This window comes from Ranitomeya imitator, chromosome 5, assembly GCF_032444005.1.
Source record: "Ranitomeya imitator isolate aRanImi1 chromosome 5, aRanImi1.pri, whole genome shotgun sequence".
NCBI lineage: Eukaryota > Metazoa > Chordata > Amphibia > Anura > Dendrobatidae > Ranitomeya > Ranitomeya imitator.
Genome location: NC_091286.1, coordinates 552,059,121 through 552,131,209, shown reverse-complemented (window position 1 = coordinate 552,131,209; position 72,089 = coordinate 552,059,121).

Sequence of the window (72,089 nt, the reverse complement as noted above, 5' to 3'; positions counted from 1 at the left end):
CAAAAGTTCCTGGGCTTTGCTAATTTTTATCGTCGCTTCATCGCTAATTTTTCTAGTGTTGCTAAACCGTTGACTGATTTGACCAAGAAGGGTGCTGATGTGGTCAATTGGTCTTCTGCGGCCGTGGATGCTTTTCAGGAATTGAAGCGTCGTTTTTCTTCTGCCCCTGTGTTGTGCCAGCCAGATGTTTCGCTCCCGTTTCAGGCTGAGGTTGATGCCTCTGAGATTGGAGCAGGGGCTGTTTTGTCGAAAACAAGTTCTGATGGCTCGGGAATGAAGCCATGTGCTTTCTTTTCTAGAAAGTTTTCGCCTGCTGAGCGCAATTATGATGTTGGTAATCGAGAATTGTTGGCCATGAAGTGGGCATTCGAGGAGTGGCGTCATTCGCTGGAAGGAGCCAAGCATCGCGTGGTGGTCTTGACAGATCACAAAAATTTGACTTATCTTGAGTCTGCCAAACGGTTGAATCCGAGACAGGCTCGATGGGCGTTATTTTTCTCCCATTTTGATTTTGTGGTTTCGTACCTTCCGGGCTCTAAGAATGTGAAGGCTGATGCCCTGTCAAGGAGTTTTGTGCCTGACTCTCCGGGTGTTTCTGAGCCGGCAGGTATTCTCAAAGAGGGGATAATTTTGTCTGCCATCTCCCCTGATTTGCGGCGGGTGCTGCAAAAATTTCAGGCTGATAGACCTGACCGTTGCCCAGCAGAGAAACTGTTTGTCCCTGATAAATGGACTAGCAGAGTTATCTCTGAGCTTCATTGTTCGGTGTTGGCTGGGCATCCTGGAATCTTTGGTACCAGAGATTTGGTGGCTAGATCCTTTTGGTGGCCTTCTTTGTCACGGGATGTGCGTTCTTTTGTGCAGTCCTGTGGGACTTGTGCTCGGGCTAAGCCCTGCTGTTCTCGTGCTAGTGGGTTGCTTTTGCCCTTGCCGGTCCCGAAGAGGCCCTGGACGCAAATTTCTATGGATTTTATTTCGGATCTCCCCGTCTCTCAAAAGATGTCGGTCATTTGGGTGGTTTGTGATCGCTTTTCTAAGATGGTCCATTTGGTACCCTTGTCTAAATTGCCTTCCTCCTCTGATTTGGTGCCATTGTTTTTCCAGCATGTGGTTCGTTTACATGGCATTCCGGAGAACATCGTTTCGGACAGAGGTTCCCAGTTTGTTTCGAGGTTTTGGCGATCCTTTTGTGCTAGGATGGGCATTGATTTGTCTTTTTCCTCGGCTTTCCATCCTCAGACAAATGGCCAAACCGAACGAACTAATCAGACGTTGGAAACGTATCTGAGATGCTTTGTTTCTGCTAATCAGGATGATTGGGTGTCCTTTTTGCCGTTGGCTGAGTTTGCCCTTAATAATCGGGCCAGCTCGGCTACTTTGGTTTCGCCGTTTTTCTGCAATTCTGGTTTCCATCCTCGTTTCTCTTCAGGGCAGGTTGAGTCTTCGGACTGTCCTGGTGTAGATACTGTGGTGGATAGGTTGCAGCAGATTTGGACTCATGTGGTGGACAATTTGACATTGTCCCAGGAGAAGGCTCAACGTTTCGCTAACCGCCGGCGCTGTGTGGGTCCCCGACTTCGTGTTGGGGATTTAGTTTGGTTGTCGTCTCGTTATGTTCCTATGAAGGTTTCCTCTCCTAAGTTTAAGCCTCGTTTCATTGGTCCGTATAAAATTTCTGAGGTTATCAATCCTGTGTCATTTCGTTTGGCCCTTTCAGATTCTTTTGCCATCCATAATGTGTTCCATAGGTCGTTGTTGCGGAGATACGTGGCGCCTGTGGTCCCATCCGTTGACCCTCCTGCTCCGGTGTTGGTTGAGGGGGAGTTGGAGTATGTGGTGGAGAAGATTTTGGATTCTCGTATTTCGAGACGGAAACTCCAGTACTTGGTCAAGTGGAAGGGTTATGGTCAGGAGGATAATTCCTGGGTTTTTGCCTCTGATGTTCATGCGGCCGATCTGGTTCGTGCCTTTCATTTGGCTCATCCTGGTCGGCCTGGTTCGGTGACCCCTCCTCAAGGGGGGGGGTACTGTTGTGAATTCTGTTTTCGGGCTCCCTCCTGTGGTCATGAATGGTACTTCGGCTGGTTCTGTCCATGGACTTTCTCTGATGCCTGTGGGTGTTTCTGAGTTTCCTTCCACAGGTGACGAGGCTAATTCGTTAGTGGGCTGCTCTATTTAACTCCTCTTGGATCCTTGTCCGATGCCAGCTGTCAATGTTGTAGCATTGGTCTAGTTCGCTCCTGGATCTTCCTGGTTACCTGTTTTCTCCAGCAGAAGCTAAGTTTCGCTTGCTTTTTTCTTGTTTGCTATTTTTTCTGTCCAGCATGCTTATGTGAATTTTGCCTTGCTTGCTGGAAGCTCTGGGACGCAGAGGGGCGCCTCCGCTCCGTTAGTCGGTGCGGAAGGTATTTTTCTCTGCACTCTCTGTGTGGCTTTTGTAGGGTTTTGTGCTGACTGCAAAGTGACCTTTCCTATCTTCTGTCTGTTTAGTAAGTCGGGCCTCTCTTTGCTAAATCTATTTCATCTCTGTGTTTGTGATTTCATCTTACTCACAGTCAATATATGTGGGGGGCTGCCTTTTCCTTTGGGGAATTTTCTCTGAGGCAAGATAGGCTTATTTTTCCTATCTCTAGGGCTAGCTAGTTCTGAGGCTGTGACGAGGCGCCTAGGTCATGATAGGAGCGCTCCACAGCTATTTCTAGTGTATGTGATAGGATTAGGGATTGCGGTCAGCAGAGGTTCCACTTCCCAGAGCTTGTCCTGTATTAATGTGCTATCAGGTCTTTTCTGGTGCTCTAACTACCAGGTCCACTATTTGTTCTAACCACCAGATCACAACAGGCATCGGTGTAACGATTGGTGAGGAAGTTGGTACACAAGAAGTTGGTACACAAAATGAGAATGCTTGGTCTGGGGGAAAATGTGTGTAAATGGGTTAGTAACTGGCTTAGTGATAGAAAGCAGAGGGTGGTTATAAATGGTATAGTCTCTAACTGGGTCGCTGTGACCAGTGGGGTACCGCAGGGGTCAGTATTGGGACCTGTTCTCTTCAACATATTCATTAATGATCTGGTAGAAGGTTTACACAGTAAAATATCAATATTTGCAGATGATACAAAACTATGTAAAGCAGTTAATACAAGAGAAGATAGTATTCTGCTACAGATGGATCTGGATAAGTTGGAAACTTGGGCTGAAACGTGGCAGATGAGGTTTAACAATGATAAATGTAAGGTTATACACATGGGAAGAAGGAATCAATATCACCATTACACACTGAATGGGAAACCACTGGGTAAATCTGACAGGGAGAAGGACTTGGGAATCCTAGTTAATGATAAACTTACGTGGAGCAGCCAGTGCCAGGCAGCAGCTGCCAAGGCAAACAGGATCATGGGGTGCATTAAAAGAGGTCTGGATACACATGATGAGAGCATTATACTGCCTCTGTACAAATCCCTAGTTAGACCGCACATGGAGTACTGTGTCCAGTTTTGGGCACCGGTGCTCAGGAAGGATATAATGGAACTAGAGAGAGTACAAAGGAGGGCAACAAAATTAATAAAGGGGATGGGAGAACTACAATACCCAGATAGATTAGCGAAATTAGGATTATTTAGTCTAGAAAAAAGACGACTGAGGGGCGATCTAATAACCATGTATAAGTATATAAGGGGACAATACAAATATCTCGCTGAGGATCTGTTTATACCAAGGAAGGTGACGGGCACAAGGGGGCATTCTTTGCGTCTGGAGGAGAGAAGGTTTTTCCACCAACATAGAAGAGGATTCTTTACTGTTAGGGCAGTGAGAATCTGGAATTGCTTGCCTGAGGAGGTGGTGATGGCGAACTCAGTCGAGGGGTTCAAGAGAGGCCTGGATGTCTTCCTGGAGCAGAACAATATTGTATCATACAATTATTAGGTTCTGTAGAAGGACGTAGATCTGGGGATTTATTATGATGGAATATAGGCTGAACTGGATGGACAAATGTCTTTTTTCGGCCTTACTAACTATGTTACTATGTTACTATGTTACTATGATCCTGGCTGCGGCATTCAAGACAGATTGGAGAGGGGAGAGTTTGGTAAGAAGGAGACCGATTAGTAGAGAGTTACAACAGTACAGACAAGAACAGAAACAGTGAAAATTTTTGCAGAGTCGAAAGTAATAAAAGGTCGAATTCTAGAAATGTTTTTGAGGTGCAAATAACAAGAGCGAGCCAGTGATCTGATATGGGGGGTGTAAATGAAAGCTCTGAATCAAGTATGACCTCAAGACAGTGGGCATATTGCTGGGGAGTAATGGTAGAACCACACACAGAAATGGCAATATCGGGCATAGGTAGGTTAGTGGAGTGAGGAAACACAAGGAGTTCAGTTTTCAACAGATTCAGTTATAGATAGAGGACATGATGTTGGCAACAGTGGTAAGACAATCACCAGTGTTTTGTAATAATGCAGGCGTGATGTCAAGAGTAGAGGTATATAATTGGGTGTCATCAGCATAGAGATGGAACCAAATATACTAATTGTTTGTCCAATAGGGGCAGTATACAAAGAGAAAAGGAGGGGGCCTAAGATTGATCCTTGAGGAACCCCAACAGTAAGAGGAAGATGAGAGGAGGAGCCAGCAAAAGATACCGTGAAGGAGTGGTCAGAGAGGTAGGAGGAGAAACAGGAGAAAACAGTGTCCTTGAGGCTGATGGAGTGGACAATAGTGAGGAGGAGCTGATGATCCACAGTGTTGAATACTGCAGAGAGATCCAGGAGAATTAGAATGGCGTAGTGACCATTAGATTTAGCTGTTAATAGATCATTAAAGACTTTAGTGAGGGCAGTTTCAGTAGAGTGTAAAGAGTGGAAACCGGATTAAAGAGGGTGAAGAAGAGAGTTATCTGAGAGATAGCGGATAAGACGGGAGTGGACCAGGCGTTCGAGGAGTTTAAAGATGAAGGGAAGATTAGAGACAGATTTATAGTTAGCAGCACAGTTTTGGTCGAGGGATGTTTTTTAAATAATTCAGATTGCATGTTTAAATGAGATGGGGAAGATACCGGAAGAGAGAGGTTGAATATTTTTGTTAGGTAAGTGGTAACAGCAGAGGAAAGGGACTGGAGAAAATGTGAGGGAATAGGGTCACTGGTGCAAGTAGGCGGATGAGAAGATACAAGGAGCCTGATCACTTCTTCTTCCGTGACTGGTTCAAAGACAGAGAGTGAACTAGATACAGTGGTGGAGGAAGGACAGTGCATGATATGAGGGGATTGGGAGAAAATTTCCTGTCCGATATGGTAAATTTTTTCTTTGAAATAATTGGCCAGATCGTCAGTGTGGATGGGGCCTGCACTCTTGGACTGAGTGGGGAATGAAAAGTGTCAAAGAAATGTTTAGAATTATTGGATAGTGAGGTGATGAGGGTGTTGAAATAGGTTTGTTTGGAGAGGTGAAGGACAGAGTGGTATTTTTTAAGCTTAAACTTGTAATGGATGAAATCTTCGGACAGATTGGATTTTCTCCACAGACGTTTGGAGCACCGCTGTAAGAAACGTGTTTTCGCAGCATGTGCCAGGGTGGTCGCCATCTGTGTGAGTGGTTCTATATATAGGAGGTGCAGCTTAGAAGGGGTAGAAGATTTGAGGACACAGTTTGGGAAGCAAGGAAGGAACAGGTGCAGACACAATATTGGGAGCGGGTACAATTTGAAGAAACAGTATGAGGAACAAGGAGGGAGATGGGGCACGAGGAAACAGTATGAGGGATGGGTGCAGACACAATATGGTGAGTGGGGGGATGGATGTGAACATAGCATTTTCAGTGGGGGGATGATGCGGACACAGCATGATCAATGGGGGTGGGTGCAGATACAGTATGAGGAATGAAGAAAAAGGTATGAGGGGGATGGGTGCAGACACAGTATGGTGAGTGGGGGATGGTGCGGACACAATATGATGAGTGGGGGCTGCAGACACAGTATGAGGAGCTAAGGAGGATGCATGAGGGGGGATGGATGCAGACACAGCATAGTGAAGGGATTTGTGCAGACACAGAATTGGGAGGATGGGTACAAACGTAGTATGGGGAGGGAAGGGGTAATGTATGCGGGCACAGTATGTGTGAGTTTGGGTACTGACACAGTATGAGTAGCAAAGAGAAAAATGTCTGCAGACACACTATGGGGAACGAGGGTGAATGGATATGTGCAGACAAAGTGTGGTGTTGTGAATTCTGTGGCTGAATTCACTCCTGTGGTCACAAGTGGTACTGCAGCTTCTGAGCTTCTTCCCTCAGGTGTTCTGGTGAGCTCGTTAACTGCTTCATTACTTAACTCCGCCTGATGCTGCTATCCTTGCTCCTTGTCAATGTTTCAGTGTTGGATCTGAGCTTCTCCTGATTGTTCCTGTGACCTGCTGCTCTGTATAGCTAAGTGCTTTTTGCTTTTTTGTTGCTTTTTTTCTGTCCAGCTTGTCTTTTGTTTTGCTGGAAGCTCTGAGACGCAAAGGGTGTACCGCCGTGCCGTTAGTTCGGCACGGTGGTTTTTTTTTGCCCCCTTTGCGTGGTTTTGCTTTAGGGTTTTTTGTAGACTGCAAAGTTCGCTTTACTGTCCTCGCTCTGTCCTAGAATATCGGGCCCCACTTTGCTGAATCTATTTCATCCCTACGTTTTGTCTTTTCATCTTACTCACAGTCATTATATGTGGGGGGCTGCCTTTTCCTTTGGGGAATTTCTCTGGGGCAAGTCAGGCCTATTTTTCTATCTTCAGGCTAGCTAGTTTCTTAGGCTGTGCCGAGTTGCCTAGGTAGTTGTTAGGCGCAATCCACAGCCGCTTTTAGTTGTGTTTAGGATAGGATCAGGTGTGCAGTCTACAGAGTTTCCACGTCTCAGAGCTCGTTCTTGTATTTTTGGGTATTTGTCAGATCACTGTGTGCGCTCTGATCGCTAAGCACACTGTGTTTCTGGATTGCCTTCATAACACCTGTCATTAGCAAACATAACAGTACAAGGAGCCCAAACTAATGATTCTCAATAGAGGGAAAGAAAAAGTTCTGACATCATTTTTTTTTTTTCTGCTCTGTGTTCACTTTTTTTTTTTCCCCTAGACATTTGGGTGATTCTGGACACAGGTGTGGACATGGATATTCAGGATCTGTGCTCTTCAATGGATAATCTCGTTATAAATGTACAAAAAATTCAAGATACTATTGATCAGAAATCTATGTTAGAACCAAGAATTCCTATTCCTGATTTGTTTTTTGGAGATAGAACTAAGTTTCTAAGTTTCAAAAATAATTGTAAGCTATTTCTGGCCTTGAAACCTCATTCTTCTGGTAATCCTATTCAACAGGTTTTGATTATTATTTCTTTTTTGCGCGGCGACCCTCAAGACTGGGCATTTTCTCTTGCGCCAGGAGACCCTGCATTGAGTAGTGTCGATGCGTTTTTCCTGGCGCTCGGATTGCTGTACGATGAGCCTAATTCAGTGGATCAGGCTGAGAAAAATTTGCTGGCTTTGTGCCAGGGTCAGGATGATATAGAAGTATATTGTCAGAAATTTAGGAAATGGTCAGTACTCACTCAGTGGAATGAATCTGCGCTGGCAGCTTTGTTCAGAAAGGGTCTCTCTGAGGCTCTTAAGGATGTCATGGTGGGATTTCCTATGCCTGCTGGTTTGAATGAGTCTTTGTCTTTGGCCATTCAGATCGGTCGACGCTTGCGCGAGCGTAAATCTGTGCACCATTTGGCGGTACTGCCTGAGGTTAAACCTGAGCCTATGCAGTGCGATAGGACTATGACTAGAGTTGAACGGCAGGAATACAGACGTCTGAATGGTCTGTGTTTCTACTGTGGTGATTCCACTCATGCTATTTCTGATTGTCCTAAGCGCACTAAGCGGTCCGCTAGGTCTGCCGTCATTGGTACTGTACAGTCCAAATTCCTTCTGTCCATTACCTTGATATGCTCTTTGTCGTCGTTTTCTGTCATGGCGTTTGTGGATTCGGGCGCTGCCCTGAATCTGATGGATTTGGATTATGCTAAACGTTGTGGGTTTTTCTTGGAGCCTTTGCGGTGTCCTATTCCATTGAGAGGAATTGATGCTACACCTTTGGCCAAGAATAAACCTCAATACTGGGCCCAGCTGACCATGTGCATGGCTCCTGCACATCAGGAAGTTATTCGCTTTCTGGTGTTGCATAATCTGCATGATGTGGTCGTGTTGGGGTTGCCATGGCTACAAACCCATAATCCAGTATTGGATTGGAATTCCATGTCGGTATCCAGCTGGGGTTGTCAGGGGGTACATGGTGATGTTCCATTTTTGTCGATTTCGTCATCCACCCCTTCTGAGGTCCCAGAGTTCTTGTCTGATTATCAGGATGTATTTGAAGAGCCCAAGTCCGATGCTCTACCTCCGCATAGGGATTGTGATTGTGCTATCAATTTGATTCCTGGTAGTAAATTCCCTAAAGGTCGATTATTTAATTTATCCATGCCCGAACACGCCGCTATGCGCAGTTATGTGAAGGAATCCCTGGAGAAGGGACATATTCGCCCATCGTCATCACCACTGGGAGCAGGGTTCTTCTTTGTAGCCAAGAAGGATGGTTCGCTGAGACCGTGTATTGATTACCGCCTTCTTAATAAGATCACTGTTAAATTTCAGTATCCCTTGCCATTGTTATCTGACTTGTTTGCTCGGATTAAGGGGGCTAGTTGGTTCACTAAGATAGATCTTCGTGGTGCGTATAATCTGGTGAGAATCAGGCAAGGAGATGAATGGAAAACTGCATTCAATACGCCCGAGGGTCATTTTGAGTATCTAGTGATGCCGTTCGGACTTGCCAATGCTCCATCTGTGTTTCAGTCTTTAATGCATGACATCTTCCGTGAGTATCTGGATAAATTCCTGATTGTTTACTTGGATGACATTTTGATCTTCTCAGATGATTGGGAGTCTCATGTGAAGCAGGTCAGAATGGTTTTTCAGGTCCTGCGTGCTAACTCTTTGTTTGTGAAGGGATCAAAGTGTCTCTTCGGTGTGCAGAAAGTTTCATTTTTGGGGTTCATCTTTACCCCTTCTACTATCGAGATGGATCCAGTTAAGGTCCAAGCCATCCAGGATTGGATTCAGCCGACATCTCTGAAAAGTCTGCAAAAGTTCCTGGGCTTTGCTAATTTTTATCGTCGCTTCATCTGTAATTTTTCTAGCATTGCCACACCATTGACTGATTTGACCAAGAAGGGTGCTGATTTGGTTAATTGGTCTTCTGCTGCTGTGGAAGCTTTTCAGGAGTTGAAGCGTTGTTTTTGTTCTGCCCCTGTGTTGTGTCAGACAGATGTTTCTCTTCCGTTCCAGGTCGAGGTTGATGCTTCTGAGATTGGAGCAGGGGCGGTTTTGTCACAGAGAGGTTCTGATTGCTCAGTGATGAAACCATGTGCTTTCTTTTCCAGGAAGTTTTCGCGCGCTGAGCGTAATTATGATGTGGGCAATCGAGAGTTGCTGGCCATGAAGTGTGCATTCGAGGAGTGGCGTCATTGGCTTGAAGGAGCTAAGCATCGCGTGGTGGTATTGACTGATCATAAGAACTTGACTTATCTCGAGTCTGCCAAGCGCTTGAATCCTAGACAGGCCCGTTGGTCGTTATTTTTTGCCCGCTTTGACTTTGTGATTTCGTACCTTCCGGGCTCTAAAAATGTGAAGGCGGATGCTCTGTCTAGGAGTTTTGTGCCCGACTCTCCGGGTTTATCTGAGCCAGCGGGTATCCTCAAGGAAGGAGTCATTGTGTCTGCCATCTCCCCTGATTCGCGGCGGATGCTGCAAAAATTTCAGGCGAATAAACCTGATCGTTGTCCAGCGGAGAAACTGTTCGTCCCTGATAGGTGGACTAATAAACTTATCTCTGAACTTCATTGTTCGGTGTTGGCTGGTCATCCTGGAATCTTTGGTACCAGAGAGTTAGTGGCTAGATCCTTCTGGTGGCCATCTCTGTCACGGGATGTACGTACTTTTGTGCAGTCCTGTGGGATTTGTGCTAGGGCTAAGCCCTGCTGTTCTCGTGCCAGTGGGTTGCTTTTGCCCTTGCCGGTCCCAAAGAGGCCTTGGACACATATTTCGATGGATTTGATTTCTGACCTTCCCGTTTCTCAAAAGATGTCAGTCATTTGGGTGGTCTGTGATCGCTTTTCTAAAATGGTCCATCTGGTGCTCTTGGCTAAATTGCCTTCCTCCTCTGATTTGGTACCTTTGTTCTTTCAGCATGTGGTTCGGTTGCATGGCATTCCTGAGAATATTGTTTCTGACAGAGGTTCCCAGTTTGTTTCAAGGTTTTGGCGAGCCTTTTGTGGTAGGATGGGCATTGACCTATCCTTTTCCTCGGCTTTCCATCCTCAGACTAATGGCCAGACCGAACAAACCAATCAGACCTTGGAAACACATCTGAGATGTTTTGTTTCTGCAGACCAGGATGATTGGGTGTCCTTTTTGCCGTTGGCTGAGTTCGCCCTTAATAATCGGGCCAGCTCGGCTACCTTGGTTTCTCCATTTTTTTGCAATTCTGGGTTCCATCCTCGTTTCTCTTCAGGACAGGTTGAGTCTTCGGACTGTCCTGGTGTGGATTCTGTGGTGGATAGGTTGCAGCAGATCTGGACTCAGGTAGTGGACAATTTGATCTTGTCCCAGGAGAAAGCTCAACTTTTCGCTAATCGCAGACGCCGTGTGGGTCCCCGACTTCGTGTTGGGGATCTGGTTTGGTTATCTTCTCGTCATATTCCTATGAAGGTTTCCTCTCCTAAATTTAAACCTCGTTTTATTGGTCCGTATAGGATTTCTGAGGTTCTCAATCCTGTGTCTTTTCGTTTGACCCTCCCAGACTCCTTTTCCATACATAATGTATTCCATAGGTCGTTGTTGCGGAGATACGTGGCACCTATGGTTCCATCTGTTGAGCCTCCTGCCCCGGTTTTGGTGGAGGAGGAATTGGAGTATATTGTGGAGAAGATTTTGGATTCTCGTGTTTCTAGACGGAAACTCCAGTATCTGGTTAAATGGAAGGGTTATGCTCAGGAAGATAATTCCTGGGTTTTTGCCTCTGATGTTCATGCTTCCGATCTTGTTCGTGCCTTTCATGCGGCTCATCCTGGTCGGCCTGGGGGCTCTGGTGAGGGTTCGGTGACCCCTCCTCAAGGGGGGGGTACTGTTGTGAATTCTGTGGCTGAATTCACTCCTGTGGTCACAAGTGGTACTGCAGCTTCTGAGCTTCCTCCCTCAGGTGTTCTGGTGAGCTCGTTAACTGCTTCATTACTTAACTCTGCCTGATGCTGCTATCCTTGCTCCTTGTCAATGTTTCAGTGTTGGATCTGAGCTTCTCCTGATTGTTCCTGTGACCTGCTGCTCTGTATAGCTAAGTGCTTTTTGCTTTTTTGTTGCTTTTTTTCTGTCCAGCTTGTCTTTTGTTTTGCTGGAAGCTCTGAGACGCAAAGGGTGTACCGCCGTGCCGTTAGTTCGGCACGGTGGGTTTTTTTTGCCCCCTTTGCGTGGTTTTGCTTTAGGGTTTTTTGTAGACTGCAAAGTTCGCTTTACTGTCCTCGCTCTGTCCTAGAATATCGGGCCCCACTTTGCTGAATCTATTTCATCCCTACGTTTTGTCTTTTCATCTTACTCACAGTCATTATATGTGGGGGGCTGCCTTTTCCTTTGGGGAATTTCTCTGGGGCAAGTCAGGCCTATTTTTCTATCTTCAGGCTAGCTAGTTTTTTAGGCTGTGCCGAGTTGCCTAGGTAGTTGTTAGGCGCAATCCACAGCCGCTTTTAGTTGTGTTTAGGATAGGATCAGGTGTGCAGTCTACAGAGTTTCCACGTCTCAGAGCTCGTTCTTGTATTTTTGGGTATTTGTCAGATCACTGTGTGCGCTCTGATCGCTAAGCACACTGTGTTTCTGGATTGCCTTCATAACACCTGTCATTAGCAAACATAACAGTGTGGGGAGTGAAAGTGATGGTATGTGTGCACAGTATGGGTAGTCTGGGGGATGTGTGATGGGGTAAATATATGAGGAGACAGTATGGTTAGCAGGGGGATGTGAGAGAAGACAGTTTGAGGAGGGAAGGGAAATGTGTGAGAAGACTATTGAGGGGAATAGCATGAGGAGTCAGTATGGGTGGAGAAAGTGTGAGTGGGCACAGAAGAGTGAGATTGAGTAGTGTGAGGGTAGCATGTTGGGACAATGTAAGGGCACAGCCAGGAAGGGAAAGTATGCCAAGGAGGGAGATTGTGATGAGGGGGCACAGTTTAGAGAATGGGCCATATAAGGGGGAGGGGGTCCAGTATGGAAAGGAGAGGGCAGTGTGGAAGGAATGGACCTTAAGAGGGACAGTGTATGTGTCATATTTTGTGCAAGGAAACTAGTGAAGGGGCAATTTTTTATTCAGGGGCTCAACGTAGGGCAGATATTTTTATTCAGGAGCATTATAATAACATTCCTATTTTTAAGGGTCTGAGTCTGGACAAGATGAATAAGAGAAAGAGAAAGACTCCAATCAGAGACAAAATCATCTATCAGGTATCTGGATGTAAATGTTTTTTTTTGCGATATTGACTATTTCTAATATTTTTATTTATGTTAGGAGCATTTTAAGGGGTTGTCCAAGTTTGTCATGAGTCTGCAGTCATTCTATGTGACTGTGGACTTCTGAATCTTCACAGTGCGCACTGTGTTGTGAATTCTGCTCTTGGGTTCCCTCCAGTGGTTGTAGGTGGGAATGCAGTTGTCTCTGAGTCACAGACCTGGCCAGGTGTATCGGATGATTACAATTCTGACTGGGATATTTAAGTGGGCAGGATCCTTTAGCCCTTGCCAGTAGTCAATGTTCCTTGTGAAGTGTTGGATCACTTTTTGGCTTCTCCTGCTCGCTGCCAATTTCAGCAAAGATAAGTGTTTGGTTTTTGTTTCTGTGGCACATTGCCAGTGTGCTTGTTTCAGTTTTATTCCTGCTCTGATTGTAGGATTCACTGGAGTTGCAGATTTACGCTCCTACATCTTTTAGTAAAATGAAGACACAAAAGAGAATAGTAAAACCAAAAACACTCAGTTTGAAAAAATGTTGCAGTAATCCGCAAGTGCTAGTAAAAGATGTAAAAAACAGGGTATTTGGTTGATACGTTTTTTGCAAAAAATGTATACTAAGCTGCTCTACCAATCTTCACGGTATACCCTTATCAGAGCAGTCCTAACTAATGTATGCAATCCCTATCTGATGTATTTAAAAACCTGATCATTTTTGGTTTTACTATTCTCTTTTGTGTCTTCAGGTTTCTTGGTGGTGTGTGAACATGATCATACAGACTTGTTCACTGTGCAAGTAGCCCATGTGTTCCTGTTTCCATAATTGTTCTCTTGTGTCTACAAGACTGGGGAGTTCCACCACTCCTCTTGGGCTATCTGCACAAAAGCTGTTCTACCCTGTATGCACACATGGATTTTTTCCTCTCTGAACCCTGTTCACACAGGTTATATACAGATGATCAGGTTTTTAAATACATCAGATAGGGATTGCATACATTAGTTAGGACTGCTCTGATAAGGGTATACCGTGAAGATTGGTAGAGCAGCTTAGTATACATTTTTTGCAAAAAACGTATCAACCAAATACCCTGTTTTTTACATCTTTTACTAGCACTTGCGGATTACTGCAACATTTTTTCAAACTGAGTGTTTTTGGTTTTACTATTCTCTTTTGTGTCTTCAGGTTTCTTGGTGGTGTGTGAACATGATCATACAGACTTGTTCACTGTGCAAGTAGCCCATGTGTTCCTGTTTCCATAATTGTTCTCTTGTGTCTACAAGACTGGGGAGTTCCACCACTCCTCTTGGGCTATCTGCACAAAAGCTGTTCTACCCTGTATGCACACATGGATTTTTTCCTCTCTGAACCCTGTTCACACAGGTTATATACAGATGATCAGGTTTTTAAATACATCAGATAGGGATTGCATACATTAGTTAGGACTGCTCTGATAAGGGTATACCGTGAAGATTGGTAGAGCAGCTTAGTATACATTTTTTGCAAAAAACGTATCAACCAAATACCCTGTTTTTTACATCTTTTACTAGCACTTGCGGATTACTGCAACATTTTTTCAAACTGAGTGTTTTTGGTTTTACTATTCTCTTTTGTGTCTTCAGGTTTCTTGGTGGTGTGTGAACATGATCATACAGACTTGTTCACTGTGCAAGTAGCCCATGTGTTCCTGTTTCCATAATTGTTCTCTTGTGTCTACAAGACTGGGGAGTTCCACCACTCCTCTTGGGCTATCTGCACAAAAGCTGTTCTACCCTGTATGCACACATGGATTTTTTCCTCTCTGAACCCTGTTCACACAGGTTATATACAGATGATCAGGTTTTTAAATACATCAGATAGGGATTGCATACATTAGTTAGGACTGCTCTGATAAGGGTATACCGTGAAGATTGGTAGAGCAGCTTAGTATACATTTTTTGCAAAAAACGTATCAACCAAATACCCTGTTTTTTACATCTTTTACTAGCACTTGCGGATTACTGCAACATTTTTTCAAACTGAGTGTTTTTGGTTTTACTATTCTCTTTTGTGTCTTCAGGTTTCTTGGTGGTGTGTGAACATGATCATACAGACTTGTTCACTGTGCAAGTAGCCCATGTGTTCCTGTTTCCATAATTGTTCTCTTGTGTCTACAAGACTGGGGAGTTCCACCACTCCTCTTGGGCTATCTGCACAAAAGCTGTTCTACCCTGTATGCACACATGGATTTTTTCCTCTCTGAACCCTGTTCACACAGGTTATATACAGATGATCAGGTTTTTAAATACATCAGATAGGGATTGCATACATTAGTTAGGACTGCTCTGATAAGGGTATACCGTGAAGATTGGTAGAGCAGCTTAGTATACATTTTTTGCAAAAAACGTATCAACCAAATACCCTGTTTTTTACATCTTTTACTAGCACTTGCGGATTACTGCAACATTTTTTCAAACTGAGTGTTTTTGGTTTTACTATTCTCTTTTGTGTCTTCAGGTTTCTTGGTGGTGTGTGAACATGATCATACAGACTTGTTCACTGTGCAAGTAGCCCATGTGTTCCTGTTTCCATAATTGTTCTCTTGTGTCTACAAGACTGGGGAGTTCCACCACTCCTCTTGGGCTATCTGCACAAAAGCTGTTCTACCCTGTATGCACACATGGATTTTTTCCTCTCTGAACCCTGTTCACACAGGTTATATACAGATGATCAGGTTTTTAAATACATCAGATAGGGATTGCATACATTAGTTAGGACTGCTCTGATAAGGGTATACCGTGAAGATTGGTAGAGCAGCTTAGTATACATTTTTTGCAAAAAACGTATCAACCAAATACCCTGTTTTTTACATCTTTTACTAGCACTTGCGGATTACTGCAACATTTTTTCAAACTGAGTGTTTTTGGTTTTACTATTCTCTTTTGTGTCTTCAGGTTTCTTGGTGGTGTGTGAACATGATCATACAGACTTGTTCACTGTGCAAGTAGCCCATGTGTTCCTGTTTCCATAATTGTTCTCTTGTGTCTACAAGACTGGGGAGTTCCACCACTCCTCTTGGGCTATCTGCACAAAAGCTGTTCTACCCTGTATGCACACATGGATTTTTTCCTCTCTGAACCCTGTTCACACAGGTTATATACAGATGATCAGGTTTTTAAATACATCAGATAGGGATTGCATACATTAGTTAGGACTGCTCTGATAAGGGTATACCGTGAAGATTGGTAGAGCAGCTTAGTATACATTTTTTGCAAAAAACGTATCAACCAAATACCCTGTTTTTTACATCTTTTACTAGCACTTGCGGATTACTGCAACATTTTTTCAAACTGAGTGTTTTTGGTTTTACTATTCTCTTTTGTGTCTTCAGGTTTCTTGGTGGTGTGTGAACATGATCATACAGACTTGGTCACTGTGCAAGTAGCCCATGTGTTCCTGTTTCCATAATTGTTCTCTTGTGTCTACAAGACTGGGGAGTTCCACCACTCCTCTTGGGCTATCTGCACAAAAGCTGTTCTACCCTGTATGCACACATGGATTTTTTCCTCTCTGAACCCTGTTCACACAGGTTATATACAGATGATCAGGTTTTTAAATACATCAGATAGGGATTGCATACATTAGTTAGGACTGCTCTGATAAGGGTATACCGTGAAGATTGGTAGAGCAGCTTAGTATACATTTTTTGCAAAAAACGTATCAACCAAATACCCTGTTTTTTACATCTTTTACTAGCACTTGCGGATTACTGCAACATTTTTTCAAACTGAGTGTTTTTGGTTTTACTATTCTCTTTTGTGTCTTCAGGTTTCTTGGTGGTGTGTGAACATGATCATACAGACTTGTTCACTGTGCAAGTAGCCCATGTGTTCCTGTTTCCATAATTGTTCTCTTGTGTCTACAAGACTGGGGAGTTCCACCACTCCTCTTGGGCTATCTGCACAAAAGCTGTTCTACCCTGTATGCACACATGGATTTTTTCCTCTCTGAACCCTGTTCACACAGGTTATATACAGATGATCAGGTTTTTAAATACATCAGATAGGGATTGCATACATTAGTTAGGACTGCTCTGATAAGGGTATACCGTGAAGATTGGTAGAGCAGCTTAGTATACATTTTTTGCAAAAAACGTATCAACCAAATACCCTGTTTTTTACATCTTTTACTAGCACTTGCGGATTACTGCAACATTTTTTCAAACTGAGTGTTTTTGGTTTTACTATTCTCTTTTGTGTCTTCAGGTTTCTTGGTGGTGTGTGAACATGATCATACAGACTTGTTCACTGTGCAAGTAGCCCATGTGTTCCTGTTTCCATAATTGTTCTCTTGTGTCTACAAGACTGGGGAGTTCCACCACTCCTCTTGGGCTATCTGCACAAAAGCTGTTCTACCCTGTATGCACACATGGATTTTTTCCTCTCTGAACCCTGTTCACACAGGTTATATACAGATGATCAGGTTTTTAAATACATCAGATAGGGATTGCATACATTAGTTAGGACTGCTCTGATAAGGGTATACCGTGAAGATTGGTAGAGCAGCTTAGTATACATTTTTTGCAAAAAACGTATCAACCAAATACCCTGTTTTTTACATCTTTTACTAGCACTTGCGGATTACTGCAACATTTTTTCAAACTGAGTGTTTTTGGTTTTACTATTCTCTTTTGTGTCTTCAGGTTTCTTGGTGGTGTGTGAACATGATCATACAGACTTGTTCACTGTGCAAGTAGCCCATGTGTTCCTGTTTCCATAATTGTTCTCTTGTGTCTACAAGACTGGGGAGTTCCACCACTCCTCTTGGGCTATCTGCACAAAAGCTGTTCTACCCTGTATGCACACATGGATTTTTTCCTCTCTGAACCCTGTTCACACAGGTTATATACAGATGATCAGGTTTTTAAATACATCAGATAGGGATTGCATACATTAGTTAGGACTGCTCTGATAAGGGTATACCGTGAAGATTGGTAGAGCAGCTTAGTATACATTTTTTGCAAAAAACGTATCAACCAAATACCCTGTTTTTTACATCTTTTACTAGCACTTGCGGATTACTGCAACATTTTTTCAAACTGAGTGTTTTTGGTTTTACTATTCTCTTTTGTGTCTTCAGGTTTCTTGGTGGTGTGTGAACATGATCATACAGACTTGTTCACTGTGCAAGTAGCCCATGTGTTCCTGTTTCCATAATTGTTCTCTTGTGTCTACAAGACTGGGGAGTTCCACCACTCCTCTTGGGCTATCTGCACAAAAGCTGTTCTACCCTGTATGCACACATGGATTTTTTCCTCTCTGAACCCTGTTCACACAGGTTATATACAGATGATCAGGTTTTTAAATACATCAGATAGGGATTGCATACATTAGTTAGGACTGCTCTGATAAGGGTATACCGTGAAGATTGGTAGAGCAGCTTAGTATACATTTTTTGCAAAAAACGTATCAACCAAATACCCTGTTTTTTACATCTTTTACTAGCACTTGCGGATTACTGCAACATTTTTTCAAACTGAGTGTTTTTGGTTTTACTATTCTCTTTTGTGTCTTCAGGTTTCTTGGTGGTGTATGAACATGATCATACAGACTTGTTCACTGTGCAAGTAGCCCATGTGTTCCTGTTTCCATAATTGTTCTCTTGTGTCTACAAGACTGGGGAGTTCCACCACTCCTCTTGGGCTATCTGCACAAAAGCTGTTCTACCCTGTATGCACACATGGATTTTTTCCTCTCTGAACCCTGTTCACACAGGTTATATACAGATGATCAGGTTTTTAAATACATCAGATAGGGATTGCATACATTAGTTAGGACTGCTCTGATAAGGGTATACCGTGAAGATTGGTAGAGCAGCTTAGTATACATTTTTTGCAAAAAACGTATCAACCAAATACCCTGTTTTTTACATCTTTTACTAGCACTTGCGGATTACTGCAACATTTTTTCAAACTGAGTGTTTTTGGTTTTACTATTCTCTTTTGTGTCTTCAGGTTTCTTGGTGGTGTGTGAACATGATCATACAGACTTGTTCACTGTGCAAGTAGCCCATGTGTTCCTGTTTCCATAATTGTTCTCTTGTGTTTACAAGACTGGGGAGTTCCACCACTCCTCTTGGGCTATCTGCACAAAAGCTGTTCTACCCTGTATGCACACATGGATTTTTTCCTCTCTGAACCCTGTTCACACAGGTTATATACAGATGATCAGGTTTTTAAATACATCAGATAGGGATTGCATACATTAGTTAGGACTGCTCTGATAAGGGTATACCGTGAAGATTGGTAGAGCAGCTTAGTATACATTTTTTGCAAAAAACGTATCAACCAAATACCCTGTTTTTTACATCTTTTACTAGCACTTGCGGATTACTGCAACATTTTTTCAAACTGAGTGTTTTTGGTTTTACTATTCTCTTTTGTGTCTTCAGGTTTCTTGGTGGTGTGTGAATATGATCATACAGACTTGTTCACTGTGCAAGTAGCCCATGTGTTCCTGTTTCCATAATTGTTCTCTTGTGTCTACAAGACTGGGGAGTTCCACCACTCCTCTTGGGCTATCTGCACAAAAGCTGTTCTACCCTGTATGCACACATGGATTTTTTCCTCTCTGAACCCTGTTCACACAGGTTATATACAGATGATCAGGTTTTTAAATACATCAGATAGGGATTGCATACATTAGTTAGGACTGCTCTGATAAGGGTATACCGTGAAGATTGGTAGAGCAGCTTAGTATACATTTTTTGCAAAAAACGTATCAACCAAATACCCTGTTTTTTACATCTTTTACTAGCACTTGCGGATTACTGCAACATTTTTTCAAACTGAGTGTTTTTGGTTTTACTATTCTCTTTTGTGTCTTCAGGTTTCTTGGTGGTGTGTGAACATGATCATACAGACTTGTTCACTGTGCAAGTAGCCCATGTGTTCCTGTTTCCATAATTGTTCTCTTGTGTCTACAAGACTGGGGAGTTCCACCACTCCTCTTGGGCTATCTGCACAAAAGCTGTTCTACCCTGTATGCACACATGGATTTTTTCCTCTCTGAACCCTGTTCACACAGGTTATATACAGATGATCAGGTTTTTAAATACATCAGATAGGGATTGCATACATTAGTTAGGACTGCTCTGATAAGGGTATACCGTGAAGATTGGTAGAGCAGCTTAGTATACATTTTTTGCAAAAAACGTATCAACCAAATACCCTGTTTTTTACATCTTTTACTAGCACTTGCGGATTACTGCAACATTTTTTCAAACTGAGTGTTTTTGGTTTTACTATTCTCTTTTGTGTCTTCAGGTTTCTTGGTGGTGTGTGAACATGATCATACAGACTTGTTCACTGTGCAAGTAGCCCATGTGTTCCTGTTTCCATAATTGTTCTCTTGTGTCTACAAGACTGGGGAGTTCCACCACTCCTCTTGGGCTATCTGCACAAAAGCTGTTCTACCCTGTATGCACACATGGATTTTTTCCTCTCTGAACCCTGTTCACACAGGTTATATACAGATGATCAGGTTTTTAAATACATCAGATAGGGATTGCATACATTAGTTAGGACTGCTCTGATAAGGGTATACCGTGAAGATTGGTAGAGCAGCTTAGTATACATTTTTTGCAAAAAACGTATCAACCAAATACCCTGTTTTTTACATCTTTTACTAGCACTTGCGGATTACTGCAACATTTTTTCAAACTGAGTGTTTTTGGTTTTACTATTCTCTTTTGTGTCTTCAGGTTTCTTGGTGGTGTGTGAACATGATCATACAGACTTGTTCACTGTGCAAGTAGCCCATGTGTTCCTGTTTCCATAATTGTTCTCTTGTGTCTACAAGACTGGGGAGTTCCACCACTCCTCTTGGGCTATCTGCACAAAAGCTGTTCTACCCTGTATGCACACATGGATTTTTTCCTCTCTGAACCCTGTTCACACAGGTTATATACAGATGATCAGGTTTTTAAATACATCAGATAGGGATTGCATACATTAGTTAGGACTGCTCTGATAAGGGTATACCGTGAAGATTGGTAGAGCAGCTTAGTATACATTTTTTGCAAAAAACGTATCAACCAAATACCCTGTTTTTTACATCTTTTACTAGCACTTGCGGATTACTGCAACATTTTTTCAAACTGAGTGTTTTTGGTTTTACTATTCTCTTTTGTGTCTTCAGGTTTCTTGGTGGTGTGTGAACATGATCATACAGACTTGTTCACTGTGCAAGTAGCCCATGTGTTCCTGTTTCCATCTTTTAGTAAAATGTAGGAAGTTTTTGTATATTCTGCTGTGGATGTTTTGAAGGGTTTTTATACTGACCGCACAGAACTCTGTCCTATCCTGTCCTATCTAGCTAGAGTGGCCTCCTGAGCTAATCCTGTTTTTCTGCCTGTGTATGTTTTTTCCTCTCCGACTCACCGCCAATATTTGTGGGGGGCTGTCTATCCTTTGGGGATTTTCTCTGAGGCAAGATAGTATTCCTATTTCCATCTTTAGGGGTATTTAGTTCTCCGGCTGTGACGAGATGTCTAGGTGTGTTAGGTACACTCCACGGCTACTTCTAGTTGCGATGTTAAGTTCAGGATTGCGGTCAGTACAGTGGCCACTTTCTGCAGTGAAAGTTCTCATGCAGCTCCTAGGTCACCGGATCATAACAGCACTGCACACTGTCAGGATTCTCTGGTGCCGGTGATTTGCATACATATGGTCACATGCCGACTAGACATGTGCGGCCTCACTGTCAGGATTCAGCAGTCATCACATGACTACTTCACTCATGCAATTTTCATGTGTATGGTCACGTGACATTTAGCTTTTCTTCCTGCTTCTCTCAATTTTTCACTGAAGATTGAGAGAATCAGGGAAAACAGCTCTTCAGAATGTGACTAAGTGTGCAAAATGCATATGTACTTGGGGGAGTGGCAAACTGATTTCTTGCCCCGGGTGCCAGGAAACCTAGATACCCCTCTGACAAAGATGTAAAGCAATGAGGTATCACCAGTTATCCTTTGGGAGGCAGTTGCAGTTAACATTCCTGATCATGTCTCAAATCAATTGGAGATCCATGTATAAAAACTCCTCCAAGTTTTATAGACAGACCTCTTTAGAGTGTTTTAAAATATGAGATTTCATTACATAATGTCTGTAAATGTAATGCTGTGGAATTAACCCTCCGTCATATACAACTGATCTGACAGGCGCTTCTCTTTTACTTTCATTTCTCCTTCCTCACCAGATTGTGAGGAAACCCCCTCCCTCCAGGTAGTCTCCTGTCTCTTGAAGGTCTGTGAAACCTGATATCACAGTTGGATTTCAGAGCTTCAGGGGAGAGGATATAGCTGCACAGATCTCTCAGGCTCATTGTATGTGAATACGTCACATTCAGTAAGGTTGGTATTTTATGTTTTTATTCATCACAATAGTTTATTTAGCTTGTTTTATGAATGTATAGCACAAAATGTGAGGATATTTCATAGAAATAAGGGAGATTTTATAAAAGAAAGTGTGCTGCTCAGGCATATACAGTAGTTCCCTAACATATTCCTTCTCTTGCTTCAGATTATCTGCTGAAATGGAGAGGAAAATGTACAATTTATCCAAACAACTTGATGTTGAGGAAGTAACAAACATGCTGTTAGATGATAGAGACCTCACACTGAATGAGGATTTAGGAGAGGAAAGTGAGATTGATTCTCATGATGAGGTGGAAGAATGTGTCCTGGATTCTGAAACAGAGCAAGATGGTGACAGTGGTGAGGATGAAGAAGTTGGATCATATTATATTGGAAAAGATAAAAATACTAAATGGAACAAGAAGCCATTCCAGAAAAAACGTAGGGAACCTTTAAACATTATTACTCACCTTCCTGCAGTAATAGGAACTGCACGTAATGCAAAAACTGCAGTTGAATGCTGGAACAGTATATTTACAGATGACATTCTGGACTCTATTGTCACATATACCAACCAATATATAGACATTATAAAGGACAAGTACATCTGCAACAGAACCATCAAGCCCACAGATGAAATAGAACTGCGTGCTTTTTTTGGATTACTGTACCTTGCAGGAGCTTATAGGGCAAATAGACAAAGTTTGGAGGAACTTTGGGGTAAAGATGGGGATGGAGTTGAAAAATTTGCCTTGTTATGTCCATAAACAGATTCAAGATTCTAATTCGTTGCCTTCGGTTTGACGACAGAACTACCCGAACCGAACGCAAAACACATGACCGACTTGCTCCAATTCGTGATATATTTCAAAGATTTGTTGTAAACTGTAAACAAAGTTATTACCCTGGAGAGAATCTCACTATTGACGAAATGCTCCCTGGTTTTCGTGGTAGATGTGCCTTTCGTCAATATATTCCATCAAAGCCAAACAAATATTGAATAAAAATTTATGCCCTTGTTGATGCCAGTAAGACCTACACTTACAACCTGGAAGTTTATGCAGGAAAACAACCAGAAGGTCCTTACTGTGTGAGCAACAAACCCATTGATGTTGTTAAAAGACTGGCTGAACCCTTATTTGGATCGGGTCGCAATATTACAGCTGACAATTGGTTTACAAGTTGTGATCTGATTGATTATCTGAAAATTCAGAAGCTGTCATATGTGGGAACTGTAAGAAAAAACAAAAGGGAATTGCCGCCACAGTTTGTAAGTGTGAAAGAGAGACAACAGTACAGCAGTATGTTTGCATTCCATAATGGAAAGGCTTTAGTTTCCTATGTACCACATGCCAAAAAAATCGTACTTCTTCTATCAACACTTCATGATGATGCTGCCATCGATCCTGGGACTGGGGCAGAAAAAAAAACGGAGATAATTACATTTTACAATGCCACCAAAGGGGGTGTGGATACAGCAGATCAGATGTGCTCCACTTTCAACGTCAGCAGAAACATCAAACGCTGGCCAATGGTCATATTTTTTGCTATGTTGAATTTGGGTGGTATAAATTCACAAGTAATTTATCTTGAAAACAAGCTTGAACCACTCCGTAGACGATTGTATCTGAAAAAATTGGCCCATGAACTAGTACTTGGAGAGCTACACAGGAGAAGCGTGAAAACAATCGGTATCCCCTCTCGCCTTCAAGTTCAGCTCAAAAGGTTCCGCCCAGAAGATGATGGTGAAAAGTCACCATCTGCACCACCTCACAAAAGAAGGAGATGCACCACCTGCCAAACGGAAAGCGGAACCAGAAGGCTTTCAAATTATGAATGTCTCAAATGTCATAAAGCAATTTGCCTGACACATGCAAAAATGGTGTGCAATTCTTGCTATTTGCTCTGCAAGTGTGACTTTTCTGGGGAAACCTCAGCATCTACTTCTGATTGAATATGTTTTTAATAGTACTTAAGGTACCTTAAAATTAAGTTTGTGTTCAAAAATTTTCTTTGTACATTTTTTTGAGAGAGTCGAACTGGGGACTATTTGGCGGGAGTTTTGAAAAGTTTGTATTTCATAGTTATTAGTTTTATGTTAAGTAAATGTTTTTTTTTGCAACTGATTATGTGTAGTCTCTTTTATTACATCCCTATGAAGGTCACTGATCACTTTTAGAGCACTGAAATTGCAAACATTAGATATTATAGGTATTTTTCCAGCAGGCGCCTGACAGGCACATTGTATGTGAACTCGTTAGTCCGAATATTGTATGTGACGGAGGGTTAATGGCGCTATATAAGTGAGTAAAATAAATAAATAATATATTCTGTGCTGAGTTGTGTAAAAAAAAAAAAAGTAACCATCCCTGAAGTACAGTGCCGGCAAAAAAAAAAATTTACATGTAAAATCCAGGTCATGATTTAACTTCCTAAAAGTTAACACAATGGGGGAGATAATCAAAAACTTTCTAATAGCAACACTGGCTTAGTAGCCAGTAAGGGTAAGGATAATGTAAGGGTGACATGACAACATAGTAATTCTTGCAAAATATCCACAATAAGACACTTGAATGGTAAGTTTTTGTGGTTTTGTTAAATTTGTAAATAATTTTTTTTACGGCACTGTACACTCCTCAACATTTAAATTGCAACAGCAAGAAGGAAAAATCATGAAATTAAGGAAATACCAGGACCTATAGACATGTTAGGCTGGTTTCACACTTGCGTTTTAAAATGCAGCGTTTTAAACGCAAACGCATTTGGTGCAAAAACGTGTTTAAACGCGTTTAAACGCAGCGTTTTTAGAAGCACGCGTTTTTGCATTTAAACGCGTTTTGACGCGTTTAAACGTGTTTTTTTCCTGCGTTTGCGTTTTTGAAACGCATGATGAGAAGTGTGTGACAGCTGCCAATCATCAAAATCAACTAGAAAACCCACTATAAATATAAATACCTAGGGTTAGGGTTAGGGTTAGGATCCCTAGTAACCCTAGGGATCCTAACCCTAACCCTAACACAAACCCTAACCCTAACCCTAACCCTAAAGATCCTAACCCTAACCCTAACCCTAACACAAACTCTAACCCTAACCCTAACCCTAAAACACAAACTCTAACCCTAACCCAAACTGTAAAACAAACCCTAACACAAACCCTAACCCAAACTCTAACCCTAACCCTAACCCTAGGGATCCTAACCCTAACACAAACTCTAACTCTAACCCTAACCCTAGGAATCCTAACCCTAACCCTAACACAAACCCTAACCCTAACCCTAAGGATCTGAACCCTAACCCTAACACAAACTCTAACCCTAACCCTAACCCTAAAACACAAACTCTAACCCTAACCCAAACTGTAAAACAAACTCTAACACAAACCCTAACACAAACCCTATCACAAACCCTAACCCAAACTCTAACCCTAACCCTAACCCTAGGAACCCTAACACAAACCCTAACTCTAACCGTAACCCTAGGGTTAGGGTTAGGGCTAGGGTTAGGGTTTGGGCTAGGGTTAGGGTTAGGGTTTGTGTTAGGGTTTGTGTTATAGTTTGGGTTAGAGTTTGTGTTTTAGGGTTAGGGTTTGTGTTAGGGTTTGTGTTAGAGTTTGAGTTACAGTTTGTGTTAGAGTTTGTGTTAGAGTTTGTGTTACAGTTTGTGTTAGAGTTTGTGTTAGAGTTTGTGTTAGAGTTTGTGTTACAGTTTGGGTTAGAGTTTGTGTTTTAGGGTTAGGGTTTGTGTTAGGGTTAAGGTTAGGATCCCTAGGGTTAGGGTTTGTGTTAGGGTTTGTGTTAGAGTTTGTGTTAGAGTTTGTGTTAGAGTTTGTGTTAGAGTTTGTGTTAGAGTTTGTGTTAGAGTTTGTGTTAGAGTTTGTGTTAGAGTTTGGGTTAGAGTTTGTGTTTTAGGGTTAGGGTTAGGGTTTGTGTTAGGGTTAGGATCCCTAGGGTTAGGGTTAGGGTTTGTGTTAGGGTTTGTGTTAGAGTTTGTGTTACAGTTTGTGTTAGAGTTTGTGTTAGAGTTTGTGTTACAGTTTGTGTTAGAGTTTGTGTTACAGTTTGTGTTACAGTTTGGGTTAGAGTTTGTGTTTTAGGGTTAGGGTTTGTGTTAGGGTTAGGGTTAGGATCCCTAGGGTTAGGGTTTGTGTTAGGGTTTGTGTTAGAGTTTATGTTAGAGTTTGTGTTAGAGTTTGGGTTAGAGTTTGTGTTTTAGGGTTAGGGTTTGTGTTAGGGTTAGGATCCCTAGGGTTAGGGTTTGTGTTAGGGTTTGTGTCACAGTTTGTGTTAGAGTTTGTGTTTTAGGGTTAGGGTTGGGGGGTGGCTTATAAGTGTGTATTCTTGTGTTTTTCTATAAAAACGCATGCAAACGCATGTGCTTAAAAACGCATGCGTTTACATAGACATCAATACGTTTTTTTGCCGCAAAAAAAACGCATGCGTTTTTTCGCGGCAAAAAAAAAAACGCCGCTAAAATTACTACATGTTGCATTTCTGCAACAAAACGCATAAAGATAAAAAACGCATGCATTGCAAAAACGCGTCAAAACGCATGCAAAAAAACGCATGCGTTTTTAATGTTAAATATAGGAAAAAAACGCATGCGTTTTTTTGCGTTTTTTACCGCAAAAACGCAAAAAAAACGCAAATGTGAAACCACCCTTAGTCAAGTTATGAAAAAATGGATACAACATTTTCAAAACATTTCTATTTATTCAGTATTGAATATGCAGAGAAATGCTCGCACTTACACGGCTTGGCATGTTACCAATTATGTTATTCATGATTTTCTGAGAAATGTTCTGCCACGTTGAATGCACTTGGGCACAAAAATCATCATGCAATTGGCGACCAATGATATCCCAGAAGGAGACAAGTCTGGAGACTCTGCAGTCCATGGTAGCTGGCTGCAACACAGGGTGCTCACAGTAGCACCAGTAACGTTCAGCCTTGTTTTTACATGTTGAAAAATTACTCCTTGGGCACTTTCACCTTACCTCATAAATGCATCTTCATGGCGTTGTCTATGTGGTTTCTGGACTAATTTCCAGCATTCATTGCAGATGAAAGAAGGACTCATTGCAGACAAAAGACTCATCACTGGAGAGGATAGATGTCCATTCCGGCCTCCATTGCAGTCTTACTCTGTACCATGATAGCCGCTTTGAGAGCGGTGATGCAAGTTCAATGGAATACACGTAGTTGATCGTCTGGCCTGTAGCCTAATTAGGTGCAAATGCCTTCTGAAGGGTTGTGTAGACACTGCTTGATAGCTTACGTTTGGTATGTGAAGTCTAATTTCACCAATCATGCACCATTCTTTGAAACTAACATGACCACGTGGGCAACACCATGAAGAGCCCTTCAGAAGGGAACATCACACTGGTCCTACTCCCAGGATTATGATGTGGGTTGACATAATGTTCAGTAGCTAATCCTAATTCCAGGTACATTAACAGATCGGTGTTACATTGATTTTGTTGTGGAACCAGCGGTACAGGTCTTCTTCAAAGTGTTCAAGCAGTGGTTTTTCAACATGACAACACCAAGCTGCATTTTGTAGGCATTACTGTGAGCAGCTGACAGGGCCTAAATGTGCTATCATGGCATGCCACATCTCTGGACTCAGCAATCGCAAAGTGAGCTGCCAGCAGCGGGTCTTGATGATCTGTATGACCAAGTGCATTCAGTGTGCAGAACATTCCTCCAACAACCACTAATAAACTCATTGATAGCAGCCAAGGCATGTAAATTCCTGTATTTTTAAACGTAAAAGTTAGTAGAGAAAAGTAGGAGACAAAAAAGCGCAAATAGGGTCTTATCCCCAGGATTATTTCCAATAAATTGTAAGAGAACTGCTCACCTGGTGGTGCAGAGTAAAAGCGTGTAGATGTCAGCTGCTGCAGATCCACAGGTCGACACTGTGACCTTTCAGAACAATTATAGTAGATAAATGTGGATAAAATCCGCACTGCTGTGACAAAAGATATATCTTTCTGTGGTAATTTCTCGAAGAAGAAGCAATGAGCTTTGAAACGCGTTGAATAAACCACCAGAGTATTTTATAACTATATCTGGATCCATCATTTGTCACAGCAGCGCGGATTTTATCCACATTTATCTACTATAACGGTTCTAAAAGTAAAAGTTGTAATATATGCCACCAGTCTGCATCTTATCCTGATTTAGAACACTGATATAACACTAATGCTGGTGCCCTTTCATGGTCCCTCTTCCTCCTCCATGAAGGGACACTGACATACCACCCCAGCCATTCAGCTCCCTGTCTCCTGCTTTCTGTCCTGCTCTTGTGCATGACGCACATGCTTACCATCAAAGCGTGCTCCCCTGTTTTTAAAGGCGCGTACTTTAAAAATGCCGCAAGCCATTAACTGGAAGGCATCTTGTGTGAAAGGCACTCTCCCCAATAGGGAGGTACCTGAGGAACTCCCGTGTAGTTAGTATGTGAATCTGAACCCCTGGTCCTTGTGTGGCCCGGCCTGAAACTGAACACCTGGTCCTTGTGTGGCCAGGGCTTGAACCCTGAAGTTGCACTGGCGGTACCTGAACCCTGAAGCCGCATTGGCGGAATCCGAACCTGAAACCGTGTCAGTGTCTGTCCTGGTAACCTTTCCAGTGTCCATACTGTTGGAGCATGTTCCAGTATCCAAATCCAGTCCTGTCTATGACTCTATGATGGTATCCATTCTGCCTGAGAATCCAGAACCTAAATAGTCTGAACAGAGTCCGCATCCTGTCCAGCCAGTTACTCCGAGCTCAGTCCTTACCCATGCGGTCAGCAACTGCAATATCAGGTACTGTCTAGGATTGGTACTTGGCGGCTACCTGCAGATCAAGTCTGACTCCACCATCACGAGCTCCAGTAAAAAACAGGTAGCAGCTTAGCCACGACCCTCCTAGGTAAGCCCAACCCCGTGCATAGTGGGTCCAACACCCATGTGCACCACGTGCGTGCGTGACAACTCATAGTACTACCCTACAGCCCCATGTGATGGTTGTGATCAGCAGAACTGCATCTTTGTGACAACACTAACTATACCTGTGTGATCTGTAAATTAAATGATAGGGTCACTGTTTATACCATGATCTAACATTGATGGCCTATTTTACCTCAGTGGCCTCTTGCCAATGTTTAAATACAGTATCAGATCTGTATGCCATACTGTGCTCAGTACTGCATCCCATTCTATTCACCCCTCCATGTGCTGTAGCCTATTCATTGTGTTGATTGTCTGTGGTCTTGGGGGTCAGAGCTTCAGCGAATAAAAACTGATGGTATATGCTAAGTCTAGTCAACAAAAAGGGAGAACCAGCCACAGAGTTTTGCTTTTTTCTGACAATAGATCAAAAAGCAGGTACACAGGTCCAGGACAGAGTCTTGGTCCTGTATAGGTGGTATTATTATTTATTTTAAATAATGTTTAGGCTATAAATGCATGGCGGAGATTATAGCCACAGAACCTTTCCAGTGCAACAGTTAAGCATGTCACTCTCCGCGAGGAGAAACAATACTTCTTGGATCCCGGTCAGACACCTCTCAATCAGCCAAACCAGATCTCCACTTTGCACTGACAAGGGGCAGTACCCCGAAACACAGTGTCTGCAAATTGAGATTCTGGTTTGGCTATTATCCTAAGTCAAGTGACAAGGCTCGTTAAAGGGTCAACATTGACTGTTAGGATTGCTACTTCCAATAGGTGGCACTAGAGTTCTAGTCCTCTTTAGGGTTGAGCGAAACGGGTCGAACATTTTCAAAAGTCGCTGACTTTTGGCGAAGTCGAGTTTCATGAAACCCGATCCGACCCCTGTGCGTGGTCGGCCATGCGGTACGCGACTTTCGCGCCAAAGTCGCGTTTCAATGACGCGAAAAGCGCCATTTCTCAGCCAATGAAGGTAAACGCAGAGTGTGGGCAGCGTGATGACATAGGTCCTGGTCCCCACCATCTTAGAGAAGGGCATTGCAGTGATTGGCTTGCTGTCTGCGGCGTCACAGGGGCTATAAAGGGGAGTTCCCGCCGACCGCCATGTTACTGCTGCTGATCTGAGCTTAGGGAGAGGTTGCTGCCGCTTCGTCAGAAGCAGGGATAGCGTTAGGCAGGGTCCATTAACCACAAAACCGCTTGTGCTGTAGCGATTTCCACTGCCCAACACCACCTTCGGTGTGCAGGGACAGTGGAAGCTACATTTTTTTTTTTTTTTCCTCAGCGCTGTAGCTCATTGGGCTGCCCTAGAAGGCTCCCTGATAGCTGCATTGCTGTGTGTACGCCGCTGTGCAAACCAACTGCTTTTTTCAAAGCACAAATCCTCTTGTTCCTTCCTTTCTGCACAGCTATCTTGTTTGTTTGTCCACACTTTTTATTTAATTTGTGCATCAGTCCACTCCTTATTGCTGCCTGCCATACCTGGCTGAGATTACTGCAGGGAGATAGTAATTGAAGGACAGTTCCTTTTTTTTTTTTTTTTTTTTTTTTTGTGGGAGATTAAGATTGACATTTCTGCTAGAGTGCCATCTCTGTCTGTGTCATCTCTCACTCAGTGGGCCATAGAAAGCCTATTTATTTTTTTGCTTGATTTGGGTTCCAAAATCTACCAGAAAAAATCACAACATCAATCAGTGGGAGAAAAATATTGGCCTCAGGGCTTGTGTGCCACTCCTTACTCCTGTGTGTGCCATCTCTCACTCAGTGGGCCATAGAAAGCCTATTAATTTTTTTGCTTGATTTGGGTTCTAAATTCTACCTGAAAAAATATCAATCAATCAATCAGTGGGAGATTAATATTGGCCTTTGGGCTTGTGTGCCAGTCCTAAGCGTGCCATCTCTCTCTCTCTCTCAGATAGTGGGCCATAGAAAGCCTATTTTTTTATTATTTTATTGGGTTTATAAATTTTCCCTGGAAAAAAAAAAAGTGGGAGATTAATATTGGCCTCTGGGCTTGTGTGCCAGTCCTGAGCGTGCCATCTCTCTCACAAATAGTGGGCCATAGAAAGCCTATTTATTTTTTTGGTTGATTTGGGTTCATAATTCTACCTGAAAAAATCAATCAATCAATCAGTGGGAGATTAATATTGGCCTTTGGGCTTGTGTGCCAGTCCTAAGCGTGCCATCTCTCTCTCTCAGATAGTGGGCCATAGAAAGCCTATTTATTATTATTTTTTTTATTGGGTTTATAAATTTTCCCTGGAAAAAAAAAAAATGGGAGATTAATATTGGCCTCTGGGCTTGTGTGCCAGTCCTGAGCGTGCCATCTCTCTCACAAATAGTGGGCCATAGAAAGCCTATTAATTTTTTGCTTGATTTGGGTTCCAAAATCTACCAAAAAAAATCACTAAATCAATCAGTGGGAGTTTAATATTGGCCTCTGGGCTTGTGTGCCACTCCTGACTCCTGTGTGCGTCATCTGTCACTCAGTGGGCCCTAGAAAGCCTATTTTTTGTTTTATTTGTTTTCTAAATTCTCCCTGAAACAATCATTTTATTTTCTTTGGTTTCTAAATTATTCCTGAAAAAAATCATTTTTTTTGTATTTTTTTTTCTCTCAAGTCTCCCTGAAAAAAAAAAAAAATCTGTGGGAGATTCATATTGCCCCTTCTGCTTGTGTGCCAGTCTTGACTCCTGGGTGTGCCATCTCTCTCTCTCTCCCCAATTGTGGGCCATAGAAAGCCTATTAATTTTTTTGCTTGATTTGGGTTCCAAAATCTACCAAAAAAAATCACTAAATCAATCAGTGGGAGATTAATATTGGCCTCTGGGCTTGTGTGCCACTCCTGACTCCTGTGTGCGTCATCTGTCACTCAGTGGGCCCTAGAAAGCCTATTTTTTGTTTTATTTGTTTTCTAAATTCTCCCTGAAACAATCATTTTATTTTCTTTGGTTTCTAAATTATTCCTGAAAAAAATCATTTTTTTTGTTTTTTTTTTTCTCTCAAGTTTCCCTGAAAAAAAAAAAAAAAAAAAAAAATCTGTGGGAGATTCATATTGCCCCTTCTGCTTGTGTGCCAGTCTTGACTCCTGGGTGTGCCATCTCTCTCTCCCCAATTGTGGGCCATAGAAAGCCTATTAATTTTTTTGCTTGATTTGGGTTCCAAAATCTACCCAAAAAAATAACTAAATCAATCGGTGGGAGATTAATATTGGCCTCTGGGCTTGTGTGCCACTCCTGACTCCTGTGTGTGCGTCCTCTCTCACTCAGTGGGCCCTACAAAGCCTTTTTTTTTTTTTTTTCCCTAAATTCTCCCTGAAACAATCATTTCATTTTATTTGTTTTATAAATTCTTCTGTAAAAAATAATTTTTTTTACATTTTTTTTTCTTCTGAAGTCTCCCTTTTAAAAAAAACAAACACAAATCAGTGGGAGATAAATATTAACATTTGCGCTTCAGTGACAGTCCTGCGTGTGTGCCATCTCATTTGTTGCCAACAACAACAGAGTGTGTAACATTGTGGCTGATTTTCGTTGTGGTCTCACCCACCTGTAAAGGGGTAGCTAAATCATACTGAAGTTATAGCTCACCGTGTAAGTTGTGTGACAGCAACAAATACCGTTCGTTTGGTAACGTTTTTAAAACAATGAGGAAGTCTGGTGGAAGAGGTCGTGGCCGGGGGCGTTCATTGTCAGCTGGTAATGAGGGTAGTGGTAGTGGTGGAGCATCAGCTGGTCGTGGGAAAAAAAATATTGCACCTAAGTCTGGAGCTGTGGAGCCAGGTTCGTCGTCTGGCTACACAAGGTCTCGAACGCTCCCTTTTCTGGGAGTAGGAAAACCGCTTTTAAAGCCGGAGCAGCAAGAGCAAGTTTTGGCTTATCTTGCTGACTCAGCCTCTAGCTCTTTTGCCTCCTCTCGTGAAACTGGTAAATGTCAAAGCAGCGCGTCGTTAGTGGATGTTCACGGTCAGGGACAAGTCGCTTCCTTGTCCTCTTCAGCAAAAACAACAACAGAGAAGAATGCAGCAGGCGACACAACGGGTTACTCCATGGAGCTCTTTACACATACCGTCCCTGGCTTAGAAAGTGAAGCAGTTAACAGTCCATGCCCATTACAAGTTGAATCTGACATGGAGTGCACTGATGCACAGCCACAGCCAGACTACTATGCTGGTCCTTTGACTCAGACCACAACATTGCCCTCGCAGGGTGCTGATCAAGAATCAGACCCTGATGAGACTATGTTGCCCCATCACGAACGCTATACCACCGACCGACACGGTGACACAGACGAAGTTGCACACGAGCTACAAGAAGAGGTAATAGATGACCCAGTTCTTGACCCCGATTGGCAGCCATTGGGGGAACAGGGTGCAGGCGGCAGCAGTTCTGAAGCGGAGGAGGAGGGGCCGCAGCAGGCATCAACATCGCAACAGGTTCCATCTGCCGGGCCCGTATCTTGCCCAAAACGCGTGGCAAAGCTAAAACCTGTTGGAGGACAGCGTGGCCATCCGGTTAAAGCTCAGTCTGCAATGCCTGAAAAGGTATCCGATGCTAGAAAGAGTGCAGTCTGGCATTTTTTTAAACAACATCCAATTGATCAGCGCAAAGTCATCTGTCAAAAATGTTCAACTACCTTAAGCAGAGGACAGAATCTGAAAAGTCTCAATACAAGTTGCATGCATAGACATTTAACCACCATGCATTTGCAAGCCTGGACTAACTACCAAACGTCCCTTAAGGTTGTAGCACCCTCGGCCAATGAAGCTAGTCAGCAACGCAACATCCCTTCCGGCAGTGTAGGGCCACCATTTTCCGCACCACCTGCAGTATCTGTGCAGGTTTCTTTGCCAGGCCAAAGCCGTCAGGGTCAGGGAATCACCAGTTTCGTAGTAGGAAACACTGCATCTAGGGCACCGGTGGCAACAATACCATCTCCCACCGTCTCTCAGTCTGCCATGTCCACCGGCACCCCCGCTAGTTCCACGATCTCCAGCTCTCCAGTCCAGCTCACCCTACATGAGACTATGGTTAGAAAAAGGAAGTACTTAGCCTCGCATCCGCGTACACAGGGTTTGAACACACACATAGCTAGACTAATCTCGTTAGAGATGATGCCCTACCGGTTAGTTGAAAGCGAAGCTTTCAAAGCCCTGATGGACTACGCTGTACCACGCTACGAGCTACCCAGTCGACACTTTTTTTCCAGAAAAGCCATCCCAGCCCTCCACCAGCATGTTAAAGAGCGCATCGTCCATGCACTCAGGCAATCTGTGAGCACAAAGGTGCACCTGACAACAGATGCATGGACCAGTAGGCATGGCCAGGGACGTTACGTGTCCATCACGGCACACTGGGTAAATGTGGTGGATGCAGGGTCCACAGGGGACAGCAAGTTTGGGACAGTTCTGCCTAGCCCACGGTCTAGGAAACAATTGGCTGTAGCCGTTCGCACCCCCTCCTCCTCCTCTTCGTCCTCCTGCAGAAGCGAGAGCTCGTCCACAGACCACAGTCGCACAACCACTCCATCCGCAGCTGCCACTGTTGCACACCAGGTCTCCCATTATGGGGCAGCTACTGGCAAACGTCAGCAGGCTGTATTGGCTATGAAGTGTTTGGGCGACAACAGACACACCGCGGAAGTTCTGTCCGAGTTCTTGCAGAAAGAAACGCAGTCGTGGCTGGGCACTGTAGATCTTGAGGCAGGCAAGGTAGTGAGTGATAACGGAAGGAATTTCATGGCTGCCATCTCCCTTTCCCAACTGAAACACATTCCTTGCCTGGCTCACACCTTAAACCTGGTGGTGCAGTGCTTCCTGAAAAGTTATCCGGGGTTATCCGACCTGCTCCTCAAAGTGCGTGGACTTTGCTCACATATCCGCCGTTCGCCCGTACACTCCAGCCGTATGCAGACCTATCAGCGTTCTTTGAACCTTCCCCAGCATCGCCTAATCATAGACGTTGCAACAAGGTGGAACTCAACACTGCACATGCTTCAGAGACTGTGTGAACAGAGGCGGGCTGTTATGTTTTTGTGGGAGGATACACATACACGGGCAGGCAGTAGGATGGCAGACATGGAGTTGTCAGGTGTGCAGTGGTCGAAGATTCAAGACATGTGTCAAGTCCTTCAGTGTTTTGAGGAATGCACACGGCTGGTTAGTGCAGACAACGCCATAATAAGCATGAGCATCCCCCTAATGCGTCTGCTGATGCAAAGTTTGACGCACATAAAGGATCAGGCGTCTGCAGCTGAGGAAGAGGAAAGCCTTGATGACAGTCAGCCATTGTCTGGCCAGGGCAGTGTACAGGACGAGGTAGCGGGCGAAGAGGAGGAGGAGGACAAGGAGGATGATGGGGATGATTATATTTTTAATGAGGAAGCTTTTCCGGGGCCACTGGAAATTGGTGGCGCGGCAAGGCCGGGTTCTGGTTTTTTGAGGGACACAAGTGACGTGGATTTGCCTGAAACTGCCCCTCAACCAAGCACAACCGCAGATTTGAGAACTGGAACTTTGGCCCACATGGCGGATTATGCCTTACGTATCCTCAAAAGGGACACACGCATAACTAAAATGATGAATGATGACGATTACTGGTTGGCCTGCCTCCTTGATCCTCGCTATAAAGGCAAATTGCAAAATATAATGCCACATGAGAACTTGGAACTAATATTAGCAACCAAACAATCAACTCTTGTTGACCGTTTGCTTCTGGCATTCCCTGCACACAGCGCCCGTGATCGTTCTCACACGAGCTGCAGGGGCCAGCAGACCAGAGGAGTTAGAGGGGCAGAAATCAGAAGTGGCGTTGGCCAGAGGGGTTTTCTGACCAGGTTGTGGAGTGATTTTGCTATGACCGCAGACAGGACAGGTACTGCAGCATCAATTCAAAGTGACAGGAGACAACATTTGTCCAGTATGGTTACAAACTATTTTTCATCCCTTATCGATGTTCTCCCTCAACCGTCATTCCCATTTGATTACTGGGCATCAAAATTAGACACCTGGCCAGAATTGGCAGAATATGCATTGCAGGAGCTTGCTTGCCCGGCAGCTAGTGTCCTATCAGAAAGAGTATTCAGTGCTGCAGGTTCAATACTAACAGAAAAAAGGACTCGTCTGGCTACCCAAAATGTAGATGATCTAACCTTCATTAAAATGAACCACAACTGGATTTCGAAATCTTTTGCCCCACCTTGCCCGGCTGACACCTAGCTTTCCTATGAAAAGGTCTTGCCTGTGGACTATTCTGAACGCCTTTTCCAATCTCGTAATTTTCTGCACCTGATTGTCCAGCATACGACATGTTTACACCTCACTAAATGGCCAAACTCCCCACACGGGGCCGTGGTATCGACACTTGGCGACAGCACCCGTGAGAGTGCAGTTTGTCTGAAGAGGTGGGTGAGCCCGCTTTTGGTCGACGGCACTGCCACTGGGTCCCTCCTAGTACAATAAAGTGTCTCTGGCGGTGGTGGTGCGCACCCAACGTCAGACACACCGTTGTAATATGAGGGGCCCTGGGCCTGTACCGCCGGCCACAAGACCGTTTCCCCCCACCCCAGCTCAAACAGTGCTCTACCACTTGCAAAATTATCTCACAGCTCCACCAATGTTTAGTCTATGCGCTGACATCCTTCAATGCCTGCCACTGACAATACCATTGTATTGACATTTTTGTTATGTTAGGCCTTCGATGCCTGTCTGTGGTCACTCCTTCCACTAGGCCTCCACTGACCACACCACTGCTGCCCGTGTACCCCTGGAACCAATTTAAAATTGCCTACAGCCATGTGTTATTATTTTAGGCCTTCGATGCCTGTCTGCGGTCACTCCTTCCACTAGGCCTCCACTGACCACACCACTGCTGCCCGTGTACCCCTGGAACCAATTTAAAATTGCCTACAGCCATGTGTTATTATTTTAGGCCTTCGATGCCTGTCTGCGGTCACTCCTTCCACTAGGCCTCCACTGACCACACCACTGCTGCCCGTGTATCCCTGGAACCAATTTAAAATTGCCTACAGCCAGCCCAATTTTTTTATTTTAGGCCTTCGATGCCTGTCTGCGGTCCATTCTTTCAACTACTACTACACTGACCAGGGCACTGCTGCCCGTGTACCCCTGGAACCAATTTAAAATTGCCTACAGCCATGTGTTATTATTTTAGGCCTTCGATGCCTGTCTGTGGTCACTCCTTCCACTAGGCCTCCACTGACCACACCACTGCTGCCCGTGTACCCCTGGAACCAATTTAAAATTGCCTACAGCCATGTGTTATTATTTTAGGCCTTCGATGCCTGTCTGCGGTCACTCCTTCCACTAGGCCTCCACTGACCACACCACTGCTGCCCGTGTACCCCTGGAACCAATTTAAAATTGCCTACAGCCAGCCCAATTTTTTTATTTTAGGCCTTCGATGCCTGTCTGCGGTCCATTCTTTCAACTACTACTACACTGACCAGGGCACTGCTGCCCGTGTACCCCTGGAACCAATTTAAAATTGCCTACAGCCATGTGTTATTATTTTAGGCCTTCGATGCCTGTCTGCGGTCACTCCTTCCACTAGGCCTCCACTGACCACACCACTGCTGCCCGTGTACCCCTGGAACCAATTTAAAATTGCCTACAGCCAGCCCAATTTTTTTATTTTAGGCCTTCGATGCCTGTCTGCGGTCCATTCTTTCAACTACTACTACACTGACCAGGGCACTGCTGCCCGTGTACCCCTGGAACCAATTTAAAATTGCCTACAGCCATGTGTTATTATTTTAGGCCTTCGATGCCTGTCTGCGGTTACTCCTTCCACTAGGCCTCCACTGACCACACCACTGCTGCCCGTGTACCCCTGGAACCAATTTAAAATTGCCTACAGCCAGCCCAATTTTTTTATTTTAGGCCTTCGATGCCTATCTGCGGTCCATTCTTTCAACTACTACTACACTGACCAGGGCACTGCTGCCCGTGTACCCATGGAAACAATTTAAAATTGCCTACAGCCATGTGTTATTATTTTAGGCCTTCGATGCCTGTCTGCGGTCCCTCCTTCCACTAGGCCTCCACTGACCTGTCTACTGCTGCCCGTGTACCCCTTGAACCAACATCATAAAATAAAAAAAAAAGTATTTTGCTTATAAAAAAGAAAATACTGGTGAGATATCAAATGCAGACATTTTAACATTAAAAACAAACACACAACTAAAATCTGGTACAGTACTAAAAATGGCCACCAGCTACAATTACTTTCTCCTGCAAGTAGTTAACTGAAAGGTTTTTTAAATTGAAAACACAGATATGGCATCCACCGAGTGTTGTCCTGTCGCATCTTCTTTATATTATTGCCGAGAAGATGCAAAACAATGAAAATAATAAAATCATTAATTACCAAAATAATAGAGAAAGTCAACACCACATTGCAAATAAACATTCATTCCAAATAAAGAAGCAGGGCGCGTCCGAGGGTGAGTATATACCTAATAAGAATATAATCACCCTCGGACGCGCAATGCTTATTTCCAACAGCCTTCCTTCCTAAGAATCAGCCCTTCCGTGGTGTAGAGAGACGTTGTGTTACACTCCAAGGTGTTCCCCAGGTTGCTTTTCCTGAGCTTCGATCTTCCGGCTCTCGTTTAGTAGTTGTTGGAAACTACGCTGCATTAGGCCTTCAAATTGGGTATGGGGTGTAGAGAGATGGTGTGTTCCACTCCAAGGTGTTCCCCAGGTTGCCTTTCCTGAGCTTCGATCTTCCGGCTCTCGTTTAGTAGTTCTTGGAAACTACACTGCATTAGGCCTTCAAATTGGGTATGGGGTGTAGAGAGAGGGTGTGTTACACTCCAAGGTGTTCCCCAGGTTGCCTTTCCTGAGCTTCGATCTTCCGGCTCTCGTTTAGTAGTTGTTGGAAACTACGCTGCATTAGGCCTTCAAATTGGGTATGGGGTGTAGAGAGAGGGTGTGTTACACTCCAAGGTGTTCCCCAGGTTGCCTTTCCTGAGCTTCGATCTTCCGGCTCTCGTTTAGTAGTTGTTGGAAACTACGCTGCATTAGGCCTTCAAATTGGGTATGGGGTGTAGAGAGAGGGTGTGTTACACTCCAAGGTGTTCCCCAGGTTGCCTTTCCTGAGCTTCGATCTTCCGGCTCTCGTTTAGTAGTTCTTGGAAACTACACTGCATTAGGCCTACAAATTGGGTATGGGGTGGAGAGAGATGGTGTGTTACACTCCAAGGTGTTCCCCAGGTTTCCTTGCCATTGCTTCGGTCTTCCGACTCTCGTTTAGTAGTTGTAGAAAAGTACACTGCATTAGGCCTACAAAATGGGTATGGGGTGGAGAGAGATGGTGTGTTACACTCCAAGGTGTTCCCCAGGTTGCCTTTCCTGAGCTTCTATCTTCAGGCTCTCATTAAATTGTGGTTAAATGGAACAACTGCATTTGGCGTACTAGTTGGTTTGGGGCCTACTATCGGTGTCTGCCACTCCTTGCTGTTCTCCTGGTTTCCTGTCCTGAAATTCCATTTTCAGGCTCTCGTTAAGTAGTTGTTAATGTTAGACTGCATTTGGCCTACTAGTTGGGTTGGGGCCTACTATCGGTGTCTGCCACTCCTTGCTGTTCTCCTCCACTGAACAAAGCTGTGCCGCCTGTTTACTACGGTTGCCAATTTTGAACTGCATTTCGACTACTTACTGATTTGGCCCTACTCTCTGTGTCAGCCTCTCATTCCAGTTGTCCTCCACTGCAATGCCCCCTGATTAGTCCTGTGTTACCAATTTTGAACTGCATTTAGCCCACTTTATTCTTTGGGCCTATATCTGTGTTTCCACTTCATCGTGCCCATTGCCCAGCCAGTGATAGATGAGTCTGCTGGTACATTGACCCATAACGCAACATTCCCCGTGCATGCTACACAACAACATTGTGACCCTGCTGAAAGTCAGGTTGCTCTTCCCGCATACCATACCACCTTACACGGGGACAAAGAGGAAGGTGCAGATGAAAGTGCAGGTTCCTTCATCAGGTGGGGGGAGGAATACTAGTTGGCGACGTCACTGGCACAGGGCCTCTCATAGTACGCAAAAGTGTTGCTGCCGGTGGGAGGCGCCCCCGCCGTGCAAACACACCGCTGTACTTTGAGGGGCCCTGTGCCAGTGCCAATGCCAACAAGTGGGCCCCCCCTGCTTGCTCAGGATCACAGCACTTGCAAAGTTGAAATACTTACCTCTCCCTGCTCCACTGCCGTGACGTGGTCCAGATTTCCTGGGCCCACTAATTACTTGAACCAGCCCTACCCCACACAACTTTAGCCAAATGACCCCCAATTTCAAATGCCTTCCAATTATTATAAGGTAAATTACGCTTGACAAGCTTCATTAAGAAGAATGGATGGTTTTGACATTAAAATGGGCACTCTAGGTGTTTTCCTGGCCCCCACTCACTGCCGACTATGCTGCCCCATTGACTTGCATTGGGTTTCGTGTTTCGGTCGATCCCGACTTTACGTCATAATCGGCCGATTTCACTCGACCCGACTTTTGAGATAGTCGGGTTTCGCGAAACCCGGCTCGACTCTAAAAAGGTCAAGGTCGCTCAACTCTAGTCCTCTTCCTCTCTGAAGAGACAAAGTGCAACAGTTAAAATGTATGACACACTTGTGCCAAAAAAGACAAAGGTGTATGTGCACAAATGCCCTCAGCTCATTAAAATGTATATACAGTATTATACCTAATTAGGCCATAAGATTACCCTATGGAATATGCATATAGCACTTTATCTCAATATTTATTCACCTTGTAATTAGGAAGATATCCAGTTCACTTTCACTTAGCTCTTCTTCCTATATCGTCAACCCTGCAAGCATTGATGATCAAATGCGTTAGATAGATAGCCCCTGTGCGCACGTGCATCTCACTGGTGCTGCATGCGCTGTTACCACGACGGCGCCGATGGGCTTGCATTCCACTGTGTACAAACCGGAACACCATTTCTAAAGAGAATCATCAATTGGGCATGCGCCAGCTAGAGAGCACTTTATATTCCAGCTTCATAACTATGTGATCTCCATTACCTGTGTTCACATGACCCGCACACACTCCCCTACATTTCGATAGACTGACTTGGTGCATACAACTCTGTTCACTCCCACCCTAAGGCCAGGATCACACATGCGAGAAACACGTCCCTGTCTCGCATGTGAAATCCAAGCTCTGGCGTCGGCACTGTGGAGTGGAGCGTGCGGCCGCATAGCAACACATGGAGCCGCATGCTCCGCTCAGAAGTGCTGGCGCCAGAGCTTGGATTTCACATGCGAGACACGGACGTGTTTCTCGCATGTGTGATCCCGGCCTAACACACGTCTCCTGATGAAGTTCTGACGAAACGTGCGTTGGGGCAGCAGGGATATCCATAATAGCACCGCCTTACATCTAAGTTTACTCCTCTCTGAATTTCATGTGACCTTTATGTGTTTACAATAGGAAAGCTTAACTAGGTACTTCCACACTACTTACAGGGTACATTCCAATTTATCAATTTACTGCTTCATGTATTAGACTTTTATTTCATCTGTACAGTATGGATCCCCTGCAGCAATGCTTGGCAGCCTCTGGCTTTGCATGCACTTTAATTATTCTGTGTATGTTTTAAGTGTTTAAATAATATTTAATATTTTAAGGCATACAAATACAATATATACCCTTTGGATTTCTACCATTTTTTGGTACAATAGTAATTGAGTTTTACCCAGTAAATATTTTCATTTGGGTGATTTGTGAACATGCAGTTTTCCAATTCAGTAAGAAGAAACAATGTGCATGCCTGAGATTTCTGAAATCTCATAGCTTTTGCTGGTACTGTAAAGCACAGCTTTTAATTTGCATAAAAAAGCAGCAAAACTGCAACGTGTGAACATAGCTTTACTGCTATGTGTGTGTGTGGGGGGGGGGGGACGGGAGCGTCACTACTGCATTGAATTTTATACTCTGGGAAAAATTGGAGATACTGTTACTGTAGAATTAGGGAAAAAGGGGAATGAGTGATTTAGAAGCGATCAGGCACAGTCTCACAGACGTGCGTATTACATTTTGCAGTCGAATTGTGGCAGGAAGAAGTTATAGCAATCTGCGCCGGATGACGAAGAAAAATGAATAACCATACTTCAATTGGAGACATCACTGGTGAGTATCTGAAGTTACCTGTACTGCCTATACTGATCCTTCCACTATACAGTCATTGTATGGGGGTAATATTAGTATCAGTACTGTGGTTTTTGTTCATTATTGCTCAGTATGGTGTAATTATTCTGTAACTATCTGGTGGTAATATGTGATGTGGTCATGGTGGTGCAGTATTATTTGTCCCTTTGTATGTGGTATTATTGGTATGTTGGTTTTGGTATAGTCAGTTTTGCTCAGTAACAGGATGGTGGTTATATTCAGACACTAAGTGTTAGGTAGATACGGTCACGATGTGGCGCCATTGTTTCTTGTATGTGGTACTAATGGTATATTGGTATACCAAGTTTTGTTCATTAATAGTATCATGATAATTTTTGTTATTTAATAATTATATGACTTATTTAGAAGCATTACTAATAAAATTATATTATCACTGTGTTTCTATGTCACATTTATACAGAATATTGTATTCATATTATTATTATTTTTTATAGCGGGCTAGCACAAACTATCAGCGCTATTGGGGCTCACACAACTGAGCAAAATGCTAGTGTGTGTATGTAGAGAATGGGCAGGTCCAAATTTTTCCTGGGGCCCATAGGACTCAAGATATGCCACTGTTACTATATGTATCAATCTGAAGGGTTTATGTCCATATTCTTATTGATGATAAATGTTCAAGTGCAAAGCTAACAGGCAGATAGTATAATGTGCTTATGAATGTCAGCACTGTATGCCATCATCTCGGGAAAATTGCCCTGATTTGTGCTCTAAAATTAAATATCACAAGGAGCTGAGCCTCTAAATTTGGGTCATCTTTCCATTATGCACTCATTGCTTTGTCTTCGAACTTTCAGGCTTGTCACATCATACCAAGCAGGAATGAGAATCCATTATTCATTTGCATAGAAGTTTTAGAACTAATTGCAGTCCAGAATAATGAATTGCTGCATGTCGGACTGTTTAGTGCTATTTTACTTTTATATGTTTCATTGCCCTCTTCTATTAATGTCCATGGCTGTTATTGTAAAACTACCAATTGAGCTTTGAGGATTGACAAGAGAAATAATTAATCTGGGTTCACACATAGCAGAGGAGGGGAGGAAGTGCGCCGCATAGCTACTTATCTACCCTCAGTGCTGCAGTGAATTGCTGAAAATGCGCATCAAGCACAGGAGAAGTCCATTGTTTGTGTGTTTCACTTGTACTTGTCATGACTCTACAGAAATTAGTTAACCTCACTTAAGGTACCTTCACACATAACGATTTCGTTAATGATATCATTGCTTTTTGTGACGTAGCAACGATATCGTTAACTAAATCGTTATGCGTGACAGCGACCAACGATCAGGCCCCTGCTGGGAGATCGTTGGTCGCTGGGAATGATCAGGACCTTTTTTTTGGTCGCTGATCACCCGCTGTCATCGCTGGATCGGCGTGTGTGATGCCGATCCAGTGATGTGTTCACTGGTAACCAGGGTAAATATCGGGTTACTGAGCGCAGGGCCGCGCTTAGTAACCCGATGTTTACCCTGGTTACCATTGTAAAAGTTAAAAAAAACAAACAGTACATACTCACATTCCAGTGTCTGTCACGTCCCCCGGCGTCAGCTTCCCGCACTGACTGTCAGCGCTGGCCGGCCGTAATGCAGAGCACAGCGGTGACGTCACTGCGCTTAGTAACCCGATGTTTACCCTGGTTACCCGGGGACTTCGGCATCGTTGGTCGCTGGAGAGCTGTCTGTGTGACAGCTCTCCAACGACCACACAACGACCTAAACAGCGACGCTGCAGCAATCGGCATCGTTGTCTATATCGCTGCAGCGTCGCTAAATGTGACGGTACCTTTAGTCTCGTCACTACCACAGCTCAGCTATAATACCCATCTGTGGGATATTTACCATCCGTGAGAAGTGGAACGCTTTTTTTTCTCAGGTGACATTCTTATTGTACCTGTATGGCATATGTTTTTTTTCTCATCTGATTTTTTTTCACTGAAGAGATGTTTATTCTCAAGTCAACAAAAAGACCCCTGAAATGTCACAAGCTTTATCACTAAACAAAAGATCTGTGAGATACAATAGCTGAACTAAAGCCTTCTAATTTGCATTTATGTTTTGCGAATCCCCATTGACTTGTATGGCCAAGTTCGATCTGCAAACAGGGATCTGAAAGGGACCTGCTCTGAGTTCACAGATCTCACACTGGATCTATGAGTTTTTTTGCAGATGTGTGAATAGATCCATTCAACTCTTTGGGTCCGTCTGTCATCCAGTAAAAAAAACATACAGCACACATACATTTCCACTTTGCATGTATAAACTCTAAGACCGTAATTGCTCCTTCTCTACAGAGCCAATCTTGGTTTTGCACTTTTATTTTTTCTTCTCCTTCCTTCAAGTGCCATAACTTATTTTTTATTTTTCCATCGACATAGCCGTAGGAGGGCTTGTTTTTTTTAATTTCAGGACAATTTGTCCAGATGAATCAGTGTCCAGATGACACCACAGAGTACTGAAGGAGATAGCAGAAGAAATTTTTGAACCACTCTCCATAATCTTTGATAATTCTTGGAGAACAGGAGAAGTCCCAGAAGACTGGAGTAGAGCAAATGCCGTTCCTATCTTCAAAAAGGGGAAGAAGGTGGATCCAGGGAACTATAGGCCAGTGAGTCTAACTTCCATACCAGGAAAGAACTTTGAACAAATTATTCAACAACATGTATGTAAGTACCTGGATAAGAACAAAGTGATTAACCAGAGTCAGCATGGGTTTGTAACTAATAAGTCATGTCAGACTAACTTAATTTCCTTCTATGACAGAATCACTGACTGGGTGGATCAGGGAAATGCTGTAGTTATAGTATATCTTGACTTCAGCAAAGCATTTGACAAAGTATCACACACCATCCTTATTGAAAAAATCACTAAGTATGGAATGGACAAGGCAACTGTTAGGTGGATTCATAACTGGCTTCGTGATCGGACCCAAAGAGTGGTCGTAAATGGCTGCACATCCGGTTGGAAGAATGTCTCAAGTGGGGAACCACAGGGTTCTGTCTTGGGCTCTGTATTGTTCAACATATTTATCAGTGATTTAGATGAAGAAATTGAGGGTACAGTAATTAAATTTGCTGATGACACAAAGCCAGGAGGGATAGCTAATGCTAGAGAAGAGAGAGAGAATTCAAAAAGATATAAATAAACTGGAGCAGTGGGCAACAACTAACAGAATGGTTATTAACAAGTAAAAATGCAAAGTACTACATCTGGGCAATAAAAATGTAAAAAGCATTTACAGAATGGGAGGCATAGGACTAAGCAACAGCACATGTGAAAAAGACTTGGGTATACTAATAGATCATAAACTGAACATGAGTCACCACAGTGTGATGAAGCAGCAAAAAAGGAAAATGCAATTATGGGATGTATTAACAGAAGCATATAAGCATATAGTTTAGATCACGCAAAATCATTATTGCTCTCTACTCCTCTTTGGTCAGACCTCATCTGGAATACTGTGTCCAGTTTTGGGCATCACATTTAAAAAAAGGCATCAACAAACTGGAGCAAGTTCAGAGAAGAGCGACCAGAATGGTGACCGGTCTGCAAACCATGTCCTATGAGGAACGATTGCAGGATTTGGGAATGTTTAGCTTGCAAAAAAGAAGACTGAGAGGAGACTTAATAGCTGTCTACAAATATCTCAAGGGCTGTCACATTGTAGAAGGATCGTCTTTATTCTCATTTGCACAAGGAAAGACTAGAAGTAATGGGATGAAACTGAATGGGAGGAGATACAGATTAGATATTAGAAAAAAACTTTTTGACAGTTAGGGTGATCAATGAGTGGAACAGGCTGCCATAAGAGGTGGTGAGTTCTCCTTCCATGGAAGTTTTCAAACAGAGGCTGGACAGACATCTGTTTGGGATGATTTAGTGAATCCTGCTTTGAGCAGGGGGTTGGACCAGATGACCCAGGAGGTCCCTTCCAATTCTATCATTATATGATTCTATGAAGTTGTAGTTTTTAATGATGCAATTCAATCCCAACATCCACCGTACATGGCTCCAGATGCCATTCAATCCCGACATGCACGATGGAGTGGGAAGCGCATTCCCACAAACCACAATACATGTACAGCATGATGATCGTGCCGTCTCACTAGCAAAGCTGGCAAAATCAGCAGCTGGTGTCAGCTATATATTTACGAAATATTCTAGTTGCAAATCTTTATTCATTGCATAGTGGAATGTGCTGAAAACAAAAAACATAACAATGATCAATGTAAATTCAAAACTAATATCCCATGGAGGTTTGTCTTTGGAATGATACTCAAAATCAAAGTAGAAAATCAAATTACAGGTTGATCCAACTTTTGTGGAAATGCCTAATCACAAGGAAATGATACTCAGTGGTGTGTGTGGCAAACATGTGTTCGTATGACCTCCCTACAACACCTGGGCATGGTCCTGATGACACGGCGGATATTCTCCTGAAGGATCTCTTCCAAGACCTGGTTTAAAGCATCAGTCAACTCCTGGAAAGTCAGTGGTTCAATGTGGCATTGGTGGATGGAACGAGACATGATGTCCCAGATGTGCTCGATTGGATTAAGTCCATAGCATTAATGTCTTCATCATGCAGCAACTGCTGACACACTTCAGCCACATGAGGCCTAGCATAGTCATGCATCAGAACGAACCCAGAGCCCACTGCACCTGCATATGGTCTCAAAATGGGTCTGAGGTTCTCATCCCGGTATTTAATGGCACTTAGGGTACATCTGGCTAGCACATGGAGGGCTGAGCGACTCTTCAAAGACAGGCCTCCCAACACTATTATTGACCCACTGCCAAACCGGTCATGCTGGAGCATGTTACAGGCAGCAGAATGCTCTCCATGGCATCTCCAGACTCTGTTACATCTGTCACATGTGCTCAGTGTGAACCTGCTCACATCTGTGAAGAGCACAGATTGCCAAGGTTAAATCAGCCAATCTTGGTGTTCTCTGGCAAATGCCAATTGCCCTGCACAGAGGTGAGCTGAAAGCACAACACCCACTTGTGAATGTTGGGCCCTTATAACACCCTCATAAAGTCTGTTTCTGACAATCTGAGCAGACACATGGATGTTAGTGGCCTGCTGGACTTCATTTTGCTGGGTTTTGGCACTGCTCCTCCTTGCACAAATGAGGAGGTAGTGGTCTTTATGCAGGGTTGTTACTCTCCTATGGTCCCCTCCACGTCTCCTGGTGTATTAGCCTGTCTCCTGGTATCTGCTCCATGCTCTGGACCCTTTGCTGACAGACACAGTTAACCTTCTTGCCACAGCTCGCTTTGATGTGCCATCCTGGATGAGCTGCACTACCTGAGCAACTTCTGTGTGTTGCTACTGTATCTCTAGGGGTGAGAGCAATGAAGAAATTCAAAAGTGACCAAAACAACAGTCAGAAAGGATGAGAACAGAGAAATGGTATGTGGCCACCACCCACAGAACCACTCCTTTATAGGAGTTGTCTTGCTAATTGCCTATAGTTTCTACCTGTTCTCTGTTCCATTTGCACAAAAGCAGGACAAATTGATTCACAATCAGTGTTGCTTCATAACTAGAAAGGTTGATTTCACAAAAATGTGATTGACTTATAGTTACACTTTGTTGTATGTGTCCCCTTTATTTTTTTGAGCAGTGTATAAAATATCAGCTATATATCATAGCTGACATCCTGCAGTAATGCCTGAAATCAGTGCTGGCACCTATGGCAGACTTTAACTCCTCTGATGCCGCCGTCAATAGAGACAGCGTCATCAATCAATGGAGGGGCTGCCTCTTTGCTCCGATCGCCACAATGTGATTGTGATTGCGTCACACCGATGGCCTGCATGTTGACGCCAAATATAGGCCGATTGGTCACCCAGGAACAGTGGCCTGTTAGGTCCTAACAGTGTGAGGAAGGTACAGGGTGGTAGTCATGGCTGAGAGCATTTGTATTAGCGCCCCCTGACCCCATCACATACACATACTGTCTAAAGCTCTGCATACCTGTGGCTCCATCACTTGCACCGTCAGGACTCTCTGTACATTTCTGGAGGCTTCCTCGGTCTGGTTTTTCACAAAATGAGCCACAGTCCAAATCAACTTTCAAATAAACAACTTTACCGATCTTCGTACATAGCACATCAATATTGGTTCCAATATCAGTTTTCACATCATGCAACTCTTCCTCTGTCCCTGTCCTTCTCTCTGTGTCACTAAGCTCACTTCCGGGATGGACCGTACCTTTCGGTTCTTCAGCGTCCTCCCTGTGCAGACTTACTCTATCTGGGGATTTCCTCAACCATTTTGCCCCAGTCCTGAGGGCATCAACCCACACAATGGTGAGTGACATGCCCGTACTGTTTAGTCTTCCCTAGCAACTGCAGTTCCCACTAAAGCTGTACTGCTAGCATGGTTGCCGCTGCTTCCTCTGATGATGTCCTGCCACCAATACTAGAAGGCTGGGCCTTGTTCTTGTCAATGTTGAGTGGCCCCTGTGTTGTCCTGGGTAGTGTAGCCTGGGAGCTGAACAATAACTGAAAAACAGGAAGCTCTTTGTCTTATCCCACAGTGGCCCCTCCTATATTAACTATTTACAGGGCTATTGCTACAAGCTACACTGTACCCTTATCTAGTGGCCAGAAAAGAACTCTGCACTTTCCCTATAATACAACAATATACAGTACAGACCAAAAGTTTGGACACACCTTCTCATTTAAAGATTTTTATGTATTTTCATGACTATGAAAATTGTTCATTCACACTGAAGGCATCAAAACTATGAATTAACACATGTGGAATTATATACTTAACAAAAAAGTGTGAAACAACTGAAATTATGTCTTATATTCTAGGTTCTTCAAAGTAGCCACCTTTTGCTTTGATGACTGCTTTGCACACTCTTGGCATTCTTTTGATGAGCTTCAAGAGGTAGTAACCGGGAATGGTCTTCCAACAATCTTTAAGGAGTTCCCAGAGATGCTTAGCACTTGTTGGCCCTTTTGCCTTCACTCTGCGGTCCAGCTCACCCCAAACCATCTCAATTGGGTTCAGGTCTGGTGACCGTGGAGGCCAGGTCACCTGGTGTGGCACCCCATCGATCTACTTCTCGGTCAAATAACCCTTACACAGCCTGGAGGTGTGTTTGGGGTCATTGTCCTGTTGAAAAATAAATGATGGTCCAACTAAATGCAAACCGGATGGAATAGTATGCTGCTGCAAGATGCTGGGTTAGCCATGCTGGTTCAGTATGCCTTCAATTTTGAATAAATCCCCAACAGTGTCACCAGCAAAGCATCCCCACACTATCACACCTCCTCCTCCATGCTTCCCGGTGGGAACCAGGCATGTTGAGTCCATCCGTTCACCTTTTCTGTGTCACACATAGACACGGTGGTTGGAACCAAATATCTCAAATTTGGACTCATCAGACCAAAGCACAGATTTCCACTGGTCTAATGTCTATTCCTTGTGTTCATTAGCCCAAACAAGTCTCTACTGCTTGCTGCCTGTCCTTAGCAGTGGTTTAGCAGTGGTTTCCTAGCAGCTATTTTACCATGAAGGCCTGCTGCACAGTCTCCTCTTAACAGTTGAAGAGATGTGCCTGCTGCTAGTACTCTGTGTGGCATTGACCTGGTCTCTAATATGAGCTGCTGTTAACCTGCGATTTCTGAGGCTGGTGACTCGGATAAACTTATCCTCAGAAGCAGAGGTGACTCTTGGTCTTCCTTTCCTGGGGCGCTCCTCATGTAAGCCAGTTTCTTTGTAGCACTTGATGGTTTTTGCCACTGCACTTGGGGACACTTTCAACGTTTTTCCAATTTTTCGGACTGACTGACCTTCATTTCCTAAAGTAATGATGGCCATTATTAAACCTGACAGGGCACAGCTGTGAAGTGAAAACCATTCCCAGTGACTACCTCTTGAAGCTCATCAAGAGAATGCCAAGAGTGTGCAAAGCAGTCATCAAATCAAAAGGTGGCTACTTTGAAGAACCTAGAATACAAGACATAATTTCAGTTGTTTCACACATTTTTGTTAAGTATATAATTCCACGTGTTAATTCATAGTTTTGATGCCTTCAATGTGAATGTACAATTTTCATAGTCATGAAAATACAGAAATATCTTTAAATGAGAAGGTGTGTCCAAACTTTTGGTCTGTACTGTACATTGTGCAGCAGCAGCTAGAATAATATACATATGTACATTTGAGAAAAAAATATACAAATACAAGTCACATAAATATACATAATAATATGTACAACACATACTTAACTGGGACGGGATTAGAGCACACAACAGTCCTTGTAACCCCTTACACCTTGAGCAATGGAAAAATAGAGGTTGTCAATGTTCTTAGTAGTTCAAAGGCATTAGAAAAGTAACATGGCTCCAAAAATCAATCGAGTAAAGTCCACTCTCGGAAAACCAAATGGCCTCTTCTTCTGAGCACCCCAGCATGCTCAAACCACACTTAATGTCAACATATATGGGTCTGATTCAGACAAAAGAATGCACTTAAAGGAGTTGATTGAAGTCTAACGTGAGTTTTTTTTAGGAAGAGTTTGTCATGCTTACAGCAGGCGATAGGTTAAACAGCAGGAACAGAAGAAACTGGATGGTGGCAAATTCCAAAACAAATATCAACTAGATACAGGTGTTTCTAAGTTGACTGAAATGGTCTTGAGAGATGATGTCAGTGAGCAACGATGGGCGGGTAAGACTCAAGGTGGAGCACAGCAAAGGACAGCAACCACAGGGAAGGAGGAAACGGAGCCTGGCCATGCAGACAAAACAAGTGCCTAAGGCTACGTTCACATTTGCGCCTTTGGGCGCAGCGTCGTCGACGCATAGCGACGCATGCGTCATGCGCCCCTATCTTTAACATTATGTTATGCATTTTGGTGCGTTTTGCAACGCAAGCGTCGTTTCGGCGCACCAGGCAGGGCGTGGCAGATGCTTCATGTTGCAGTTTTTCAGCGTCATAATTTTTTCAAAAAAACGCATGCGTCGCGCTTGCGTCGTCTATGCACCAAAACCCCCATTCAAGTCTATTGACAACGCAGAAGGCGCAAGTACTTGCGTCACAGTGCGTTGTACGACGCATGCGTCCTTTAATAAAAAAACAAGAAAAATGTTTAGACGGTGTCTAGACAGTGACAAAAGACCCTATATATATATATATATATATATATATATATATATATATATATATATATATATATATATATATATATATATATATATATATATATATATATATAGGGATTAGCATTGTCTTTCAATTGCCAGCAGGACTGAAGACGAGACAACATCTGTGATCTGCTTTGAAAAGCTGTAAGTATATAATTTCTCAGTGCATTTTTCTTCTTTATGTGTGTGTTATTTTTACATTTTTAATGCAATTTGTGCAGGTATAATTTAATGTTTGGTCTGTACTTTAGTACGGCTATACTGTGGTTTTTTTTTGTGAAAATTTGTGTTTTTAAATCTTGTTCTGATGTATTTCTGGCGTTATATCATGGCGTTTTCTTGTCTCCGGCCTTGTTTGTTTTTGGATTGTTTTTTATTTATTTTGGGTTGTTCTGTAATGTCATGCGGTTGTTCCACTGTGTTTTGAAATATGATTTTCTTGTTTAATTTCTGGTTTATGTAGTTTTAATTTTGGTTTCTATTTCTGGGGGTAACCGTAGGGCGTTTTCTTGGCTCATGTCTTGCTGTTTTTTATTGTAAAGTATGGCGGTTTATACTGGATTGCCTTTTCTTTGGCCTTTTTTTTTTCTTGTGTGCCCTTTTTTTTTTTGGCTACATTTATGGTGTTTCAGATAATTTTTATTGGGTTGTTCTGGAATGTCATGCGGCTAAATGCCATTGTATTTTCCATTGTATTTTTCTTTTTTTATAGAATTTTTTAGTTTTTTTTATCTGCTTCTGATGTATTTCTGGCGTTATATGTAACCGTATGGCGTATTTTTGTCTCCGGCCTTGTTTTTTTATATTGTAAAGTATGGCTGTTTATAATGTATTGTTTTTGTTTTTGCCCTGTTTTTTTTATTTATCAAGTGTGTTATTTTTTTATTTGACTAAATACAATTTATGGTGATTTATTTAATTGTTATTGGGTTGTTGTATAATTTACAGCGGCTGTGACATAATTTTTTTTTTATATAGAATGGTTTTTATCCTTTATCTGTTTCTGATGTATTTCGGTGGTTATATGTAACCAGATGGTGTTGTTTTGGCACATGTCTTGTTGTTTTTAATTGTAAAGTATGGCGCTTTAGGCCGGCCTCACACTACCGTGTTTTACGGACGTAAGAGAGGTGCTGAAAATACGGATTGCATACGGTACAATGCTTCTCTATGGCCAAGCTCCTATCTGCCGTATTTTACTGATCCGTATTATACAGTCTTCTACGGCCGTAGAAAATCGCAGCATGCTGCATTTGTTACCGTAAAGCGCAAAAATATGCCAATGAAAGTCTATGGGGGCCAGAAAAATACGGATTACACACGGACCAGCAGTGTGACTTGCGAGAAATATGCAGCGGTGTTAGAGAGAAAAGCCGGCAATTCAGTGCGGTGTACAGTAAAATCACACTGACAGCTTACAATAGAAAAACTAGAATAAATGTGTACACATAGAATAGGTATATATATATACTGTATATATATATATATATATATATACTAGCTGAAGAGCCCGGCGTTGCCTGGGCATAGTAAATATCTGTGGTTAGTTATAGCACCTCACTTCTCTTATTTTCCCATCACGCCTCTCATTTTCCCAATCACATCTTTCATTTTCCCCCTCACATCTCTCATTTTCTCCCTCACATCTCTCATTTTCTCCCTCTCTCCTCTCATTCCCCCCTAACACTTGTCATTTCAACCTCACATCTGTCATTTTCTGATCACTCCACTATTTTTCCTCACTCCTCTCATTTTGCACTCACACCTTTTGATTTTCACCTCACACCTCTCATTTTCACCTCATCACCTCAGTATATACATGTTTGTCATCTCCCTTATATATAGTATACATCTGTATGTCATCTCCTGTATATAGTATATACCTGTATGTCATCTCCCCTGTATATATTATATACCTGCTGTGTGTCATCTCCCCTATATATAGTATGTACCTGAATGTCATCTCCTTCTATATATAGTATATACCTGCATGTCATCTCCTCCTGTATATAGTATATACCTGTGTGTCATCTCCCCTGTATATAGTATATATCTGTGTGTCATCTCCTCCTGTATATAGTATATATCTGTGTGTCATCTCCTCCTGTATATAGTATATACCTGCATGTCATCTTCTATATATAGCATATACCTGTATGTCATCTCCTCCTGTATATAGTGTATACCTGTAGGTCATCTGCTCCTGTATATAGTATATACCTGTATGTCATCTCCTCCTGTATATATATGTACCTGTATGTCATCTCCTCCTCTATATAGTATATACCTGTGTGTCATCTCTCCTGTATATAGTATATATCTGTGTGTCATCTCCCCTGTATATAGTATATACCTGTGTGTCATCTCCTCCTGTATTAGACCTCGTTCACACGTTATTTGCTCAGTATTTTTACCTCAGTATTTGTAAGCTAAATTGGCAGCCTGATAAATCCCCAGCCAACAGGAAGCCCTCCCCCTGGCAGTATATATTAGCTCACACATACACATAATAGACAGGTCATGTGACTGACAGCTGCCGTATTTCCTATATGGTACATTTGTTGTAGTTTGTCTGCTTATTAATCAGATTTTTATTTTTGAAGGATAAGACCAGACTTGTGTGTGTTTTAGGGCGAGTTTCGTTTGTCAAGTTGTGTGTGTTGAGTTGCGTGTGGCGACATGCATGTAGCGACTTTTGTGAGATGAGTTTTGTGTGGCAACATGCGTGTAGCAACTTTTTGTGTGTCGAGTTGCATGTGACAGGTTAGTGTAGCAACTTGTGTGCAGCAAGTTTTGCGCATGGCGAGTTTTGCGCGTGGCGAGTTTTGTGTGGTGCCTTTTGAGTATGTGCAAGTTTTGTGTGAGGCAAATTTTGCATGTGTTGCAACTTTTGTGCATGTGGCAATTTTTCCGCGTGTGCAAGTTTTGCGTGTGGCGAGTTTTCCATGAGGTGAGTTTTGCACTTGTGGCGAGTTTTGCAAGAGCCTAGTTTTTGCATGTGGCGAGTTCTGCGTTTGGCGAGTTTTGAGCGGTGACTTTTGTGTTTCGACTTTTATGTGGCGAGGTTGGCGTATGTGTGGTGAAATGTGTGCTGAGGGTGATATGTGTTCAAGCACGTGGTAGTGTGTGGCGCATTTTGTGTGTGTGTTCATATCCCCGTGTGTGGTGAGTATCCCATGTCGGGGCCCCACCTTAGCAACTGTACGGTATATAATCTTTGGCGCCATCGCTCTCACTCTTTACGTCCCCCTTGTTCACATCTGGCAGCTGTCAATTTGCCTCCTACACTTTTCCTTTCATTTTTCCCCATTATGTAGATAGGGGCAAAATTGTTTGGTGAATTGGAACGCGTGGGGTTAAAATTTCGCCTCACAACATAGCCTATGACGCTCTCGGGGTCCAGACGTGTGACTGTGCAAAATTTTGTGGCTGTAGCTTCGACGCCTCCAACACTTTTCCTTTCACTTTTTTCCCCATTATGTAGATAGGGGCAAAATTGTTTGGTGAATTGGAACGCGCGGGGTTAAAATTTCGCCTCACAACATAGCCTATGACGCTCTCGGGGTCCAGACGTGTGACTGTGCAAAATTTTGTGGCTGTAGCTGTGACGGTGCAGATGCCAATCCCGGACATACACACATACACACACACACACACACACACATTCAGCTTTATATATTAGATATATATGTCATTGAGACACATATATATGTATATATATTAATATTTCATCCAGCGCTAGATAGCTTTAAAGCCAGTAATTCAATTGCCGTCTTTTGCCATCTCCTTCCTAAACCCGACATGATATGAGACATGGTTTACATACAGTAAACCATCTCATATCGCCACTTTTTTTGCATATTCCACACTACTAATGTTAGTAGTGTGTATGTGCAAAATTTGGGCGCTCTAGCTATTAAATTAAAGGGTTAAATGGCGGAAAAAATTGGTTGCGGGCTCCCGGGCAATTTTCTCCGCCAGAGTAGTAAAGCCAGTGACTGAGGGCAGATATTAATAGCCTTCCAGGCCGTGGAAGGCTAACAGTAGTTCCATAAGCCTTCCACTTCCGGATGATGCTCCCAACAGTGGAGACAGGTAGGCCCAACTCCTTGGAAAGGGTTTTGTACCCCTTGCCAGCCTTGTGACCCTCCACGATCTTGTCTCTGATGGCCTTGGAATGCTCTTTTGTCTTTCCCATGTTGACCATGTATGAGTGCTGTTCACAAATTTGGGGAGGGTCTTAAATAGTCAGAAAAGGCTGGAAAAAGAGATAATTAATCCAAACATGTGAAGCTCATTGTTCTTTGTGCCTGAACTACTTCTTAATACTTTAGGGGAACCAAACAGAATTCTGGTGGGTTGAGGGGTTGAATAATAAATGACCCTCTGAAAAGACTTTTCACAATTTAAAAAACAAAAATAAACAAAGAAATAACATTCTTTTTTGCTGCAGTGCATTTCACACTTCCAGGCTGATCTACAGTCCAAATGTCACAATGCCAAGTTAATTCCAAATGTGTAAACCTGCTAAATCTGCAGGGGGTTGAATACTACTTGTAGGCACTGTATATATATATGTGTCTCAATGATATATATATATATATATATATATATATATATATATATATATATATATATATGATGTTACGATTTTTTGAGAACATGGATCCATTGTATGTCCGTATGTCGGTTTTGCAAGCCTGCGAGATAATCTCGCAGTACGGATGCCATACGGATTACATACGGAGGATGCCATGCGCAAAATACGCTGACACACACTGCCTACAGAGGAGATACGGACCACTATTTTGGGGACTTTTCTGCGTATTACGGCCATAAATTACAGACCGTAGTTTTATATGTTGTTGATGAATTTTTTTAAATCTTTTCTGGAACTTTATTCAGCTTTTGCTATACTCTGCATTGTGTCGTCTCTGCTATTGATTTTTATTTCAATGTATGGCGGTGTGGTTTGATCAGTGCTTGTAGAGTTGGCACTGTCTTATGAGTGAACTGTCCGTTGTGGTAGTAATGTTATGTATGGTATTTTTGCTATTTTATTGTATGTGGCTTTGTTTTGTGCTTTCAATGTAATAATTTTTTCAATTTTGCCTTGCAGAATTATCTTGTTTAAAGAATGGCGACAGACTCATCAAGCCACACGGCGCAGGGGAGTTCAGTGAGTAAATTATCTACAGTTGCTTACTATTCGGTGTCATTTATAGACTTGGCACTAATTTTTTTTGTAAAAATTTTTAACAGGCTTCTTCAAGTGAGGAGGAAGGTACCCAGCAGGAGCAGCGACCTCGGGGCCAAGCTGTGGCAGCAAGACGGCGAGTAAGTATTTTTCAAAACAAAAGGAATGCTTTTTATTTTTATTTCCTTTTTTTTTTCGGGGGGTGGTGGGTGGTAGTGGTTGTTGGCAATTTTGATTAAACTTGAAAACATAAATGTTTTTATATTATTCTAGGTTACACAACGGGACCGCGAGGAGGGGATAAATATTGATCTCCTCGTCGCCAGTATACAGGAGCGTGGCCCGTTGTGGGAGAGCCGTGACCCCGGCAAGCGGACCAGGTGGCGTTGAGGCGGATATGTGCTGAGGTGGCAAAATCGCTGTGGGATGGCTTTGACAGCGCTTCCGCATCGGACAAATCAAACTTTGGTAAGTATTTCTGAAACTCCGCTTAGACCCATCAGGCCAGGATAACACAACCATGTGTGATGTGATCAACTCCTTCAACTTTGTTGCATCGCACACGGTTGTGTTATCATTTGGAAATGTACAATATCTAACCTTTTTTGTTGTTTGCATTCACAGTCAAAAAATTGAAGACCAGATGGCGTTCCATGAAGGACCGTTTCAATCGGGGCCTGCGGAAGGAGGAGGAACAGGCTCAAAGTGGTGCTGCTGCGGCAAGGTCATCAACATACAAATACACAAGGTTGCTCCAGTTCCTGAGACCGATCCTTGGCCGCCAATCGTAAGTATTTAATTATTGGTGTACCTAGTGACATGCATCGGGTACTGCACAATATGCATGTCCACGTAGTATATTGCCCAGCCACTTAGTATATTGCCCAGCCACATAGTACATTGCCCAGCCACGTACTATATTGCCCATCCACATAGTATATTGGCCAGCCACGTAGTATATTGCCCATCCACATAGTATATTGGCCAGCCACGTAGTATATTGGCCAGCCACGTAGTATATTGGGCAGCCAACTAGTATATTGCCCAGTGACGTAGTATAGCACAGAGTCACGTTGTATATTGCCAAGCCACACATGACATTTTTTCAAGTGATGTAGTATACAGCACAGAGCCACATAGCATATTGGCCAGCCACGTAAAATTTTTCCTAGTGGCATGGTATATTGCCCATTCAGGTTTGTCACAGTTTTTTAAATAAGATAATTTACCGCGTGAGTCCTTGTAGTCCACGAGAGGTTCCGGTCCCTTCCAGGGGTGGTCTGATCGCAGGACCAGTGATAACGTCTCGGTCACATGACCGTGACGTCTTGGCAGGTCCTGCGATCAGCGTAAAAGATGGCAGTCGTCTCAAACGCCAACGGAGGGCAAGTATAGCAGGGTGTATTTTTTAATCAAATTGGTAACTTTAAATTGTTTAATATTGATGCGGCATAGGCAGCGTCAATAGTAAAGAGTTGGTGACACCAACGTTTTTTGGCGTCAACGGTTTGCGTTAACGCCGGCCGTATAGCGATGACAGTGGTGAGTATGCGGGTGACAGGCATTGACTGCGGGGAGGAGCGCTCATTTTTTTCTGGACTGTGCCCGTCGCTGATTGGTCGCATCAGCCATGACAGGCAGCTGGCGAGAACAATCAGCGAATAATTAACCGTGAGTTTAGGGTCAGACAGACTGACAGACGGAAGTGACCCTTACAATTATATGTTAAATTATTGTATAGTGTTGTGTGATGTACTGTAACTTTGTTATATTACACAGAAGTTGGCGTATGTGAAATGTTTTTTTTAGAATACTAATGTTTTCCTTATCTTTTCACAGAACACACAGCAGCACACTTGAACCTGTTCGGCCATCTAGAGCGGTCCTTCATGAATCGCCATCTGACCCGTCACAGCCATCCTACAGCGAGAGCAGCCTTGCACCACTTTCTGGAGAACCTGCAGCCGGTCCATCTGGTGTTCCCCTGGCCGAGGCCTCTGTCGCTCCTTCTTTTGGATATTCCCGCCAGCTTCAGCGGGCCTCGGACAGGTCGCTAATACCCCAATATTTTCATTTGGGCATGGTTTTCCAGAATTGTTTCAAGGTGCTGGGAGATAGGATGGACACTGCTCTGGCCACTATCGACCGGCGCCTTGAAACAATGGAATCCGAGCTCATGAGGCTGGCAAAACATGTTTTTAGTGCCATTGCTAAGGGCATGGTGGAACATCTTACACCGGAACTCCAGATTTCGGTGATGCAGGCCTGCAACAACGCCTACGTGAGAGCTCTGCAGCAGGCTCGGATCATGCAGTCAGCGACTACAATGCCCGTAGTACCATCGCTGGCTAGCATGACTCCAACTCCTGCTGCACAGCCACTCTACCGAGGTCCGCGTGCCGAGGGACGTCGCCACCGACACCATCACACACAGCCGACGAGTCCTGCTCCTGCTAGGACCTCAACCTCCAGAACCCGTCAAGCAGAGGAACGTGCAGAGGGAGAAAGTAGTAAAAGGAGGAAGACATTGCAGACAGCTGCTGCGTCTCTGGCTGCTCCAATACACACACCAAGGTCTCGGACGGGGTCAAGCCAGAGCAGGAGCAGCCAGTCAAGAACTACCAGCAGACTAGTGTTGCCTCCTCCCTCCCCTACAGAGGTGGCAATATCATCACCCTCTCTTACAGGGTGGTCTGAACTACCCTCAAGCCTTTTAGACTATGATAGCTACCCACTTGGGAGTGGGTAGAGGAGGAGGTGGAACCAGTCACCCCTGATAGCCCAAGTAGATACCCCTTAATTATCTTTCCCCCTTTTTTTCTGTTTCCCCAAATAAACCTGTCATATTTCAAACTATATTTGTTTGTATTGTTCAAAATTAGTTTCCGGCAACTCACACCGTGCGCCGTCTACACAAATCTTGTGTTTTGTACACCTCCTATATATATAATGTCAGACATTATTTTATCAATTTTTAATTTACCTTTTTTTGGTGTCTCTCATTGTTCTATGCGGTGTTTACAAACACAAACAGGATTATCACATCTTATAGATTTTACACATACAATAAGGTCATGGCTCTGGTGATGTGGTTGCAATGGTCACGTGGCCAAAGGTACCGTTACACTAAACGACTTACCAACGATCACGACCAGCGATACGACCTGGCCGTGATCGTTGGTAAGTCGTTGTGTGGTCGCTGGGGAGCTGTCACCAGACAGCTCTCTCCAGCGACCAACGATCAGGGGAACGACTTCGGCATCGTTGAAGCTGTCTTCAATGGTGCCGAAGTCCCCCTGCAGCACCCGGGTAACCAGGGTAAACATCGGGTTACTAAGTGCAGGGCCGCGCTTAATAACCCGATATTTACCCTGGTTACCATTGTAAAAGTAAAAGTAAAAAAAAAAAACACTACATACTCACATTCCGATGTCTGTCACGTCCCCCGCCGTCAGCTTCCCGCACTGACTGTGTCAGCGCTGGCCGTAAAGCAGAGCACAGCGGTGACGTCACCGCTGTGCTCTGCTTTACGGCCGGCGCTGACACAGTCAGTGCAGGGAAGCTCACGGCGGGGGACGTGACAGACATCGGAATGTGAGTATGTACTGTTTTTTTTTTTAAACTTTTACAATGGTAATAAGGGTAAATATCGGGTTACTAAGTGCGGCCCTGCGCTTAGTACCCCGATATTTACCCTGGTTACAAGTGAACACATCGCTGGATCGGCGTCACACACGCCGATCCAGCGATGACAGCGGGTGATCAGCGACCAAAAAAAGGTCCTGATCATTCCCCAACAACCAACGATCTCCCAGTAGGGGCCTGATCGTTGGTCGCTGTCACACATAACGAGATCGTTAGCGGGATCGTTACTATGTCACAAAATGCGTGACGTTGCAACAAAATCGTTAATGATATCGTTATGTGTGAAGGTACCTCAAGTGTCGACACTATTTGAATCAGGATGTATTTCAGCATCCTGCCTTCAATAGTTTATACTCGCTAGAGTGGAGCGAACAAGATCGGCTCCCTCCTTGGCATGCTAAACACTTGCCGACTACTTGCATATGGACCCGGCTTCCTGGTGTGCGGCTGATGGTCTGCTTTTTTCCGGCACCGCAGCCACATGTTCCATGGCTGTGACAGGCACAACACATGCACAACCCAAGCCTATTTGTTGGCCTCGCCATGCATGTGTAGTGCCTGTCACACAGCTGCGGCACATGCAGCTGCGGTGGGTGAAAACTGCTGATCAGCCAGCGCGCTCCATGAAGCCGGGTTCCATATGCAACTAGTCGGGAAGCTTGACAGTTTGCCAAGGAGGGAGCCGATCATGTTCGCTCAACTATCGAACACACGGCCATGTGAACATAAGTGGGGTGGTTTGGCTGAGTCAATTTGGGAGCTGGGGATCACCTGAGTATATTTGGGAGCTGGTGATCACCTGAGTACATTTTTGGCGGTACACACTTTTAGACCAGTTGGTAGGAAAATGGACATTGGAAAAGTGTAAACATTTTTTTATTAACAACAACATTTGAAAAAAAAAAGGAGACAGGTCTTGATATGTTAAGGGACAATAAAGTAATTTTATTCAAAACACACAACAGTTGAAAATCTAGGTAGATTACAAATTTGCAATAACATTACATTTGGCACCTTTAAACTGGTGACATTTATTGGACACAATAGTGTACAAAACTTTTATTGTCATTATATTCTTTTATTATAAGCACAATAAAGTTATTATTTTTCAGTTAAAAGCAGAATAAAGTATAACTGTAAAACATAAACAACACACCATTGTATCTTGCCATGACACACGGCCAACATCAGAAACAAAATAGGAAGCAATTCGATCCCTCATCTGCCCAATTTCAACTGTTGTCCTCAGAGGATGATGTTAGTAATCGGGCAATGGGTTTGGTATGGGTTCATCTAGCTCCACGTTCAGTCTCTTTGGCCATAATATAATTGTGGAGAACTACACAAGCCTTCACCGCCTCATCTACTGTCTCAATTTTCAGATTAATGGCGATCCTAAAATACGCCATTTGGAGACCAGGATGCCAAAGGCGCACTCCACAGTTCTTCTGGCCCTGGACAGTCTGTAATTGAAAATACTTTTGGTGTGGTCCAAGCCCCGACTGGAGTAGGGTTTCAGTAGGTTGGCAAACATTTGAAATGCCTCATCCCCAACCACAACAAATGGCATTGCCGGGCCTTCTGTGTTGGGAAGAGGTCGTGGCTGGGGGAAATTAAAATTGTTCCCATATAACCTTTGGCCCATATCAGACTCCTTAAATGTCCGTGAGTCATTTGTACGGCCAAACGCTCCAATGTCCACGGCGAGAAACCTGCAGTCCGCACCTGCAATTGCCATGAGCACGGTGGAAAAGTATTTCTTATAATTAAAAAACAGAGATTCAGTTCTTGCAGGCTTTGTAATCCTAATGTGCTTCCCATCCACAGCTCCAATACAGTTAGGGAAAGAACACAGTTGTTCAAATTTTTGGGCGTTGGCCTCCCATAACTCTGTTGTTGGGATTGGTAAAAATTCATCCCGGAGACTGTCCCACAAAGCGCGGCATGTGTCGGCAATAATTCCAGAAAGTGTGGAGACTCCAATCCTAAATTGGAAACGCAGGGATCTTAAGGTCTCTCCGGTAGCCAGGAAACTGCCAAGAGGAAAAATAAATAAATTTACTTAAAGTACATTTTTTATAAAAAAAAAATACATTTACCATACCAAACAAAAAAAAGAAAAAGGGCAGAACATATGACAGTCGTTCAAATAGCTAAATACGTACCGTAGAGTCACCAGCAGCCGTTCCTCTGCAGATATTGATCTCCGGAGCTGTGTGTCCTGCCTGGTAATGGCTCCTTCCACAAGACGCAGCAGATAGCGGAAGCTGTCTTGAGACATCCTGGTATATTCAAAATATTTTTCCAGGTTGTCATTTAGCTCGCCAAACAAACAATGGTAGGCTCCACGGCTCTCCTGGACTTCAACTATAGGGTGTAGCCAAAAGCGCCGATGACTCCTTCTCTGTTTATCTCTTTTCCTTTGCTCGAAGTAGGCAATAGCATAAGCATTAGCCAAGGCAAAATCCAACTCCATATTCATGTAGATACTCTCCATAGGATGCTCCATCATGATGCACCCCAGCAAAATGTGAGGAATTCATCTCTGCCAGGGTATATATACACAAATTCCATTACACCCACCCTCTTCTAGCCATTTGTGGTCTTTATCTAGTGTCTAGACACTAATTGGGACTTTATTTTGTGCAATTTTGTAAAGAATGACATCACTTTAGGCCAACGCATGCGTAGGAAAACGCTGCTTTTTTTGTAAAAAACGCAAGTTTTTTACAAAAAAATGCAGCGTTTTCTGACGCATGCGGTGAACGCATGCGTCAAAAACATGCGTTTTACATGGATTTACCTTGCGTTGTGCATTGCGTCGACAATGCTGCGCCCAAAGGCGCAAATGTGAACATAGTGTTAGGCTAACATCCATCTATATGGGTTTTCAATATATATCCAGGCCATTGATTGACAGCTCTAGCTTTACAGGAGTCAGAGGATGGAAGAGATGGAAAACAAGTAGGTGAGGTGATTTGTACTGCTTTAGTAGAACACAAGAGCTAAGATAGCCTGTGATTGGTTTGAACAGTCTAACCAATAGACCACCTTTAAGATGAAATTATGCAAGGAAGCATAGCTTGACATTATACGATGGTCTTTAGTGTAAAATCTATGATCTGCTACCATAAAAGAATACATCTCACTTTTTAGGGCAGTGATGCTCATCTGGTGACTTCGGGTTGATATGCATTTCTCATTGGGCTCTTTTGTGGTTCCTGAGTTCAAAGAGTAAACTAATTCCTGGGACAATGATCAGACATGCACACTTCATGCGGTGTGCTTTGCCCAATTATAGACCCCTTAGACCCCAGTCAGAGGCCTCTCATACAGCCAAATCAGATATCATGCTTTGCACTGAGAAGGGGCAAAACCCTGATACACGTGTCTGCAAACTCAGATTCAGTTTTGGCTTTTATCAGTCCTGTGGGCACAGCTCACTAAAGAGCTTCTATTGACTGTTAGGATTGCTACATCCAATAGGTGGCACTAGAGTTTAAGTCCTCTCCCTTTCTGAAGAGACATTTTGCATATTTAACTGCCAAATTATATGACCGCCTTGTTTTTAGTGCTGTTATATGAGCATTCTAGTATCTATATTCATCTGACTTGCATCGAAAGAGCGGTTTGAAAAAGGTTTTTTAAAAAAAACAACACACTTATTTATTTACTAAAGTCTTTATTGGTGTGCAGTTTATGTTGGGAGATTTTTCTATGTGGTGCAAATGGAGCCTGAAGTGTAATTTTCCCTGTATACCATTATATAAATATTAAAAATTCCCTAGTCTATAAAAGAGCATTTGAGCAACAGATTATAAAAAACAACACGGCAAGATTTTATTTACAAGACTGGAACTACAGGTTAAAATCTGTGGTGGTAAACAATAAGTAAGATCAAGTAGCCTGATTAAATATGAGTTATCACGACATTATAAATGACTTCTACTTTTGGCAGCTTCCCGAGGTCATAAAACTAGTGTTCCTCTATGAATGCATTCACCGCTTTGTCTGCAAGGTGTTTTACTGAACAATAATTTAGAAAATAGATGAATGACCTTGGAAGCATCAAGAAGCAAATACAGTGGGGCAAAAAAGTATTTAGTCAGTCAGCAATAGTGCAAGTTACACCACTTAAAAAGATGAGAGGCGTCTGTAATTTACATCATAGGTAGACCTCAACTATGGGAGACAAACTGAGAACAAAAAATCCAGAAAATCACATTGTCTGTTGTTTTAACAATTTATTTGCATATTATGGTGGAAAATAAGTATTTGGTCAGAAACAAACAATCAAGATTTCTGGCTCTCACAGACCTGTAACTTCTTCTTTAAGAGTCTCCTCTTTCCTCCACTCATTACCTGTAGTAATGGCACCTGTTTAAACTTGTTATCAGTATAAAAAGACACCTGTGCACACCCTCAAACAGTCTGACTCCAAACTCCACTATGGTGAGGACCAAAGAGCTGTCAAAGGACACCAGAAACAAAATTGTAGCCCTGCACCAGGCTGGGAAGACTGAATCTGCAATAGCCAACCAGCTTGGAGTGAAGAAATCAACAGTGGGAGCAATAATTAGAAAATGGAAGACATACAAGACCACTGATAATCTCCCTCGATCTGGGGCTCCACGCAAAATCCCACCCCGTGGGGTCAGAATGATCACAAGAACGGTGAGCAAAAATCCCAGAACCACGCGGGGGGACCTAGTGAATGAACTGCAGAGAGCTGGGACCAATGTAACAAGGCCTACCATAAGTAACACACTACGCCACCATGGACTCAGATCCTGCAGTGCCAGACGTGTCCCACTGCTCAAGCCAGTACATGTCCGGGCCCGTCTGAAGTTTGCTAGAGAGCATTTGGATGATCCAGAGGAGTTTTGGGAGAATGTCCTATGGTCTGATGAAACCAAACTGGAACTGTTTGGTAGAAACACAACTTGTCGTGTTTGGAGGAAAAATAATACTGAGTTGCATCCATCAAACACCATACCTACTGTAAAGCATGGTGGTGGAAACATCATGCTTTGGGGCTGTTTCTCTGCAAAGGGGCCAGGACGACTGATTCGGGTACATGAAAGAATGAATGGGGCCATGTATCGTGAGATTTTGAGTGCAAACCTCCTTCCATCAGCAAGGGCATTGAAGATGAAACGTGGCTGGGTCTTTCAACATGACAATGATCCAAAGCACAGCGCCAGGGCAACGAAGGAGTGGCTTCGTAAGAAGCATTTCAAGGTCCTGGAGTGGCCTAGCCAGTCTCCAGATCTCAACCCTATAGAAAACCTTTGGAGGGAGTTGAAAGTCCGTGTTGCCAAGCGAAAAGCCAAAAACATCACTGCTCTAGAGGAGATCTGCATGGAGGAATGGGCCAACATACCAACAACAGTGTGTGGCAACCTTGTGAAAACTTACAGAAAACGTTTGACCTCTGTCATTGCCAACAAAGGATATATTACAAAGTATTGAGATGAAATTTTGTTTCTGACCAAATACTTATTTTCCACCATAATATGCAAATAAATTGTTAAAAAAACAGACAATGTGATTTTCTGGATTTTTTTTTCTCAGTTTGTCTCCCATAGTTGAGGTCTACCTATGATGTAAATTACAGACGCCTCTCATCTTTTTAAGTGGTGGAACTTGCACTATTGCTGACTGACTAAATACTTTTTTGCCCCACTGTATGTTACATGTAAATAAATCTGTACACCTCTCAGTATAACGGATATCCACATTTCTGAAGATTTTGTTTGTGATTGGATCTAATGGATTCTGTAGGAAGGAGAGTAGTGATATGTAAATACTCATGAAATGAATTTGACTTTTATTTTTCATATGCATGCATTTTAAGAGATTAATTATTGTGCAGTAAATACTAATTATATCACATTACATATATATATATATATATATATATATATATATATATATATATATATATATATATATATATATACACAGCAGGGAAAATAAGCATTTGATGCAGTCCCGATTTTGCAAGTTTTCCCACCTACAAAGAATGAAGAGGCCTGTAATTTTTATCGTAGGTTCCCTTCAACTGTGAGAGACAGAATCAAAAAATAAAAAGCAGAAAATCACATTGTATGATTTTTAAATAATTAAATTGCATTTGATTTCATGAAATAAGTATTTCATCACCTACCAACCAACAAGCATTCTGGCTCTCACAGATCTGTTAGTTTATCTTTAACCACTTCCCAACCACCTGTAGATAAATGTCGGTGCTTGGTGGGTTTTGTGCAGCGCTGACGGTTGGCGGTGTGGCAGCGCTCAGGACCCGCTGGGTCCTGCAAGCGCTGCGATTCCAGTGCAGAGTGGTAGCTCTGACAGGTAACATATTCGGGACTTGATTGGATCAGGTTCCAATGATGTTAACCCTTTGCTATCTTCTAGATGCCGTGATCATGCGGCATTTAGAAGATAGCAGAGGGAAAGCTCTTTACTTACCTCTCCGACACCCATCGTGAGGCGATGTCACATCACAGGGGAACCGAGCGTTGTTAACGCCGCTGGAGGTCATATGATGATCACCAGGTCTGCCAGCTATGGTGGCTTCTTAAGGTACCGTTACATTAAACGACTTACCAACGATCACGACCAGCGATACGACCTGGCCGTGATCGTTGGCAAGTCGTTGTGTGGTCGCTGGGGAGCTGTCACACAGACAGCTCTCTCCAGCGACCAACGATCAGGGGAACGACTTTGGCATCGTTGAAACTGTCTTCAACGATGCTGAAGTCCCCGGGTAACCAGGGTAAACATCGGGTTACTAAGTGCAGGGCCGCGCTTAGTAACCCGAAATTTATCCTGGTTACTAGTGTTGAGCGATACCTTCCGATATCGGAAAGTATCGGTATCGGTTTGGATCGGCCGATATTCAAAAAATATCGGATATCGCCGATACCGATACCCGATCCCAATGCAAGTCAATGGGACCAAAATATCGGAATTAAAATAAACCCTTTCTTTCCTTGTAGGTTCATTCTACATGAAGGAAAACAACTAAGAATAATGTAGGATGTATGGGGGAGGTGGCGGAGACATTAAAGGCAATGAGGATTAGTCCAATCAAATAGAATAGCATGATTTTTTTTTTTTTTAAAGACGTTCGGATTGAAAAAGATATTGACTATGTAAATTTTTTTTTATTTTGTCAGATATTGATGTTTCACTATTCCACGACCTTCCCCTTCTTTTTTTTCCTTTTCCCACACTTTCATCTTCATCATCATCAGCATCTTTGACATCAACTTCTTCTTCACCTTATTCATCTTCTTCTTCATCCTTTACCTTTTTTTTTTTTTTTTTTATTACATTCTTCATATTCATTTTCTTCAACTATTATTATTCTTCCTATTCTACATATTCTTTTTATTCCACTGTTATTATTCTTCCTATTCTACTTCTTCATCATATTCTCATTTGTGACAGGCATTCCCGTAGTTGTTATCTATAAAAGTTGGAAGATTACACCTTCCGTTCTGCCAGTCACAAAAGTTACATTTGTCCGCGTTCAGTTTGGCCTGCAGCATCAGGCTTTATCCAGGGGCACCACGAGGAGGAACGGACTCACCCCCATACACTGCTTAGTCTTCTTCTGCATATAATTTAGATAATATCTTTTGCTCTGATATTAAGTCTTATGCTTAATGTTCTTCTGCTCTTTGTTCTGCAGCCTCTTGTTCTTCTGCTTCTCGGTCTTCCATGTCGTCGTCTCCAGGGTCGTCGTCTTCAGTGTCGTCATCTCCGCCGTCGTCGTCTCCGCCGTCGTCGTCTCCGTCGTCGTTTCCGCCGTCGTCGTCGTCGTCATCGGGGTGGTCTTCCGGATCGTCGTCGTCGTCGTCATCGGGGTGGTCTTCCGGGTCGTCGACTTTAGGGTCTTCAACTTGGAAATGTAGCAGAAGGTACAAGAAGGCTGAGAAAATGCCAAGAACCAGCTGATGGAACTGGAACTCGGATGGCTACCCGAAGGTTCAAGAGCCTATGGAACTACCGAGGACCAGCTGATGTTACTGGAACTCGGTTACTAAGCAGGAGGTACCCGTGCTAAAAAGCACTACCAAGGACCGCCTGACGTTGGCGGAACTCGGATACCCAGAAGGAGGCACCTAAGCCAAAGGCTCTGCCCGGAACCAGCTGATGTTACTGGAACCAGGATGGGGAGCAGAAGGTACAAGAGCAAAAGACACTGCCGAGAACCAGCTGACGGTACTGGAACCCGGATGGGTAGCCGAAGGTCCAAGAGCCAATGGAACTACCGAGGACCAGCTGACGTTACTGGAACCCGGTTACTAAGCAGGAGGTACCCGTGCCTGAAAGCACTACCAAGGACCACCTGACGTTGGTGGAACTTGGATACCCAGAAGGAGGCACCTAAGCCAAAGGCTCTGCCCGGAACCAGCTGACGTTACTGGAATCAGGATGGGGAGCAGAAGGTACAAGAGCAAAAGACACTGCCTAGAACCAGCTGACGGTGCTGGAACCAGGTGGTGGACCCGAAGGCCCACAGGAGAGGAGAGAACAGCTAGGCCGCGAGGCAGCCGCAGTTACCGAACCCCAACAGTCCTACAGGGGGAGCTGGGCCTACTGGCACTACAGAACCAGCCTTGACTACCAGTTCACGCAGCCCACATAGGAAGCTCCTAAACTGGAGGCACCCTGGAGTTGGCTAACTCGACCGCACCACGACGGGGCAAGCATAGGCGTCTCAGTGAAGTTGACACAACCCGGAAACAGCTGACGGTGCTGAAACCAGGCTTGGCATGAGGGAGTACCTGTGACAAGAACACTGCCGAGAACCAGCTGGCGGTGCTGGAACCCGGATGCGTTGCCCCAGTGTGCAAGAGCCAATGGCACGACCGAGGACCAGCTGACGGTGCTGGAACCCGGTTACTAAGCTGTAGGTGCCCGCGCTTAAAAGCACTACCAAGGACCGCCTGGCGTTGGCGGAACTCGGATACCCAGGAGGAGGCACCTAAGCCAAAGGCTCGGCCCGGAACCAGCTGACGGTGCTGGAACCAGGTGGTGGACCCGAAGGTCCACAGGAGAGGAGAGAACAGCTAGGCCGCGAGGCAGCCGCAGTTACCGAACCCCAACAGTCCTACAGGGGGAGCTGGGCCTACTGGCACTACAGAACCAGCCTTGACTACCAGTTCACGCAGCCCACATAGGAAGCTCCTAAACTGGAGGCACCCTGGAGTTGGCTAACTCGACCGCACCACGACGGGGCAAGCATAGGCGTCTCAGTGAAGTTGACACAACCCGGAAACAGCTGACGGTGCTGAAACCAGGCTTGGCACGAGGGAGTACCTGTGACAAGAACACTGCCGAGAACCAGCTGGCGGTGCTGGAACCCGGATGCGTTGCCCCAGTGTGCAAGAGCCAATGGCACGACCGAGGACCAGCTGACGGTGCTGGAACCCGGTTACTAAGCTGTAGGTGCCCGCGCTTAAAAGCACTACCAAGGACCGCCTGGCGTTGGCGGAACTCGGATACCCAGGAGGAGGCACCTAAGCCAAAGGCTCGGCCCGGAACCAGCTGACGGTGCTGGAACCAGGTGGTGGACCCGAAGGTCCACAGGAGAGGAGAGAACAGCTAGGCCGCGAGGCAGCCGCAGTTACCGAACCCCAACAGTCCTACAGGGGGAGCTGGGCCTACTGGCACTACAGAACCAGCCTTGACTACCAGTTCACGCAGCCCACATAGGAAGCTCCTAAACTGGAGGCACCCTGGAGTTGGCTAACTCGACCGCACCACGACGGGGCAAGCATAGGCGTCTCAGTGAAGTTGACACAACCCGGAAACAGCTGACGGTGCTGAAACCAGGCTTGGCACGAGGGAGTACCTGTGACAAGAACACTGCCGAGAACCAGCTGGCGGTGCTGGAACCCGGATGCGTTGCCCCAGTGTGCAAGAGCCAATGGCACGACCGAGGACCAGCTGACGGTGCTGGAACCCGGTTACTAAGCTGTAGGTGCCCGCGCTTAAAAGCACTACCAAGGACCGCCTGGCGTTGGCGGAACTCGGATACCCAGGAGGAGGCACCTAAGCCAAAGGCTCGGCCCGGAACCAGCTGACGGTGCTGGAACCAGGTGGTGGACCCGAAGGTCCACAGGAGAGGAGAGAACAGCTAGGCCGCGAGGCAGCCGCAGTTACCGAACCCCAACAGTCCTACAGGGGGAGCTGGGCCTACTGGCACTACAGAACCAGCCTTGACTACCAGTTCACGCAGCCCACATAGGAAGCTCCTAAACTGGAGGCACCCTGGAGTTGGCTAACTCGACCGCACCACGACGGGGCAAGCATAGGCGTCTCAGTGAAGTTGACACAACCCGGAAACAGCTGACGGTGCTGAAACCAGGCTTGGCACGAGGGAGTACCTGTGACAAGAACACTGCCGAGAACCAGCTGGCGGTGCTGGAACCCGGATGCGTTGCCCCAGTGTGCAAGAGCCAATGGCACGACCGAGGACCAGCTGACGGTGCTGGAACCCGGTTACTAAGCTGTAGGTGCCCGCGCTTAAAAGCACTACCAAGGACCGCCTGGCGTTGGCGGAACTCGGATACCCAGGAGGAGGCACCTAAGCCAAAGGCTCGGCCCGGAACCAGCTGACGGTGCTGGAACCAGGTGGTGGACCCGAAGGTCCACAGGAGAGGAGAGAACAGCTAGGCCGCGAGGCAGCCGCAGTTACCGAACCCCAACAGTCCTACAGGGGGAGCTGGGCCTACTGGCACCACAGAACCAGCCTTGACTACCAGTTCACGCAGCCCACATAGGAAGCTCCTAAACTGGAGGCACCCTGGAGTTGGCTAACTCGACCGCACCACGACGGGGCAAGCATAGGCGTCTCAGTGAAGTTGACACAACCCGGAAACAGCTGACGGTGCTGAAACCAGGCTTGGCACGAGGGAGTACCTGTGACAAGAACACTGTGAGAACCAGCTGGCGGTGCTGGAACCCGGATGCGTTGCCCCAGTGTGCAAGAGCCAATGGCACGACCGAGGACCAGCTGACGGTGCTGGAACCCGGTTACTAAGCTGTAGGTGCCCGCGCTTAAAAGCACTACCAAGGACCGCCTGGCGTTGGCGGAACTCGGATACCCAGGAGCAGGCACCTAAGCCAAAGGCTCGGCCCGGAACCAGCTGACGGTGCTGGAACCAGGTGGTGGACCCGAAGGTCCACAGGAGAGGAGAGAACAGCTAGGCCGCGAGGCAGCCGCAGTTACCGAACCCCAACAGTCCTACAGGGGGAGCTGGGCCTACTGGCACTACAGAACCAGCCTTGACTACCAGTTCACGCAGCCCACATAGGAAGCTCCTAAACTGGAGGCACCCTGGAGTTGGCTAACTCGACCGCACCACGACGGGGCAAGCATAGGCGTCTCAGTGAAGTTGACACAACCCGGAAACAGCTGACGGTGCTGAAACCAGGCTTGGCACGAGGGAGTACCTGTGACAAGAACACTGCCGAGAACCAGCTGGCGGTGCTGGAACCCGGATGCGTTGCCCCAGTGTGCAAGAGCCAATGGCACGACCGAGGACCAGCTGACGGTGCTGGAACCCGGTTACTAAGCTGTAGGTGCCCGCGCTTAAAACCACTACCAAGGACCGCCTGGCGTTGGCGGAACTCGGATACCCAGGAGGAGGCACCTAAGCCAAAGGCTCGGCCCGGAACCAGCTGACGGTGCTGGAACCAGGTGGTGGACCCGAAGGTCCACAGGAGAGGAGAGAACAGCTAGGCCGCGAGGCAGCCGCAGTTACCGAACCCCAACAGTCCTACAGGGGGAGCTGGGCCTACTGGCACTACAGAACCAGCCTTGACTACCAGTTCACGCAGCCCACATAGGAAGCTCCTAAACTGGAGGCACCCTGGAGTTGGCTAACTCGACCCCACCACGACGGGGCAAGCATAGGCGTCTCAGTGAAGTTGACACAACCCGG